Here is a 60948-nt window from a genome sequence, read left to right as displayed (position 1 = left end):
CGGTGCCGTCTGTTTCATGCCAGAAATAGATCATTCATGTTTCAAACATAGTGTAAGCACATCCAATGACTTGCAGGTGCTAGGTTCAAAAAAATTAACTCATGAAATCATGAATAGACACCCGCACAATGGTGTCAGTGACCTGGTGCATCATGGTCCCATTGTTTAATAGCGCAACAAATCAACCCAAAACGATGAAGACCTTAAAATGTCTGTCGGTCTTTGACAGAAAGAGTCAAAGCCACTTGGTGTTTGCTTGCCAGACTCACTACTGTCACACAGTATTAGCAGTACCCAGCACTTCATGATGATTACTTTGGCCTGGTGTTCATTACTTTGGAAGAGGCTAGGAAATACCCCTAATCTAGCTTCAAACAATACCCCCTGAGTGCTGTCTCCTCACATCCTTAAAGAGTGAACATTATTCATGTTCTCCAGTATGCGTTTTAACAGTGAAGCAAGCTGTGGGAATATCAGTGTGAAACATCACTTGAAGGCTCTGGAGAGTGAGAAAGAAGTCTCATGAAAGACTGAGGGGGCAGAGCGACATAAACAGACAAGACAGGAAAGACAACACTAAGGAAAAGGATAGGAGCAACAGTGGGAATGTTTCAGGAATGTTTATTTAACGCTATTTGAGTTGATGCATTACAGATATGAGCTCTTGGGAGATTGAAACTGATATTGCAATGTTTTACATGGCAAAGAAGAAACAATAAATACAAGGCTAATAAAACACTTCATATTTGCTGAAAAACAATGCCTGGGGTAGCATTCACAATGACTACATAAAGAGCAACTTGACAAAGCAACATTTGAATACTGAAGTGCAATTTATCTGGTTCACCTACAGTACATTTTGTTACTGACAGTTTTCAAATACAGCTCAACAGCATGTTTTAACATGAAACGCATCCGTTCGTCAGAGTCAAACCAATACTTCTGCCTCAAGGGGAGGTCAACACACGGCCACAAATCAAGACCGCCTTGTTTACAAGGATCTGGGCCAGGAACTGATCTACCTGACCCCGGAATCCATGGCCACAGCACAGATCTCTCATATAAAATGCTGACTACCGTATCAGTGAGCTGTAGTTTAGCGATAAGAGTGAGCAGAGTCTGGATGGCAGTGTGGCATAGGTCAGGAGGAGTCTTACAGAACAAGAACAGGCACATAAAGACTGACAGAACTAAAACTACAATCCACAGCCGTCTGGGGGTTGAGATGCTGGGTGCATCTCCATAGTCTACCATGACTTCATGGCCTTGTCTCCTTTGTCGCAGGATTTTTCCATACTGCTCTCACCACCACCAATTCTGTTCAGTACAAATGAGGGGAAGGGCATGTTTTTATTTCAACCTTTATTTAACTAGGCAAGTCAGTTAAGAACAAATTCTTATTTACAATGACGGCCTACCCTGGCCCTATGGGACTCTGAATTATGGTCGGTTGTGATAAAACCTGGAATCGATGCAGGGTCTGTAGTGACTCCTCTAGCACTGAGATGCAGTGTCTTAGACCACTGCACCACTCGGGAGCATGAGAGGAAGCCACGATAGACTATTGAGACGTACCTATAATATCTGGTAGGTCTAACTTTCTATGTCTGGGATGAGTTTGTTGTGTCTAGTGTGGACTACGTCCGAAATGGCACCATTTTCCCCAGGACCAGGGCCCAAAGTAGTGCACTATTTAGGGTATAGGATGACATGGATAGCAGATGCAGACTAGAAGTAGACACTGTCTGATCTGGTGGTTTATTTCTCAGTGGAGAAGGCTCTCTTCATGAGCGGTGGTGGGGTCTTCCCTGCATCATATACTGATTCTGGGGGTGGGGAGCTGAGACAGCACCAGTCAGGGATACGGCCTGTCTGGTTATAGTAGTCACGGGACACGGAGCGGCTACCCAGGATGTCCTGCAGTGCTCCAAAGATTGCTCCTACACAGGGAGAGGAAAGCAGGAGACACAGGGTTATTCACAGCTGGTTTAGACCTAATCAGTCTGGAGGGGGGCAGGTTGATCTCTAACCCATGGCCACTAGCTGTAGTATCAATCACCTCGCAGCTTAGCTACTATTGTATTCCTACACCCATCGGATCCATACAGCTCTACAGTGTCTATGGACAAGGCTGGTTATCAGACTAATCCGGGTCTCACCTCCGAGCCATGCGGTGCAGTTGGGTTTGGCTGGAGGACTGTGCAGCCTGAAGCTCTTGGTGGCCAGGGCGTCGCGGTACTTGGGTTTCTCCACCAGGAGGCGTATCTCAGCCAGGAGCCGGTGCAGGAAGCCAGGCAGCATGGCCGTGCCCCCGATGATCACCAGGTTCTCAGACAGAGCCTTACGAGTGTCGATGGGACACTAAGGGGGTTATTCAGATGGAAACACGTGGTTAATAATGTATCAAATCAGTCATATTTTCTCAAATGTCCTGTTCACAAAATTAACAGCAAGCTGGACTTAAACTCCCAAGCTTGTTATCTGTCTATGTGTATGGGACAGAAATGGAGGTTTAATAAGATTTTTTTTTTAAAAACATGATCAGAAATGTATCAATGAATCAAATCATTCAAATTTTGTTCATTTCCGCACAACTAAATCAGTTGTACTTGCTAAGTGCTTTACAGCAAACTGTGCCAAGCAGAGGCAGCAGTGGCAAGAAAAACTATTTAGGGCCTGGGTGGGAAGAAACCTAGAGAGGAAGAAGACTCTGACTAGCCAGGTAGAAGTAGTTCAGCATCCATGCAGTATGACCGTAATGTACGCATGTACTGAAATTAGAGAGGAAAATGGTCACGCAAGTTTATAAATGCTGACATAGGCTCACCTGGACATGAGCATGATAAACGAGGTTCGGGTTGCTGACTTCCCTGTCACCCTGTTACTCCTGAGCAGGACAGAAGTGCTGGTCTCTCAGGAGAGAAACCTCATTGACATTGTAGACTGCAGAGAAGTGGAGTGGACTGTTAACTAGCTTCCTGTGACTGCCTGTCAAACTAGTCCACTGAGACCAACGAGTGCTTATGGTACTGTGCTTACAGAGTGCTGGGCCAGCAGCAAGAGTAATGGAGGCCGCACTGCCTATTGAGATTAATGGTCTGTCGTTGGTCTGATCAGGCTCCTCTCAAAGGAACCAAGCCGATTTCACCTCGGTGAACCAGTCTGGAAGTGTTGCTATGGTAACAGGGTTAAAGTAAGTCTCTCGTACGTTTCAGGGGGAATCGTTCCTCATCACAAAATGGAAAATAAGGAAGGAAGGAATTATGGAATGGCTGATTTTAATTAGAAGACGCTGATGTCTGATGAAAGGGCGTTGTGACCGACGCAACATTGTGCAGTAATTACTGATGAAGACAGTGTTGCAACTTACGAATTCAGTACCCACATATTTTGGCAGCATCTCATCGCTTTGCTGTTCGAGCAGAAAGAAACCAATACAAATGTTACCTTGACCAGAGCGTCAAGCACCAGAGAGGCCACACTCTTCTCCTCGTTGTCCTGCTCAAACAGCATCTCCATCACAGAGTCCCTGCAATAAATCTGAATTGTATTACGATTCCTTACAAAACAGAACCATCACATCACTCAGAGTCCCTGCAATAAAGTCTTTGCAAAAAAGACAACCCTTATTTCAATTCAATAAACATTTTTGGGACCCCAAGGGGAAATTGCAGCGTCTCATTAGCCGCTGCTGAGAAGAGCAGACAGACACTCATGATGAATGACCTTGCAGAGACAACCCAGATTCAATAATAGAAGGTGACCCAGATATTAAAGAGGAGACACAGAACCAAATATATAGGTTTGGAAGTGTACTGGACATGAATGAAATGGACAACACATTTGCCGTGTCTTGTAATTGTATCATTACTTGTATTCAGTTGAGGATATGTTCCATATTTGAGGATATTTTCCATAGTTTTCCACATTGCTAGTGTTAGTAAAGCATAACAGCTATTCAGGGGGGTGGGGGGACCAGAGGACAAACAGCTACCTGATTGGTCCCTTAATATGCAGAATCTTCTCCCCATCCAATGGGTAATCAACATCAGGGGGTGGTGTTGGACGCTACAAGGGGAAGAACATGGATGTGAGGGTCTCGAATGCACTGGATTATATACTCACTATAATACTCACCACACCAACTTTAATGAAAGGCATTTATTGGAAGAACACAGCAATAACTACTCTTTGAAATACCGGACACAATCCAAACATAGTCATGACTGACTGCCCAGTTTTGGGGGTCAAAGATCACTGACCTCAGCCGTGCCGCCCAGGTTAAACTTGGCCTCCTGGATCTTCAGGCCTCTCTGTAGGTCACTGATGAAACAGGTTCTGACTGGACAACAAGACAAACAGCATTAGAGGGTCTACGTGAATATACTTGCACCAACACCAACATACATGAATGGGGTGTTTGAAAATATTTTCACTTTAGCTGCCCTTTGTAGCAAAATCAATTTCATTTAACTGCCAAACAGGAATCCCGTCCCAGCATTGTCTGTTTTGTCTGTATGAAGGCAATACAAAAGTGGTTTCAGTCTCTTCTGAACATACCCTTGATATCCTCTACAACCTCCTCTGGGATGGAGCCTGGGAAAGAAAGACAGGATGAAAAGAAAGTGACTTATTTTTCTATGACCCACTTAGCCTTCCTTAAACACAAACCTCACAGAGCCCTTCATTTCACGTCAATGCTTCTGCTACTGTACTAAACCACTGAGTCTCGTTGCAGTCGAACGGGGCACGCCATGGGGGGTGCATCTGAGACAAGGAGACGAAACCACAATCGACTACGGAGGTGCACTCATGTGTTTAGGAATTATGGAGAAAGTGAAGAGAGTGGATTATATCTACTCTTGATAAGTGCAGAGCAGTTCACTAGTCCCAATTTGATATATACCTTTTACCTGCTCCAGATATGTTTGCTACAGTTTAATGTATGCATTCATAACAGTCGAACCAATGCATAGTCTACGTTATTAATTTGACTGTAACACTCCATTCAGTCGTGCCGTGGTTCTGCAGTGGTGTGGTTCAGTAGTGCAGAGAGAGAGGTGGTTTATGCTATGCCTGTTTTAATTATTGATGCCTATCCGAACTGCCTAGCCCTGCGTCAGCTAGCTAGAGAGCTACTGCTGCTCTTCATGATGATTCACTCTCAGAACAGAACAGAACCCCCAGGATGCAGTGCAGAAGGAGAGAAAGAAGGCCATGTGTATATACATAATTCAAAAGAGAGAAGGAGCGGGTCTCGCCTTCCTTTCACATCACGCCATGACAAGAACTTCTGAATACAAAATGTTGCATGATTGATTCACCCAGAGAGAGATTATAACTTTCATTCCTTTCTTATAACAACGGAACACCAGCATCACTATGAAACTCATTTTGAAAAATGAATTAACAAGACTGTCAACAACAGCTATTCACAACGCATGGTAAAGCCACAGAAAACAACAGGATCCATGGTGGTAGCAAACTAACACAGTTTATACAATGACAAAGCACTGCTTCAGTTGTGAGGTAAGTTGCTGGTGTTATTGACAAGTAGGTTTCTGATGTGGGGGTCTTACCAATGACTGTAGGCAGACTCTGTCCAGTACTGGAGTCTGAGTCTACTGTACACTGTTCCACCAGGAGCCCATCCAACTCCCTGAAGTGTAGAAAACACACAGCCACTTAGAACAAAGGGGGACAAGTACCTCTGAAAGCACACACCTTGACACACTTCATTCTGTCAAGGCCGGCAAAACAAGAAACTACGGCTTGAAACACACAGTTCTCAAGAGGTGAACAACAGGTTGTTTCCCCTGAAGTTCAGTATGTGAGGCAAGCAAAGTAACACATAAGCGAACATACTTCACATGATTACGCCATCAAAAAAACACACACGCATACTACTTACTTATGAATGGCCTTTCCACCCAAAGGCAAAGCTTCCCAGGCTGGCAGGATGGGGATGCACTCATACACAGGCAGCACCAGTGTCTCAGTGTAACCACAGTCCATCACCAGGCCTGAGTTGATGCCCAGAGACATTATGGCCATGAGGTGGCTGGGGGCAAACAGCACAGAGGGCACCTTGGAAACACAGATGCATCATGGGTAAGAGACAAATCCAAAACATCCTCGCCTGATCTGAAAATATAAAATCCTTGCCCCTTTTGTCTTGCACCTACTGTTAGGTGTGAGCAATATGGAGATGCCTCCATCTAGCTTCCCAATTGGCTTAGGGGAGGATTGCATTCGCCATTTTGCTTACACCCATCTAGTCAGGGTGGATAGGGTTTTTGTACCAGGTTCATTACATCAGCAATCACCTGCCTCCGGCAAAGTGGTTCTAGACTAAAGGTCGACCAATTAATCGGAATGGCCGATTAATTAGGGCCAATTTCAAGTTTTCATAACAATCGGTAATCAGCATTTTTGGACACCGTTTATGGCCGAATACATTGCACTCCACGAGGAGACTGCTGGCAGGCTGACCACCTGTTACGCGAGTGCAGCAAGGAGCCAATGTAAGTTGCTAGCTAGCATTAAACTTATCTTACAAAAAAACTATCAATCTTAACATAATCACTAGTTAACTACACATGGTTGACAATATTACTAGTTTATCTAGCTTGTCCTGCGTTGCATATAATCGGTGCGGTGCCTGTTAATTTCTCATCGAATCACAGCCTATTTCGCCAAATGGGTGATGATTTAACAAGCGCATTCGCCAAAAAAGCACCGTCGTTGCACCAATGTACCTAACCATAAACATCAATGCCTTTCTTAAAATCAATACACAAGTATATTTTTTTAATCCTGCATAGTTAGTTAATATTGCCTGCTAACATGAATTTCTTTTAACTAGGGAAATTGTGTCACTTCTCTTGCGTTCAGTGCAAGCAGAGTCAGTTTATATGCAGCAGTTTGGGCCGCCTGGCTCATTGCGAACTGTGTGAAGACCATTTCTTCCTAACAAAGGCTAATTAATTTGGCAGATTTTTACATAATTATTACATAACATTGAAGGTTGTGAAATGTAACAGTAATATTTAGACTTAGGGATGCCACCCGTTAGATAAAATATGGAACGGTTCCGTATTTCACTGAAAGAATAAATGTTTTGTTTTTCGAAATGATAGCTTCCGGGTTTGACCATATTAATGACCTACGGCTCGTATTTCTGTGTGTTATTATATTATAATTAAGTCTATGATTTTATATTTGATAGAGCAGTCTGACTGAGCGGTGGTAGGCAGCAGCAGGCTTGTAAGCATTCATTCAAACAGCATTTTCCTGCAGTTGCCAGCAGCTCTTCACTGTGCTTCAAGCATTGCGCTGTTTATGACTTCAAGCCTATCAACTCCCGAGATTAGGCTGGCAATACTAAAGTGCCTATAAGAACATCCAATAGTGAAAGGTATATGAAATACAAATGGTATAGAAAGAAATAGTCCTAATAATAACTACAACCTAAAACTTCTTAACTTGGAATATTGAAGACTCATGTTAAAAGGAACCACCAGCTTTCATATGTTCTCATGTTCTGAGCAAGGAACTTAAACGTTAGCTTTTTTACATGGCACATATTGCACTTTTACTTTCTTCTCCAACACTGTGTTTTTGCATTATTTAAACATGTTTCATTATTTATTTGAGACTAAATTGATTTTATTGATGTATTATATTAAGTTACAATAATACTGAATGAACACTTATTTTAATTGACATTATTACAAATATATAAAAATCGTCCGATTAATCGGTATCGGCTTTTTTTGGTCTTCCAATAATCGGTATAGGCGTTGAAAAATCATAAATCGGTTGGCCTCTATTGTAGACATATACAGCTAAAGTCGGAAGTTTACATAAACCTTAACCAAATACATCTAAACTCAGTTGTTTTCACAATTCCTGACATTTAATCCATGTAAAAATTCCCTGTCTTAGGTCAGTTAGGCTCACCACTTTATTTTAAGAATGTGAAATGTCAGAATAATAGCAGAGAATGATTTATTTCAGCTTTTATTTCCTTCATCACATTCCCAGTGGGTCAGATGTTTGCATACACTCAATTAGTATTTGGTAGCATTGCCTTTAAATTGTTTAACTTGGGTCAAACGTTTTGGGTAGCCTTCCACAAGCTTCCCACAATAAGTTGGGTGAATTTTGGCCCATTCCTCCTGACAGAGCTGGTGTAACTGAGTCAGGTTTGTAGGTCTCCTTGCTACACACGCTTTTTCAGTTCTGCCCACAAATGTTCTATAGGATTGAGGTTAGGGCTTTGTGATGCCCACTCCAATACCTTGACTTTGTTGTCCTTAGGCCATTTTGCCACAACTTTGGAAGTATGCTTGGGGTCATTGTCCATTTGGAAGACCCATTTGCGCCCAAGCTTTAACTTCCTGACTGATGTCTTGAGATGTTGCTTCAATATATCCATATAATTTTCCATCCTCATGATGCCATCTATTTTGTTAAGTGCACCAGTCCCTCCTGCAGCAAAGCACCCCCACAACATCATGCTGCCACCCCCATGCTTCACAGTTGGGATGGTGTCCTTCAGCTTGCAAGCCTCCCCCTTTTTCCTCCAAACAAAACAATGGTCATTATGGCCAAACAGTTCTATTTTTGTTTCATCAGACCAGAGGACATTTCTCCAAAAAGTACGATCTTTGTCCCCATGTGCAGTTGCAAACCATAGTCTGGCTTTTTTTATGGCGGTTTGGGAGCAGTGGCTTCTTCCTTGCTCAGCGGCCTTTCAGGTTATGTTGATATAGGACTCGTTTTACTGTGGATAGATACTTTTGTACCCGTTTCCTCCAGCATCTTCACAAGTTCCTTTGCTGTTGTTCTGGGATTGATTTGCACTTTTCGCACCAAAGTATGTTCAGCTCTAGGAGACAGAACGCGTCTCCTTCCTGAGCGGTATGACGGCTGCGTGGTCCCATGGTGTTTATACTTGCATACTATTGTTTGTACAGATGAACGAGGTACCTTCAGACGTTTGGAAATTGCTCCGAAGGATGAACCAGACTTGTGGAGGTCTACAATTTTTCCCATTGAGGTCTTGGCTGATTTCTTTTGATTTTCCCATGATGTCAAGCAAAGAGGCACTGAGTTTGAAGGTAGGCCTTGAAATACATCCACAGGTACACCTCCAATTGACTCAAATGATGTCAATTAGCCTATCAGAAGCTTCTAAAGCCATGACATCATTTTCTGGAATTTTCCAAGCTGTTTAAAGGCACAATCAACTTAGTGTATGTAAACTTCTGACCCACTGGAATTGTGATACAGTGAATTATAAGTGAAATAATCTGTCTGTAAACAATTGTTGGAAAAGTTACTTGTGTCATGCACAAAGTAGATGTCCTAACTGACTTGCCAAAAACTATAGTTTGTTAACAAGAAATGTGTGGAGTGGTTGAAAAACTAGTTTTAATGACTCCAACCTAAGTGTATGTAAACTTTCGACTTCAACTGTAGATCAGTGGTCTCAGACAGTACCTCAAACTGTTTGAAGAAGACCTTGGTGAGAGTTTCTCTGAAGTGGGAGGGACAGAGGATGGACTCAATGATCACCACTCTCCGGTCACGAGGGTTCACCAGCAGATGCCTGGGCGGGGCAGGAGGGGAGTAAACACAGACATTTATTCTAGACTACAAGTCTAGTCACTCAATCATCCATGTTATTATGACCTGGGATGCATCTCCAAAATCTAAAATGGCTTCTTCCTCATGGTTACTTTCAGGTTCTCTCTATTAATGTGTCAGTCATTGCACACACTACTTCGTCAAAAGAGCCTCACCTGAAGTAGAGCATGTGGATGAACTCCTTGAGGTTGGAGTAGAGCTCCTCTGTGTTGATGTTGTACTGAACTACTTTGATAGACTGTGACAGAAGACACACACACACCGTCACTAATGGTAATATGCGAGGCTGTCCATTTGAATATGGTCTGTCAATAAGTTAAATAGCACTAGTCATTCGCTCAGTAACTAACTCACCTGTTGTTGTCCAGGCTTCTGGATCTCGCTGGGAATTATGAACCTGGGCCCCGTCTCTCCAGCAAAGCCACATCTGCATCATCATACAAAACCATTTAGTTTGGTGGGTGAAATCATTGGCACTTGTCAGACAGTGTCAATACTCATTGAGTCCACATTCATTGACAAAAGGCCTTAGTGTGTGTCAATATACAGTACAGAAACAGAAGCAGAGTTGTCATTGAGGGTCTCATCTGTTTCTCATATGACCTGCCCCAGGCGCCAGACATCTTGCTAACGTTAAACATCATTGCTAGCCCTTTTTCAGCAATAGCATATTACTAACACATTTTGGCTAACTAAATAACGTGCTTTAAACAGTGGACACTCGGTCTATATTTACTTAAATTCATGAAATCTCTGATTGATGTTCATTACTTAGCAGTTATAACTGGCAGTGGCAACGTTGCTAACAGTAGTTAACGTAGTCAGCTAGCCAAATTTAGCTATGCCAGCTAACAACATAGCTAGCTAGCTAAATACTCACTTCGTGTAGGCTGCTCCTAAATCAATGACTACTGCAGTTTTCTCCCCTCCACTCCCCAACCCTTCAAACAAGGGCATTTTAACGTTTATATTTATTTAATCGTTTCCAATATGGAGAATTTACTAAATATGCGACATGCAAGTGCAATGACATTAATTCCGGTTCGGTTGGGTTGGGCTGTATCCTTTCAGCTTGAGGAATGACGTCCGTGGAACTCGCCTGCTTAAAAATAGTTGGCCCTCTGTAAATTAATTTATGGGATGATACTTTTATGTTTTAAATGAAATCACACAAACATTTGAAATACATTTTAAAAAATCTACCGGTCTATAGTCACATCCAAACGTTTATAAAAGGCAATTGTACAGCCCATATATGCACTGAGAATATGAACTGTCTATAAAGGACTTGAAATGAATGGCATAGCCTATCCCTATATTGCCCAAAGTATCTAGAAATGAAAGGATGAAAAGAGAAACATTCTGTGTTTTTTATTTGCCATGAAGTTATGCCTTGAGTAGAGAGATAGTTGGTCTGACACCATTTTTTTTTATTTTTTTTACAGATACACTTTAATTAGGCAATTTCCTTACATTTGGCTACTGTTTAGATGTCACATGTATCTTCAAGGAGCGTATTAATTGTAACGATCTAAGAGACGCACAACACAGGATCCAAGGAGCTGTCCATTTAGCACCACCTCGAACAAAAACTACACTTGAGGTTCTACAAATAGAATTTGAAAAAAAAAAAATATATATCCACCAGTCAAACAATTGCCTGTTCTTCAACGCACTAAACGTGACATATTACTGAACGTTCTTCATACATCATATCTCTCCACACGCTCAATCACAGATCATGATTGAGACACTGCCAGTTCAGCACCACAGTCGCGCGCATGCACACGCACTCCGAAGCATACATTGGTTGATGCTGATCAGTACAATAATAAAGACTAGGCTATTCCTTCAGCTTGCTTCCGGATCGATATTGGCAGTTTATTGATATGATATTGAAGCTGTTGTAATATACAACCCATTGTTTAAAGGAAAGCTTGGGGTGGTGGAAAAAACATACCGCCCTTTGCAATGAGGTAAACATCATTCCCGTCTACGACTCTGGCAGGTAAGGACCATGCATTATACTACGTGCATCTTAATCTGCCCTTAGACTTTTCATTTTACCTAACATATTTTAATGTATATATCTATTTTTAATATAAAAATGATCTGCAGTATTGAACCGTTGATATGATGAGAAGCACTCTAGCCTATGTTGCATAGTCACAAACGTACATATGAATACGCGGATTTGAATGCACTAGAAGACTACTAAGATCTCGGCATGGGATGTGTACGCTAAAGCGGATTGTGCCTGCGCCGCAGTGGCGTGCATCTGTATGATGATGTTTGTTTACCGGAGGTCTATTCAAATCCTCAGAATTGGCTCATAACATGTATTCTGGGTGTCAAGCAGCAGGCTGCTCTCTTGACTCTTGTTGAGTGCATTAATTAACATTGATTAGCGATGGACATCTTTGTGAGCAACACAGCAGGGCTCGGTGGTGTTTGGTAAGAGTTAGGTGTGTGTGTGTGTGTGTGTGTGTGTGTCAGGATTTGATGTTGATGTCTGTGAGATACCTGTCTGACACACGCAGCAATACAGGGAGGCTGAGGCAAGCAGGGTGTCTCCCAGGCAACCCAATGGGAACTCAAATCTAGAAAAATGTCCCTTGTAGATCGTCGAAGTGTGGTACCATTTAAACGTTTTACTGTGGTGTCCTATTCTCTTCATTACTTCACATTTGAACGTGTTCTTTCTGTTATTATAATCGTATTACAGTTTTTTCCCCAATGGCTTTGGTGCAATTTTCACAAGTATGCTACCAGTCAAAAGTATGGACACCCCTACTCATTCAAGGGTTTTTCTTTATTTGTACTATTTTCTACATTGTAGAATAATAGTGAAGACATCAAAACTAGGAAATAACACATATGGAATCATGTAGTAACCAAAATGTAGTATTTTATATTTTTCAAAGTAGCCACCTTTTGCCTTGATGACAGCTTTGCACACTCAAAACAGGTCATCAAAAAGATAGTTGTTTAAAACTCTAAGCACATTTTGTTCGGTTTTTCATCTATAAATACATGTTAAACATTGTAATACATGGTGATATAAAGTAGTTGCCTTTCACAATGCAATACTCACATTACTTTTCATATGATTGTCTTCTCATTTGTTAAAATACATTTTACTATTACTTAACCTGACTGCACTTAATTGATGATCCCGTAACCATTTGGTAAACCTATAGATTTTGAACTGGTTTGTCTGCAACAGATTTTGAGAACTACACAATGAAAATGTACATTAGGAACACCTGCTATTTCCATGACATAGACTGACCAGGTGAATCCAGGTGAGAGCTATGTACCCTTATTAATGTCACTTGTTAAATCCACTTCAATCAGTGTAGATGAAGGGGAGGAGACAGGTTAAAGAAGGATTTTTAAGCCTTGAGACAATTTGAGACATGGATTGTGTACGTGTGCCATTCAGAGGGTGAATGGGCAAGACAAAAGATTTAAGTGCCTTTGAACGGGGTATGGTAGTAGTTGCCAGGCGCACCTGTTTGTGTCAAGAACTGCAACGCTGCTGGGATTTTCTTTCTGAAGACACTGTAAGTGCAATACAATACGGTAAAATACAATGCATGATTACAATACAGGTGGAAGATGAATGATTGCCATCCCCATGAGTTTACCACCCTATTTCAGGTCATGGATGAGGCATGAAATGACATCAATCCAGATCTATGTCAGTGTAACCGATGTGAAATGGCTAGCTAGTTAGCGTGGTGCGTGGTGCGTGCTAATAGCGTTTCAATCGGTGACGTCACTTGCTCTGAGACCTTGAAGTAGTTGTTCCCCTTGCTCTACAAGGCAGTTGTCGATGTGTGCAGAGGGTCCCTGGTTCGAGCCCAGGTAGGGGCGAGGAGAGGGACGGAAGCTATACTGTTACATTGGTGCCGTGACCCGGATCACTGGTTGCTGCTTTTGTGGAGCAATGGGTAACGATGCTTCGTGGGAGGCAGTTGTAGATGTGTGTGCAGAGGGTCCCTGGTTCGAGCCCAGGTAGGGGTGAGGAGAGGGACGGAAGCTATACTGTTACATTGGTGCCGTGACCCGGATCACTGGTTGCTGCGGAAAAGGAGGAGGTCAAAAGGGGGGTGAGTGTAACCGATGTGAAATGACAAAAATACATTTTACTATTACTTAATCTGACTCTACAGTATTGTAGCATATTACATTTGAAAAATATATCTTGCATTGTTTGCTATTGGATTATCTGGTTGTTAAAGCAACTGAAGATATCATTATGTTGTGTTTTGGTGATCATGGTATTTCAAAGTAAACATATATTTTGGATCAATGGTTATGTGGTGAATGATGTCTCCTAACAAAATGAATGCACAATAAACAGTTTTGAGTGTTACTACTTTGGAGTTTTGTACTAAGAGTATTGAAAATTCACCACATACTTGTGAAAATAGCACCAAAGCGATAAACAAACAGTATCTATTTGTATGGTGCATTTGATATGAAAATGCACTCACTGAAACTGTTATGTGAGGGTTAGGCCTATCTATCTAAACATATTAACCTGCCGAATTCGACAGAGTCCAACTGAAAAAGACTGAGTAGTTCTGGAGAGAAAACCTGCTAATAATAGTTATTTTAAAAGTGCAGGGGTTTGCTGTGTCAGGCTGTACTGAATGTGTGTGTGTGTGTGTGTGTGTGTGTGTGTGTGTGTGTGTGTGTGTGTGTGTGTGTGTGTGTGTGTGTGTGTGTGTGTGTGTGTGTGTGTGTGTGTGTGTGTGTGTGTGTGTGTGTGTGTGTGTGTGTGTGGTGTGGGGTGGTGTGTGTGTGTGTGTGTGTGTGTGTGCACGCATGTGCGTGTGCGTGTGTGTGGAAAGGAATGGACTAGAAGCACAATAGCCAGAGAGAGGGATAGAAAACAGCAAGGGGTAGAGAGATAGTCCAAATGTTCCACAAAGCTGTTTAAGAAACTGCCAGTCTGCAGCATCAAAGGAAAGGCTGACAGAAAAGCTCATATAATTCTCAGCCTCAATTACCTTAGGTTAGGCTTCAGCAATAAATGAGTGGTGAAATTCTCAAACAAATTCTCTATTCCTATAAGGGCAGTGTGCCTCTCAGTCATAATTCGAACACCTTCTTTTATTCACCTGGCTTCAATATCTACATGCTCCAGTTTAATATAACCTTTACTTAACTAGGCAAGTAAGTTAAGAACAAATTCTTATTTACAATGATGGCCTACCCCGGGCGATGTTGAGCCACTTGTGTGCCACCCTATGGGACTCCCAATCACGGTCAGTTGTGATACAGCCTGGAATCGAACCAGGGTCTGTAGCGACGTCTCTAGCAGTGAGATGCAGTGCCTTATAGCGCTGCGCCACTGTGCCACATATTCACAGCAGTCCTAAGTCATTGCATTTATCAGGAGCTGAATATATCTCTTTGTTTTTAACCCCTTCTCTTTCCTAAGCTGAATCTCCAGACCATTTGGGTGTGACCTGCCCCTGTCGCCTGACCCCTCCCTTCTAGCCACTGCGACCCCTCTCTCCTTCTCCATGTTTACTTTGTGGTGAGAGATTGGAGAGATGCTCTTCTCTGTGACCCTCCATCACCTCCTTCTGGCAGGGGTTTTTCTCTGCGTCTACAGCACCCCAGTCCCACCCCTCCACGACTACGCACCCTCCACACAGGACAGTGGCTGTGATGGACAAGCTGGAGAGCCAATGGAGGGAGAGCCCTGTTTAACACCAGCAACACCTGCCAGTGTCATATCAACAAGTGTCCAATCTGGGCCCTCTGATCCTGGCAGACTGTCCTATGGGATGGCAGAACACATGACTGGCAGCTGGACTGAACTATCAGAGAATGTAGGAGTAGGGAGAGGCACTGGCCCAGATGTGGACGGAAGCGAACCAGGGGGGATAGAGCCAGTGACGCAGGTAGGAAACAGGGACAGTCATGGACGAGGAGTGGCTGGGGCTGAGAGCCAGGGGAGGGAGGCAAAGACGGGGGCTGCCTCTGAGAGCTTGTATGAGGGGGAGACTCACAGACAGCCTGCAGAAGCTCCAGAACTCTACACAGACAAAGAGATGAGAGTAGGGCCCGAAGAGAAAACCATGGAGAATGTACCTATTACCACCACTGGGGCAATGTTAGCTTCCATAGGAGAGAAGCACCAGATGACAGTGGCCATGAATACATCTAGAGCTGCTTTACATGATGCCTCCACAGCAGCCAGAGACCCAGAGCCAGACAGCCAGTCAGGGACGCACCCAGCTGGGGAGAGGAGAGACCTCATCCTAGAAGAGAGGCCAGACCTCCATGGAGGAGAGGAGGGGGAACTCAGACAGAGCTTGACCGACATCGGAGCTCCTCTTCTGGGCCAGGAGACAGAGACGACCAGATCAAGCTCCTTATCTCCCCAAAGCATCCTTAAACACTCACCTTTGACCTCCATCCCTCTGTCAGTATGGGGATCCAGAGGAGAAGCTTCATTGCTGCCCCCTAGTGGTCTAGAGACCACCGGCCCTGCCACTCCGCGGCACCAAGGTGGAGAGACAGAGCCTGCTCTCTCAAACCCCTCCCTGGCCGACCTTGGACCGGCCCTGACAGGATCCTCCAGACAGGATGACCCTGACAGCCTCTGGACTGAACCACTGCAGCGAAATGAGGGTGAGTACGCAGTATGCTATGTTCCACTTAGTACATACTGGATATTTTAAAGAGCCACTGGGGGCCACCTGGAGTTAATCTACTCTACAGTTTCCCTTGACATTCTCTGTTGAGTTTTTGCACATTCCCACACAAACAGACTTGCTCTGCCTCACAACAAGGTAAGGTGCTGCTCTGGCTGTTATTGTGTCACACCATAGAATTCCATGACATGGGTTCAGTGGCAGGAAACCGTAGTTTTCTGCCTCTTTGCGTTTCGCCGGGTTTCATGAGGTTTCATTCAAAATAGAAGGGGAAATGAAAGTGACACGTCTAGCAGCAGAGATCTCCTTTGATGATCGGGGTGACACGGGAGAGGCGTCCCCTTGGTTTTCCACGCTTCACTTTGAACCATAGCAGGCAGGGACCCAGGGAAGCAGTCTAATTATTTTCTATTTCTGACTGTGGAAATAAACCCACATGACTGCCAGCAGACAGCAGTGACAGGGACTGTAATACAAGCCTCTGGGGGATTCACTCAGCCTCCATCTCTCTCTCTCTCTCTCTCTCTCTCTCGCTCTCTCTCTCTCTCTCTCTTCCTCACACAACATCCAGATTTCTTCCTTCCCTCTCTGTGCTCCTCCCTCACCCTCTGCTCTCTCTCTCTCTCTCTCTCTCTCTCTCTCTCTCCCTCCCCCCCCCCCCCCCCCCCCTCTCTCTCTCTCTCTCCCCCCCCTCTGAGCGGAACAGTAAATACCTAGGCAGGGTCAGCCAGGCAGGTTATTACTGTGTGATGCAGTAGACTAGTGGATTAGAGGAGTCAGTCTGAGCCAATATGTACAGTGCATTCAGAAAGATTTCAGACCCCTCCCCTTTTCCACATTTTGTTACGTTACAGCCTTATTCTAGAATGGATTAAATAAAAAAAATCGGTACACAATAATGACAAAGCGAAAACAGGTTTTTAGAAATGTATCTTATTTTCATAAGTATTCAGACCCTTCGCTATAAGACTCGAAATTGAGCTCAGGTGCATCCTGTTTCCATTGATCATCCTTGAGATGTTTCTACAACTTGATGGGAGTCCACCTGTGGTCAATTCAATTGATTAGACATGATTTGGAAAGGCACACACCTGTCTATATAAGGTCCCACAGTTGACAGTGCATGTCAATGCAAAAACCAAGACATGAGGTCGAAGGAATTGTCCATAGAGCTCCGAGACAGGATTGTGTCAAGGCACAGATCTGGGTAAGAGTACCAAAACATTTCTGCAGTATTGAAGGTCCCCAAGAACACAGTGGCCTCCATCATTCTAAAATGGAAGAAGTTTAGAACCACCAAGACTCTTCCTAGAGCTGGCTGCCCGGCCAAGGAGAAGAGCCTATGTCAGGGAGGTGACCAAGAACCCGATGGTCACTCTGACAGAGCTCCAGAATTCCTCTATGGAGATGGGAGAAGTTCCAGAAGGACAACCATCTCTGCAGCACGCCACCAATCAGGCCTTTATGGTAGATGTGGCCAGACGGAAGACACTCCTTAGTAAAGGCACATGACAGCACGTGTGGAGTTTGCCAAAAGGCACCTAAAGGACTCTCAGACCATGAGAAACAAGATTCTCTGGTCTGATGAAACCAAGATTGAACACTTTGGCCTGAATGCTAAGCGTCACATCTGGAGGAAACCTGGCACCATCCTTATGGTGAAGCATTGTGGTGGCAGAATCATGATATGGGGATGTTTTTCAGCGGCAGGGACTGGGAGACTAGTCAGGATCGAGGGAAAGATAAACAGAGCAAGGTACAAAGAGATCCTTGATGAAAACCTGCTCCAGAGCGCACAGGACCTCAGACTTGGACGAAGGTTCATCTTCCAACAGGACAACGACCCTAAGCAAACAGCCAAGACAACGCAGGAGTGGCTTCGGGAGAAGTCCTGAGTGGCCCAGCCAGAGCTCGGACTTGAACCCGATCTAACATCTCTGGAGAGACCTGAAAATAGCTGTGCAGCGACGCTCCCCATCCAACCTGACAGAGCTTGAGAGGATCTACAGAGAAGAATGGGAGAAACTCCCCAAATACAGGTGTGTCAAGCTTGTAGCGTCATACCCAAGAAGACTCAAGGCTGTAATCTCTGCCAAAGGTGCCTCAACAAAGTACTGAGTATAGGATCTGAATACTTATGTAAATGTGATATCAGTTTTTAGTTTAAGCAGCTTTCGTTTGTCATTATGGGGTATTGTGTGTAGATTTTCTTTTTAAATCCATTTTAGAACAAGGCTGTAACGTAACAAAATGTAGATAAAGTCAAGGGGTCTGAATACATTCCGAATGCACTGTACATGCCGGAAAGAGATGCAGAAAGAAACATTTCGATTGAACCTTCATCAGCTCTATAGAAAAGTAGGTGAGTAAATCAAAAGTTACTGTATAAGAATAACCTGTCCCAGAAAGCTGCACTGATCATGAATACTTGAACACCATATGGTAACCCATGGTTATGATATGTGATTTATGTATTTTTATTTTATTTGTCAGAGCAGTTAGAATGTAGTTGAGAACTGGAATCAGAGTTGTGGGCCTAAAACTGATCTACTGTCACCAGTACACATTCCACAATGTTTCTAGCCACAAGCTGATCTCTTGTAGTCACTAAACCAGTAGGAATTGCCTATGGACAATCAGTGAGTCCTGACCCAACATATTTTGGTGTATGTGTGTGTGTATTTTACAAACAGCCATGGATGCCAGTGCCCCTCCCTTGCAGGACGCGGCCACAGAGGGCACGATGTCCTCGGAGGACCTCCCTCTCATCTTTGAGCCCTTTGATGTCACACCCGAAGGGGCGGGGATAGCAGCGGCCACTCTCTCGCCTGACAACTCACAGCCGTCTGTCACCATGGTTACCACGGGGATGCTGCTGTCAGAGGCGGATCTTGACCAGGTGGTCACTGTGGATACAGATGACACAGGGCCATCCCGTGTCCCGTCCCCAGTGCTACCAGATTGGACGTCGCCATGGCAGACATCCGGGGCTGAAATCTCTGAGCCCATCAGCCCCTCTGGTTCACCCATAGACCAGCCCCCTTCAGAGGCAGAACAGCTAGTACACCAGTCTGACACAGGTGAGAGTTCATTCTTCCACACTCTTCCATTCGTCCGCTTTATCTTTCCACCATATTGCTTACAGTCATCCGATCTGTTCAGATCTAGAAGTTTCTAGAATAGTGTCTAAAGCAGGGGTAGGCAACTAGATTCAGCCGCGGGACGATTTTTGTTACAGTGAATGGCCAGAAAATAATAATAATTTTACACAGCAAATTGACCACAATTAAGCCCAAAAATAGATTGTATTAGAATATACAAATAATTTCACAACTTCATTACATTGAGACATTATCACGTCTCTTCTTTTTTTTTTTTACAAAAGGGATAGTTGTTGATGTTAGACTTCACTATATCTACTATAATGATCCCACTGTGATGGTTATATTTAGATGGCGGTGAGACCATACAGAACCCAAAGGAAACCGCGCCAACATCCGAACCCAATCCTATAAGCACCACCTCCCAGCAGATCACCATGACAATGGTCACCAAGACAACCAAACTGCCTGCAGCCAAATCAGGTCTGGAGGAACTGGAGTCTGAAGGTAGGTGTCACAGTAATACACACACATAATACACAAATGTACACATTGTTTTCACAGTGTAAGGATGAAAGTTCAAATTTACAGGAAGTTGCATTAGTTGTTTTCCTTCCTTCCTGTAGAGGAGCCAGAGGAGGATGAGGAGGATGAGAACACGGAGGAGTCAGAGGAAGAGGACAGCGAAGAGGACCTGAATGAGACCCCCATCCCAGCCCCCACCCGACCTCCCTACAGCCTCATCCCCCCACCCCCTGTCTGGGTGCAGCGCAATCAGGGCCTGAGTGAGAGGATACTCAAAAAACACACACACACATGCGTTCATGCACATGTAAAACTGACTTTGGCTCTTTGTGGTCGATCAAATATGAGGTAAATATTTTCAATTAGGAGAGAAGTGTAATTGAAATAGTGGGTAAAAATCCATTGTGTAAGTATAATTGAAATGGTGGGTAAAAATCCCTTGTGTGGATTCAATATGCTTCAAAGCCACTCTTCCTCTTTTTCAGTGCGTAGATGGGTGGAACTGATCAGAGAAAAGGTAAGACTGCCCCCTAATGGTATTTTTTAAATTAGGATCACTATTAGCTAATTCTAATGGATCAGCTACTCTTCCTGGGGTCCACACAAAACATGACATAATACATAACATTTATAGACAAGTACAGCACAGAACTATAGTACATACTGTACACTGAAAATAAGAATAGTCTGCTTCATACATTTATGCCTTAGCATTCCATGCATCATTCACTCATAACAGCAATAATGAAGCCATTCATTTTCCCATATATTGCAATCCTTTGCTCAACTGTTACAAGTGCTTTGTCTAAACAGGTTCTGATATCCTAATCTCACAGCATCCTTGAATCCTGATATCCTAATCTCAGAGCACTAGTTGTTCTGTAAACACCAGAGAGAATTTCACAACATCAGGAACCATCCGTGTCCTTGGTTCTTCCATTTGACCTCAATACTATGCCTCATCACGTGATTCATAGATGCCTCTGGGTGCAAGTGCAACACACGAAAACCAAAACGCAATAACCGTGTGCTCATTAATTCCTGCTCAATTCCTCTGGCGTGAACAGAGCCAGACATCATATCGAATGGAGTTGCACCCTACAGTAAATTTCACCCCTGCTATGTTCCTCTGACGTGGACGTAGCGACCTTGACTCCTATGGAGTTGCACCGCATTCAGCTAAATTCCCCTGATGGAACCATACTATCCTCCATTATAAAATAAAGGATAGAAAGTGTGGTCCTTCAGGCCGTTTGGCTATTTAGTTTAGTTAGTCAAAAAAACAACATGTAAAACATCTACTGAAAGAGTTTTCTCTAAGACACTACTCGTTGTCTCGTCTGTCTCTCCTGTGTGTGGCCCCTCTTTTACCCATGCCCCAACCATGTCCCCTCTCCCTCCAGGCAGGGTATGTGTCTGGGATGTTGGCCCCGGTGGGCATTGGCATCGCAGGGGCCCTGCTTATCGTTGGGGCCCTCTACAGCATCAGGATGATCCACCGTAAGAGGAACAGCTTCAAACACCAACGCAGGAGGAAGGTCAGACACACTGAGGTTAATAGGAATACGCTTACTAGCGCTACACTATTAAATAAGGATCCACAAATCAGCTTACGGTAGAAATTGGCATTAACAGTCTAAAGTGGCTTCCTTAACTCATCTCCTCACCTTCATCTGCACTGATTGGAGTTTCTATCACATCAGTGCAGATGAGGAAAGGAGACGGAGAGGAAGATACTTTGGACTTATTGAGCTGTATACAACCTTTACCTCCATGTAATGAATGTCCTGACTTTTGGGTTTTGCCATCTGTCCGTTTCATCTCCAGCAACCCAGGGAGCCAAGCAGCAACGGGCAGGACCAAGCCATGCTATTGGCTGACAGCTCTGAGGACGAGTTCTGATCCCTCCCACAGCCCTGTGCATCACATCTCCATGACTACCACATCGCCAATCACTATGGGCCGCCTGGCTATGAGACAATGGGGGAAGTGGAAGTACAACCGACAGACGGATGGGTTTTTGACATGTAAAACACGGTTGAATGTTTGCACACCTACGTAGCTACAGGTGCACAGAGGGAAAATTATAGAAAATTTGAAGAGACCCCAGGATATTGACATTCTTGTATGATCCACAGTGTGTTGAGCGCAAACCAGTTTGAGATCCTTTTAAACACACTGCATAAAGGGATGTCAGTGTGCTGATGCCTCTTCTTTTTTTTTCAATGACTGGCTCTGTAATTAAAACGCTAGAGGGGACACCTACATGGCATACAATAGGCTCTCAGTTTATAAAGCTTAGACGGGTTACTTTTCAATAGTCTAAAGTGGCTTCCTCTCATCTCCTTTCCTACATTTAGGAAGTCATTTTAGGAAGGAAGCCACTTCAGACTATAGAGATCCACTTACTGGAGTAAGATTGCCACATACTATATTGTTCATAGCACATCATAGACACTGGAAGAAAAAAAAACATAAGCTCTTGGCACCAGTTGCATTAAGTAAATATGTATTGAAAATACTGACAGCAGTTCTTTGATTCAACCTTGTCGAGTGTTGAAGGCCAAAGGCATGTCATCATCCTATTTGAAAGCATGCAGCAGGAACCAGCTCTGTGTGTGTGTACAGTATACTGATATTTTTCCTCGTTGCTCTTCCTGACAACGTTAGGTTTTTCCTCCAGTGCATGGCAAGCAACCTTTTTCATAACCGTATATACAAGGCTAATACTTAATTAATAATCTCTATATCATTTCCCATTTAATAGTCCATTACTCTACAGAAAGCCCAAGTCATTTGGAGTCATTACATCCACATCCATGCTGACGGATTTGTAAAGGGAGACCACTTGCATTTTTCACTCAGCTTCTGTCCTGTACTGTTGTTTCTCCAAACAGTGTAGGAATAGAATGTTGTTCATTTGCACTGGTACCTGAAAGGACAGCAGGTTGACGTTTGTCATGAATCTTGCCCTTGAGGCAGAACGGAGCGATTTCCGCTAGATGGACCAGCTTCAAAGTCAAAATTGGCTATTGTAAAAATGTATGAAAACAAAACGTAGCTTTAGATTTAAGGTTAGGCATTAGGGTTAGCAGTGTGGTTAAGGTTAGGTTAAAAATCTGATTTCAGGACTTTGTGGCTGTGCCAGCTAGTGACCACTCTGTAAAGCTGCCTCAAGAACAAGAATCATGACGAAAAAAAGTCAGGTGAAAGCCAAAACTCGGGGATGCTGAGCCTAGCAGCCCCTCTGACGCTTTCCGCTACAGCGTTGATGCCATTGGGATCCAAAAATCATATCTTTATTTAGTTCTATGGTTGATGCATCTAAACTGTCTGCCTTTAAGCACTAAATATCACAAAGGTGTTTTCAAAAATCAAATTCAATGTATCTAAGTAATCTTGCATTGTTATAGTAGTCACTCATTTCAAGTCTGTGAAATGTGTCATTTCGTGTGACCGTCTCCTGGTAGGTTGCTTGAGATAAGCCTGTGAATATGCAATAATACTGTATCATATGGGTTCTGTAAAATTATGTCAACATTTGTCTTTCTTTCTATAGATATCAAATGTGAAGTATTTACCAATAAATCTCTGTTTGGGAAGGGTTCCTTATTTTGTTTCTATTGCTAAACACTTAATGCTGAAAATTCAGTTGGAAGACAAAAATGCCTCATGAAAGAATTACATGATACATAATAAAACATTGCATTATTTTATAATGTTTCAATTGTTCTGTTTGCATTCTATGGAAGAAAGAGAACCACCAGAGATCCAAAAGTCAACCATGACAATCCACCTTACAGCATTAAAAAAATCTAATAATTTATTTCTGTTTTCTTTTTCCACATTAAATAAAAAGATATCGTCGGACACTTTCAGAAAAAAAACAAAAAAGAGGCGACAGGGGAAGAGAACTCTGAAATGCAGCAACAACAACAAAAAACTTCTCTCTTCCCTTAGCACATCTTACAGATCGGAGGGGGCCAGGGCTGGTCACCCCAAAAAACAAATGTAGCCTCCCTTTAGCTGGTCCTGCAGGGGCACAGTGTGTGGGGTGCCTAGAATATATGCCCACTGAGCTATGGTCAGTTTTCATCCCCCGTCCCTAATGGTGAAGGTTAGGATTTGGAAAGGGTAAGCTGATCCTAGATAGGTGTGCCTAAAGGGAAATTCTAGCAAGAGGAGCAGCTCAACTCCAGTCCTATGTGGACTATCTTATCAACAGGCCAGTTGCTGCAGATATAAACAGAGTGGAACATCCAATAAAAAGCTTGACAACTCTCGCTCTCATCCAATGAGATGGGAGAGGAGTGGGTGGGCTCTGGGATGAAGGGTAGCTAGGCAACCGGTGGGACGGTGGTCCTCCAGGACCAGTTAAGGGGCCTTTGTGAAATCCTTAGACCCTAAACTGGTTTGGCAACTTGATTTCTCTGGAGTGAAAACCATTTATTGATTTCATATGAAGACATACGGGATGGGAAGGTATCAGCTAGTCTGGAAGCGTCTGTTTCTTCTTTAGACCACTCCTTTGTCGAAACAGACCAGAGCATTAGATGTACATTAAATAGATATATCAAGGACTATAGAAATGACCAATGACAGACTGCTGAGGAAGCCCTTCAACTGGAGTTTATTCAATGAGGTGCAACATTCAGAACGTTGCAGCTAGAAATGTAATGAATAGAGCCGACACAATTCCCAATTCTACAAGACCGAGAATCAGATTGGATCTAGACAAAACATTTTTATATGAGCCTTCTGTAAAAGGGCACCCTCCTGAACAGACCTCTGGTGTTGGTCAAAGCGGAGCGGTCTGGTCTATCATGGAATGCTACAATGCCCACGGTTCCTACTGGCACTGCCAGGGGTTAACAATGTTAAAAAGTAGGGGGGAAATAAAAGACCCGTTCCATGAGAATGAGGAGCGAGGGTCGGACCAAATTAAAAAGACCCATTTCATTTGAAAATAGGACAGGAGCGAGCCTCACACCTCTAGTATATAACAGGATCAGAGTGATGTCAGAAAGAGTCAAGATTCTACACAGGGAGCCAAATGGAAGTCTTCCCAGTGAATGGAACAGAGCGCCATGGGAACAGTTCGAAGCAGTTTAGCTCTGGAACAGTTAACCTAGCTCCCATCTGTGCTTCTGGATCTCTAATGACATCATCGCTGTCCAATATACACCTCTGGATCGGTCAAAATAAATGAGCCGAGAAAAAGAAACAGAAAACCCAGTCAATCAATCCCTCAAAAAACACAATTCACAATAAGTTGCTCTCAAATATCAAATCAATAGAGAACCAACACTCGTATACAAATCTGCAATTAAAAATGGAGAAAAAAAAGGTCATCTGATCTGTATTTTGTAACACACACAAGATGATGTTTGGGTGGTTAGTCCGTCGGTTTACATCCTTTCTTACTTCCCATTCCGCAATCGTAGCCAGTTGAATAGCAGACCGGCCTATTTCGACAAAGACCTCGGGTAACAGTTCCTGTTTGCATGTTTTTATACCAGATGTAAAATAGCAGATGCAAACACTGAGTAAACCTGGCCCAAAATGACTTGTGTATGCCAATGTATACCATAGAACACATCATGGGTAGATACTAGATAGCTGCTCCCTCTTGGCCTTTGTGACAGCATCACAGCTCAGCGGTACAGAACAGTAGTGTCTCTGCTAGGACATGATTCAGCTCTTCAGTTCCTACTGCTGCTCAGTACTAGGTCCCGGGGTCCGTGTCTTCACTATACTGTAGGGCTATCTGGAGGACTTAAATGGGAATGGGCGAAGTGGGAGTCTGAACAGAACCGATTCCATACCAATCTGTCAAAACACACGTACCTCTTTCACACGCACATGCTCACTGCAGCAATAGCCAAACAAAGTGCATCTGACCTTTGTTCATGTACTCTGGGAAGAAAAAACAATGTATATATATTTATTTTTTTCAATTTTTTAAAGCAGCCACAAATGCATATTTTCTTGGCCATAATTCGAGTGGATAGGAAACGCCTGGTGCGTTAGTCTTTCCCAGGAGGACAGTGGAGATCTAAGATGTTACTGGGGAGTGATCTGCATCAGAGTAGGGTCCCTGGGAAGTGCACACAAAGGCTCGGACACAAAGGGAAAGTAAGCGAGTGTAAGAGTGTATAGTAAGGAATCTAAACAAACTCAGAAAGCAAAATGCTGATTTATAAAACTGCTAACAATACTTCTGCCCTCTTTTACCAGAGGTGAACCAAAGGTGAGCATACTCAAAACACACAGCGAAGCCAACAGGGGTCCAGCATGTTTAATATTACTACTCCAGCCTGACTCTTTGCCATGCTGAAACAGGACTCTGGTGCTCTGGATGGGGTTCATTCAGACAGACAACTGTGACGAAGATTGATTGAAAGACAGAGTGGTACATGGAACCAGAGTCTACAAGTTAGGAGGAATCTGAATGAACAAACTGCAATAATGGAATAGTTTTCTCTCCCACACCTAAAACGACTCCTTTGTCAATAACTATTTTGAATTAAACTGAATTCTCTCCTTCTAAAGGTTCTTCAGCAGTGTTCCAGTGGCTGGAAGTGCATTTGGTGAAAATTTGCTTTGATCTGCAAAAAGGCCCAATCTCAAAACAGCCCCTCCTCCACTAAGCACTTCATATATGTCTAAAATGATTGGATAGGAATGACTAAAATGGTTATAGCTCCACCTTGCCCTCTGATAGGCCAGGAAGAATTTGCACCATACTGCTTACACCTATCCAGTCCTTTCAGATCTACATGTGCCTAGGAGTTAGGACTATGGTTCTGTTTGGAACTGGGCAATGCTCAGTGTTATTCAACACACACTCATCCGCCACTTGTGTTAAAATGAATGCATGCATATCTTTACAGGCTCCAGCTCTTTGTCTGGGGGTGAAAATGAACAGCAAGCAAAGCAATCGGCGTGATCATCTCACACCGTAGGGGGCAACAAAAAGACAGACAGGGGGAGAAACACACACACAACTCAGGATTCCCACCAAGCACTACACAACTTCACAAACACTCACACCCAGTCACACCAGCCACATCCCTTACACGTGCATACAAGAAATAGCCTGAACACTCACTTTTCCAAATCCACTAGGCAAAACAAACACACACACTATAGCTTTTCCAACCCCCTGTTGACTCATGAGATTAAAAAAGAAATGCAAAAAAAACCTTGACAAATATTTCTTGAGTCTGCCCCCCCCCCCACTTCCTTATTTTCACCCTCCGTTTATTCTTTTTTCCCCCACTTCTTCTTATTCTTTCCTGCATTCTGGTGGATGACTCAATGTGATGAGTTGCCCTCCGGGGGTTTGTGGGTACTGACTTGACCTCATGCCTCACACACTGCTCCGTTGGGGGGGGGGGGGGGTCAAAGTTTAGAGGCTAAAGGTCATCAGACCACATCACACATCCCTCCCCCCTCTCACAGGGTCCTATAGCTAAGGCGACAGGGGTCTCTTCATAAAAACATTTGGTGGGATTTCTGTCTGTCCTTTCAGTGCAGCCTTGACCAAAAGAGCCATTATCCAAGATGTCGAGGATCAAAAAAGGAGGCGTGTATGTCTGATGGGGTAGTGTGCGTGTGCCTATGTGTATGCATATGTATGTGAATATGCGTGCATGTGCATAAGGGTGTATGTGTGTGACTGAGACTGTGGAGTTGGTCCTCCTCTCTCTAGCGGAGCCAGAGTTTGAGCCTCAGCGCGTCCACACCGTTCAGGTAATATCTGAAGAGCCGCTTGTCTCGGACAAAACCCAGGTTCTCATACAGCTTCAGAGCTGACTTGTTAGTGATCTCAGTCTCCAGAACCACCTGAGAGAGGGAGAGAGAAGGAGAGAGAAGGAAATAGAGCTTGTCAGATATGAAGCAATACAAGCAGTGTTTGGATGATTTTGCTTTGTTTGTTTTTGTCATAAGAGAAACAACATTAAAACATTAAAATATGGGATGAGTGATTTTGTGTGAATTTTATAAGAAAGATGTGCACAAGTTATTTTTCTATTCTATCCATTGTATTCACTAGAGCTGTTTTTTGTTTTCTGTTCTGGTCTGGATATACAATATCAGGTTAAATGGGTAATTTAGTATTTCTACATACATTTTTGGACTTTAAAATGAATGCATAGCTATCGTCAACGATTATTGAAGAATAACTTATAAATGCCTAATAAGCTTAGATAAAGTCCCCCATCACTCAGCTGTTCACAACAAAAGTGTCAGGTGACCACTTTGTGGTGGTTTGAATCCACATTTGTGCCTTTAATCCATCAGTACCAGTGCAGTCAGGGTCACTAACTGAGTGAAGGACCCAGATGGACAACAGGGCCTTGGGACATCATCAGACAGCCAGTACCAATCTTCTTACCTCATCACAGTCCCCCTCTACCATGGAATAGATGGCCTTCTTCACTAGGTTAGTACCTGAAAAAACACAGACAATTACTTCAGTGGGATTGCACATGTACAAGTTTGCAGAGAGAAAATGGAATTGATAAAGCACTTTGAGATAAAAAAATGTTTTTAAAAAGTATTATTGCGAAAATGACTGTTAATAAGATGTGATAGGTCGCCGTGAGATAACGACAAAGAGCGCGCCCGTTCTCACCAATGCTTTTCCTCCGGTGTTTGGAGTCCACAGCCAGCATGGCGATGTAGCCACGACGAAACATCTTCTTGTGCATGTCCAGCTTGCACACAATGCCCCCCACACACTCCTGCTCCACCATGGCCTGGAAATGAACAAACATGTTTGTGCTGTGTCTAATTCTAAAGTTTTTAAATCTTTCTTTTGACCCAACAAAACCTATGCTTCTAGCCAATGAGCATCCAGAACACATCTACCCTGACCTCTAGGTTTGATTACACTGCACATGGCATTTCCTCCTTCCTAGAGTTCACTGACGGCAGTAGACTGGGAAATCATGCTGAATATAAACGAGCATGGTTACAATGATGACAATGGCTAATTCCTCTACGGAGAGGGAGACAGATCAACAACACATTTCTGAATTCATGGACCTAAAATGGTTTTGAATTATCCAAGAGTTCACCTCAAAACACCAAATTAAAACAAATTAAACAAGACTAGAAAAGTGAATGACTTGAAAGAGACAGGCAAGTGTTCCACATGTCAGAAAGCATCTGAGGCTCCAACACTATTTATAAGAAGTCCCAAGGCTGTCAAATGGGATTGTGTGTGTGTGTGTGTGTGTGTGTGTGTGTGTGTGTGTGTGTGTGTGTGTGTGTGTGTGTGTGTACATAAGTGCCACATCATGTTCAACTGTAGCTGTGGGACACACCTCGAGATTATTAGATATAGTGGACGTTTACACTAGAAGTCACACCCGAACCAACCCTAGGCCTAACCCACCAGCCCTTTTAGTTCAACCTAAAAACAAACTCAAGTTTCACTGTCAGATAACACAACAAGGAGGGAGGAGGGTGGAAGGGCTACTCTTCTCAGTTAGCCTATATGACACTGGTCTGGATCCACCTACAGAGAAGCCTACAACTTACCTGGAACTTTAGGAATGTCGAATGAGCAGGATTAGATTACTGACCGACAGGATAATAACACAACAGAAGCAGACGCAGTAACAATAGGCCTACATCAGAACTGTGCTATGGGACACGACTGGCCTGTTTATTTAGCTAATGTTACCCAACCACACCTAAGTCAAGTCATGAAGGTGTTTTACTATAGGTCAGGGGAATTCAACTCTTACCCTACGAGGCCCGGAGCCTGCTGGTTCTGTTCAACCTGATAATGATTTGCACACACCTGGTGTCGCAGGTCTAAATCAGTCCCTGATTAGAAGGGAACAATGAAAAAAAATGCAGTGGTCCAGAGTTGAGTTTGAGGGCTATAGATAGTGTCTTGTCAGCAGCATACCACCCTGCATACCACTGCTGGCTTGCCTCTGAAACTAAGCAGGGTTGGTCCCTGGATGGGAGACAAGATGCTGCTGGAAGTGGTGTTGGAGGGCCAGCAGGGGGCACTCTTCCCTCTGTTCTAAGGAGATCCCAATGCCCACCGAGCAGTGAAGGGGACATTGCCCTGCGTAGGGTGCGGCCTTTCTGATGGGACGTTAAACAGGTGACCTAACTCTCTGTGGTAATAAGAATTCCCATGGCACTTATCTTAAGAGGCTCTTAAACCCTGTGTCATGGCTAAATTCCCAACCTGGCCCTATTCCTAATTGCCATATCATTCCTCACCTCTCCACCTGATAGCTGATGTATGGTGAGTGTTTGCACACAAAAATGGTCACAGTGCATCACCCAGGTGGTTGCTGCACATTGGTGGTGGATGAGGTGAGTTTCCCCCTTACTACTAAAGCGCTTGAGTACCTCAGTTGCTAGAAAAGTGCTGTATAAATCCAATCAATTATTATGTCATACTCACCAGAAAGCAGAGCTGCGGCCAGTTGTGGATGAAGTACCTATAGGTATAAATGGAATAGGGCTCAGATAAGTCCTTGGTGATCAACCTCATGATTCCTGGCATCTGTAACTCGGATTCGTAGCGGACATAATGAATCCCTTGGCTCTCTTCCTCTCCTCGGCAAGGCGAGCAGTTCAGATCCAGCCTCGCTAGTTCTGACACCGGCGGCTGGTATGAGGCGTTCGGTTCACTCTCTACTCCAGCCCGGGGCTCACCGGGGCCTTCGCAGTCTGGGGACTGCTGGCTCGGTGGACGAGGGGCTTCCGTGGGGTCGCATTCCCCTTTCCTAACGTTACCACCGGGGCTGTCTCCCGTTACAGGGTGGCTTTGGATAGCCTCAGTTCTTGTGATAGTCAGCATACCGTTCATGCTATTGTTGTTCAAGTGAGGGTGGCTGCCTTTCGAACACGGACTGTGGTCCTCATGTTGGCAGCAATGGTCGCTATTGTTTTTGTCGCTCGGGTCGTCTCCAAAACTGCTGTTGTCACAGTACTCCGTGGACGTTCTCAGATTTTTGGGTCGATTTTCCAACGGACTGACCAAGCCGTTCATTTTCTGTTCTTGCAGGGCTTGCGTTTTGAGGTGTAGCGCAGCCGGGTTAGCATGGGATAGCATGTTTTTCTGTTTTTTCTTACTTGACCGTTTGTCCTCGCTGACCTGCTGGTCCTGTCTAGCCCCAGAGGCTACAGAGCCCTCCCGACCGCAACTGGACTGCTCCCCTTGCCCAGGTTCGAAACTCCCATCCCCGGGGAAGGGAATAATTTCAGCCGGGGATGCTGGCAATGCGCTGCTAGGCCCAGTCGGCACTGCAGCCATCCCACTTCATCAAGGGGGCGATACACGTTTAAAAAAAACGCTAAATAAAGTTTCATCTACAAGGTGAAAGGGTTTATAAACGAAGCTCACTTCCCTTATGCGGTAATTGTGCAAATACGAGGGTTTCAGAAACTATTTCTGTTTTACTTCCGACGCCTATCGTTGCTTTCTCCTCGGTTTCACCGCTGCCGGAAAGTACTGTCGCAGCAAATGCCATTGCAGCTGAAAGAGGGTGGTGCTTTACGACAGTCATGGGAATCATAACGGTTAGTGCTATATGGAATCCCTGGGACGTTCATGCCCTAAACACTGACCTTAACCGTAACCCTAACCGTAACCATTTTAAATGTCAACTTTAATGGGGTAACGTCAGAAGACAGTGCTGCCTCAGTTAGAAGATGGTGGAAACTGAGGTTTTGTTTGAAACTGCTAGAGAGTCTGAAAAGATTTGGCATGGGTCCTCAGATCCTCAAAAAGTTCTACAGCTGCACCATCGAGAGCATCCTTGACCGGTTGCATCACTGCCTGGTATGGCAACTGCTCGGGCCTCCGACTGCAAGGCACTACAGAGTGTAGTGCGTATGGCCCAGTACATCACTGGGGCGAAGCTTCCTGCTATCCAGGACCTCTATACCAAGTGGTGTCAGAAGGCCCTAAAAATTGTGAAAGACTCCAGCCACCCTTGTCATAGACTGTTCTCTCTGCTACCACACGGCAAGCGGTAACTGGGTGCCAAGTCTAGGACCAAAAGGCTTCTTAACAGCTTCTACCCCCAAGCCATAAGACTCCTAAATAGCTAATCAAATGGCTACCCAGACTATTTGCATTGTCCCCCCACCCCCTCTTTTACACTGCTGCTACTATCTGGTTATTATCTATGCATAGTCACTTTAACTCTACCTACATGTACATATTACCGGATTTACCTCGACTAACCTGTGCCCCAGCACATTGACTCTGTACAGGTCTCAACTGTATATAGCCTCGCTACTGTTATTTTACTGTTGCTCTTTAATTATTTTTAGCTTATCTATTTTTTACTAAACACTTAACACTTAACTGCATTGTTGGTTAAGGGCTTGTAAGTAAGCATTTCACTGTAAAGTCTACACTTGTTGTATTCGGCACATGTGACCAATACAATTTGATTTGATTTGAAGCTAATAGTACAGAAAGTGAGAATAAGTGGGTTACAGTGGCAGATAAAAAGAGAAACAAGAGAAGTAAAGCTGTGGTGGAAACAGGAAACCACTAGACTCGTTTTTAGTCAGAGTGAGGATTTCGGATCAATGCTACTTGGGAAATCCGTTTAAGATCTCGAGGAAAATCTGGAATGTGTTGGAAGAAAGTGTGGAGTCAGTGAGAGTCACAAAAAGTTATCTAATTATGTTTTTTTGTGTGTCTACGGCGCAGAAGAAGCGTGTTTTAAGACTCAAAAAGATATCGGAGAATAAATGTTTCCTGTGTGGATTTTCGTAGCAGGTCGCCTATCAAGGGGGTTATTTATTGGGTGACGTAAGAGAAAAAAAAAGGCAGAGGATATAACTGAAGACATTGATGGAGTGGTTGGTGCACGTCGACTGACCTGTTTGGTGGATGGAAAAAATAAATGAACTTCATCCATGCTTACTGTTCTTTGATAAAGTCTCCCATTTTCATATAAAGTTAGAATTCATCAGATACGCTTTAAGAGCTTTTGTGCGCAAGCCCCTTCAGTGTCATCAATGTAAAATATTTGGTCATGTGTCACGTGTGTGCAGAAGGGAAGGGAATCATATGCCAGATTAAGTGATATGCTGCAACTGTGGAGGTGAACATGGGCCTGAATTCCTGGAGTGCCCTGTTAGGGTGAAGGAGAATAAGATGGCAAGAGTAAGGAGTGTCCAGCGTGGAGGCTGTGAGAAGATTGGAAGGAATGAGTGGCGGGGAAGGAGCAATGGTAGTAGAGCCACCACGACCAGTGAAGGTTTTACATCAACTGAGGGATAGTGAAATGCTACATGTTAAAAAGGTGGACTTTGTATTATTCATTGCAATGGTCATAAACTGTACAGCACAAGCGGAGAAGAAGTATATATGAAAATTGGAATCATTGTCGGTTTTTTGGGTGTTCATGATTTCACATCGGAGGCCATGCAAGAAATCCTGTCGGTGGATGTTCCACCATCACAGGTCCCTGAGCCTGTGTATGTATGTATTGTGTAGTGGACAGGTCCCTGAGCCTGTGTATGTATGTATTGTGTAGTGGACAGGTCCCTGAGCCTGTGTATGGATGTATTGTGTAGTGGACAGGTCCCTGAGCCTGTGTATGGATGTATTGTGTAGTGGACAGGTCCCTGAGCCTGTGTATGGATGTATTGTGTAGTGGACAGGTCCCTGAGCCTGTGTATGGATGTATTGTGTAGTGGACTGTGATTGAACAAGTGGGATGGGTTTTGTTAGTTGAAGTGTTTCATTTTGCATGATGTCGTTTTCCCCCTTTCCCACAATGTTTTTGTTGTTTCTTATTCAATACCCCGTCCAGATGGTGGCGGTAATGCACCGTTAACATTGGATGCCAAACGCCGTTAAACCCCATCGAAGAAGAAGGTAACGTCATAGTTGGGACGTCCCGACGATTGCCTGGGACCAATTCATAACGGAGAGGATTCCGCCCGAAGTCTGGGCGGGTGAGAGAAGTAGACAAAGTGTTTTTTGTATGGAGGCCTATTATAGTGTCGAGTTACGTGATGCTTATTTGATTAAATAGAATTTTCGTAATGTTTAGGCTGTTACAAACGTACTAACATAGGTGGCATTCCGGCAACTTTGAGAAAAACGACTTGTGCTTGTTGTTCACACGAGTATCCGCCCTCTCATTGGCTAGAATGGTAGACCTGATCTCGCCTACTCCCGTTTGCCTTCCATCTTTGAGGACATGTATTTCCGTTGTTAGAGCGGACACCTGACTATCTTGTCAATTTAATAGATAATCTTTGATCATAATCAATATTGAGGTTTTCACAGCTCTGTCAAGCATCAGCGAAGATCGCACATTACCACTGTTTTCGTCATAAATATACAATTCAAACTTCTGCAAAGCTTTGGAAGTTATTAGGTGGACTGGCTATTCCAAATAAATGACAAAATAACAAATGAAATAGTGACCAGATAAATAACCAATCATTTCGAGGTATTATATTCAAGTCAAGTTCATGAACGGAAACATGCCTCCTTCCAGAGCCCATATACTTTCTTGCCAGCAGAGGGTGCTACTGTTATGTGCGTTGAAATATGGTGCGATTGTCTAGTTTCTCGCAAAGTATTATGCAGTGCTATTGATGAAGTAATGTTAAGTGTGTGTAATGGAGAGAGAGCAATACTGGTCTCATTGGCCAGCTCTCCCTTGAAAAATACGTATTTTTACCTCAATGGGACGTCATGGATTTGATAAAGGTACACAAATTAAAATAAAACTGATATCTCTGCAAATACGTTAACCAGTATAACAACTGCTTGCAATATTATTTTCATGGAGACATGGACAGATAGTGATTGTATATACACACACTGCCTGACCCCTAACACTGGGGAAGCCCTTGGCAATGCTAGGCAGCAGACGGGGCACAGAGGGTAGGTAGTAAAGAGAAGGGGGTGGGGGGCAGCGATGCTGGAGGTTACAGGGCAGGGGGTACACTCTCCAGCTGGAGCACGGTGAGGGGGTGGCAGTGCCCAACTGGGCATCAGAGGGAGGTGGAGCTCTCCCCGTTGAGGGTGATAAGGGGGAAGCTGGGAGGCGAGACTCCACCCAGAGGGGGGTGTGTGTGTTTGGGGTGAAGGGGGTGGCCCGGACTGTTTGAGTGTTTGAGCAGGTGGAGGAGATTAGATGCACTGGAGAGGCTGGATAAGGGTTCACCAGATTATGATGTAAATACACACACACACACACACACTCTGTCTCCCCAGAGTTCCACCCCATTCAGTTGAATTCCTGTCAGATGAATTGGACATGGAATTCTCCACATGAAAGCTATTCAACTCCAGAATTGACTGGAAATTAGATAGAGTTGACCCTGACTCTGACGCGCGCGCACACACACACACTCATGCATGCACCAACTGGGATGTGTAATGCTCTCTTAAAGACAGGTGGCAGTGTTGCCCTATAACTTTGTCAAGTCCTATCTGAAGCGCTCTCCAGTTTCTACATCCAGTGGTCGTGTAGCAGGCTCAGAGTTTCTCTCAGTGTGTGGGGATAGATGATGGACGGCACTATGATGACCAACGCATATCTCCATATCCCCAGGCACAACGGACAGCCGTGATACCACAAACCCTCCTTGCTGCTCATTGTGAGGCTCAGCACATTTCTCATCATAGTTGAGATCTCACATCAACCATTGATGAAGGTAAACACTGATTGGATTTGAAATTGTGGAGCTGATGGACTTGTTTCAAAGTGTTGACATGATGAAGCTGTAATGTGTCATTAGGAGATGCGGTTTGAAGAATGCCCCCCCCCCTTCTCTTTCTCTCAACCACACTTGATTTTTATTTGCCCCTGTAAATTGATTTCATTACAAGAGGCCATTGCTTTAAAGAGGACTATAAGTGTCTCTGTGGCCCGCGGTCATATTTCCTATCTCACCAACCCTCACGTTTCAGGGTGTGTGTGTGTGCACGTGCATGCGGCCGTGTGTGTGTCATGCTTGTACTGTAATGAGTATGAATAAAGTGTGTTTGATTTGGACCAGAAAACAGAAAGCAAGGGAGAGAGAGGGAGACAGAGAGAACCCACCCTTTGAAAGCTATAAGCCTTGGGGCTGAGAACTCTCTGAAGAGCTGGAATCAGACATGCACAATCAGTTCCCCTCTTTAAATCTCCTTTCCAGGCCTATCTACTTCAACAGCCTGCCCTTAATTACCTTCTCTATCACTTAGCAGACTGGGACTGGGCTAAAAGAGCAGGGCCACAGATACTACAACTAACCACAATCTCTATCTATTTGCCTGTGTCACTCCTTCTCCATCTTTCCCACTATGTCGTCCCGTCTCTCTCACTCATTCCGTCTCTTCCACTCTAGTAAAAGCTGCATGATGTTCTGACCGTATAGTGTAGAGGTTAGATTTGGTGGATTGAATGCAGAATGCCTCCCCCTTTCAAATAAAACAATCATCCGCTCTAAAGAGGCCAATTGTGCACGGCTGCATGCTGAATGGGCTGGCCAAAATGAGCCTTTCCGCACACCACTCCTTGAGCAACTGTGTGTTCAGAACACAGTAACTAAAAAAACAATGAGTTTCACACAAAGCCTCCAGAGAGAGCCTGCCTCCTCCGCCTAGAGACACCAGCCACTGCCAAGTGCATTAACTCCTCTCCTCCCCTCTTCTTTACTCTCTTCCCCTCTCCTCTCCTCCCCTCTTCTTTACTCTCTTCCCCTCTCCTCTCCTCCCCTCTTCTTTACTCTCTTCCCCTCCTCTTGCTTCACCTCGCCTCCCCCAAAGGAAACAAAATGTCTCCTCCCAAACCCTGAACCAATCTCTCTGTTACTCCCTCTCTTCCACTCCCCTTCTCTCACTTTTCCTCCCCTCACTCTCCCTCTATTCCTCATTTCAGTAGAGGGCCAATCATGTAACAGCCTGCACCTTTCCCCAGAAAACAATACATTATAGCTATCTCTCTCTTTCCCTCTCTCTCTCTCCTCTCCTTTTCTCGCACTCCTCTCTCTCTCTCTGTGTGTGTCTCTCTCTCTCTCTTTTACTCTCTCTTTTCCCCCTCTCACTCTCTCTCTCTCTCCCTCCATTCTGTCTCAGGGCCCGGGGTACGAGGGCCTTAATGGGGACCACTGTTACTGTTTCTCCACTCCTGACTGTCTGTTTGGCTCGCACCCCTCTCTTTCTCTCCCTCCGCTCCACTCCCATCCCTCCTTCCTTCTCTCCCTTTGTTTGGCGCCTGGTCCAGGAGAGCCGGGTTTAATTAGTTTCTGTTGGGTTAATTAAGGGGGAAAAGTTAGGGGGTCGGACTGGAACAAAAGCGGGTCAGACTGACTGGACGGACGCAGGTGCTTGGGAGCGGCTGCCAGATTCCAGCGTTCAGATTAAAATGGCCTCTCAGCGCCTGGAGTGGAGAGAGCTGTCAGACTACCAGAAACTCACTGTCTGAGGAAGGATTTCACCGTACATGTAACAGCAACCCAATGTAGGAATGTTAGAATAGGTTTTTGGATTTACTTTAAGACTGCAGTGGATGGAATAAATTATTATGAAAAATAGTTATTTTTAGAAACTTGAATGTTAAGAAACTCGAATGTTTCTACAACTAGCTTTAGAAACAACATATAACACAGAGGCATTGGAGCTGGCTAATTCGGAGGCACATTGGCTGGAATGAACTGTATCTTTCCCGTGGTGCTGTTTTATATTTTCTTCTGATGCTGCATTAGTTAGTGATGAGCCAGTTGTGCTGTCTTTGCCTGGTTGCCAGTCCCCTTCAGCTTTAGCCAACTTTCCTGTCTGTTGCTTTCTTGCCCGACAAGGTGCTCTGTTCTCCTATATCGCCCCCAGTCCTCCAACCGCCCCTTTCATGCCCAAGTGCCTGTAGACGAAAGAAGGACAGTCATTCTTCTTCCCATTCTGCAAGAAGTGTGATACACACATCAAATGATTAAAGCGGTAATCTGCGATTGCCACATCATTTTTTAAAAACTTTTAAATGAATGTTAATGTGCCCATTGATTCTTGAAGAATATAACTTATAAATGCCTCATGAGCTCAGCTCAACTGTCCTACCCCATCAGAACCCATAATATATGTTTTTTTTTACTCCTTTGTTTCTAAACAATAGTTGGTTAAAATGGTCATTTTGATATCATGGATGGTCAGTCCGTCCATCCGTAGCATTGTCTATGAATTCAAGAGTGGTTACATTTCTCCAGCCCCATCCCTCAGCTTTTTACCAAAACAGAGGTGGGGAGCCTCTTTTGTTATTGTTTCGACGACTGATTGGCTCCGTCAGCTTAGGACTACATACTGTGTGTATCAGTGTATTTATTCTAAACGGACTGCAGGATATCCTCAACGCATCCCGTTCTCTGAAATACAAAGCATCCGTTGCCGTCTTCATCTCCTACCTGGTGTTCCCAGGTCATGGGTGGGGAACACTAGGAAGGAGAAGAAGAAGACGCTGCAACGTCTGGAAACAGAGAGAGATACAGTGGGACCTTTTGACACATCTTGTGGAGTCAAGCTTTGACTGAGAGGAGGAAGGAGAGGGATTGGATGAAGCGATATCACCGAGTATTGAAGTGGAGCGAAAGGGATTGGCATGATATGGGGATGACAAAGAGAGGAATGAGAGGAGAGGAGAGGAAGGGTGATTGGTGTAATATACAGAGATAGAAAAAATGTAGAGGAGAGAGAAGTAAAGGAGAGGAGAGAAAGGGTGATATGGAGATGAAAAAGAGAAGGTTGGAGGAGAGGAGTGCAGTGGGCAGCTCTGGCAGCGTAGGGGCCCCTCACGGTGAGACAGTCCCGGGGCTCTTTAGACGGGCGCCAACACAGCAGGGAGGAGAGACAATCACTCAGCACCAGACTCCACGCACGCACAGAGGTGGAGGGATGGATGGAGAGATAATGGGGAGAAAGTATGGAGGGAGAGAAGGAACATAGAAAGATGGGGTGGGAGAGAAAGAGAGTAAGGGAGGTGAGTGGGAAGGGGAAAGAAGGGTGAGATTGAAAAAGGAAGGGAAGGTATGGGTGAGAGAGATGGAATGCTGAAAGACAGAGAAAGAGGGGTAGAGAGAGAGGGAGAGAGAGAGAGAGAGGGTGAACTCCCTCTATACCAGCTAGTCTTTATCAGCACTCCAGATCGTGGCGTATGAACAGTGATCCAAGTCAACCATCTGCTGAGGACAGATAAGCCTGGGAGAAACGGCCATTGAGCTGTCACTCAGGAGGGAGGAGAGAGGAAGAAAGAAAGAGAGAAAGAGTAGAGAGAGAGAAAGAGGGATGGAAAGAGAAAGAGAGGGGAGGGAATAGAAATAGAGAAATTTGGAAAAAATGAGTGAGAAAATCAGCAAAAGGTAGACAACAAGAGAGAGAGGGTGAGAAAACAGGCAATCATGGAGTACTATTTATAATGAGGAAGTTGGAAGAACCATGGCACGGTGATTGTTTTCATTGTCAGGGCTCTGAATGTCAGTAAGTCAGATGAAGTCTTCTTCCTCCCTTTGTCTCACCTCTTCATTATCCTCTGATCCATATGTTATCTATACGTTATCCATATGTTATCTATACATTATCCCAAACTGGAACTCTACTGGTCCCAGTCTGCAGAGGCATCAGAAGAGATGTGTTGATACACTCAGTAAACATGCCATAATCTGTGCTCCAACCCGCTGACCTTAACCCGGATTTATCGCAGCATAATACCCTCTCTCTACACACAAACACTCACATCCAAGCCCCATAACACGCTTCTTTGTGACAGGATGGTGGCAGGTTGCTCTCAGCCTTGGGGAGTAGAACTAGTCGTAAGATAAACAGGGCTCCCTCGGGGGGGGGAAAAAGATGAATATCTCAAAAAGAGGATACATAAAATCAGTCATATCAGTCAGGTAAACAAGACACACTTCGCCTGGGAGATATGGGATGTGTCCCATATGGCACCCTATTCCCTATATATACAGGGCTCTGTTCAAAAGTGGTGCAGTATCTAAGGATAAACACCCCTGGTGTGTTGGCCTTAGAATTAGCTCAGGTGATTACCTTAAACCACTTAAATATACACCGATAAACCGTTCATATCCTCATCACACCCACATGATAGGGTGTGCCGTGTGTCTGTGTGTGTGTGAGAGGCCTATTTATGTTAGACGCCTCCTCTCAATGTGTAGGTCTCCCTCTCTCTCTCTATGTGAGTGTGCATCTGAGTGATTTGGTGGTATCATGGGCCTAGGGCTAGGACTGGGGCTGGTGCTTGGGTTGATGCTTGGGCTTGAGTATAGGGCTAGGGATTGGGGCTGGGGTATAGGGCTGGGAATGGGGCTGGGGGGTTCAGACCTTGGGGGTAGGGGGTTAGGGAGAGGATTAGCCAGGGCCAGTTGGATCATTTTACAGCCGGCGAACCCCCCCAGTCTCCTGGACAATGAGGCTTAAACTTCTCTTGTTCTTCAACTCTGGAAACGGCAGGACGACAAAGAGACTATTCCTCCTGGGTCTCTGGCTGGGAGCTGGGAGAGAGAGGCGGATGAAGATGGAGGGAGGACGGGAGGATGGGGGAGGGATGGAGCAGGGGGTCCATCACAAAATTAATCCCTTCACAATTTCCTCTGGGTTGCTAAAGTGAGATATGAGTCAGACATGGCTAATGAAACGCTGTAGTCATCTGAAGAGGAGGACGATAAAAGCAGACATTAAACTAATGGAGCTCGTCATTAGCTTCTCCATTAAAGGGGATTGGTAGTCCGTGTGCTCCTGTGGCGATCGGAGAGGGAGATTAATCGATTAATTACGCTCCAATAATACTCCTCCCACACCCACGCATGAGTCCTCTTGTTCTTATCCAACGAACAACCTTTAGGCTCAAGTACTTCCTGATGTGGGCTGTCAGTGTACACTACCACTCAGTTTTCGCAGGCCTTCTCAGGTCACTCTCCTCTTTCGTGTCACTTTGGGTGTGACAATAACGCCAAGGAGAGACTAATGCATAGGTGACAAATCAAAAATGGTTATAGTCACTGATGCGTACAGTATGAAGGAATCAGAAAACATCATAGTCTGAGGACAAAAACAGTCCTCACTTTCCCACTTTGACAGTTTCCCTTTCTCACTAGGATGAATAATTGACATGACAGTCTGTTGCATCGCCCTACAACTCCCTGTAAACAATAGGTATTATAAGATTAATAGACTCAGGATTATGAATGGATCAGGGATTGGTACTCAGATTAAATATTGAGTGTGGTCATAGCCTGAGGTGTGGTGAATAGGGCTCACTATGTGGCAGGGTGTCGGCCTCAGGAGCAGCTAGTGGGCTCAATATGTTACAGGGTCTTATTGCCTTCTTATTCTTCTCATCGCCTTGTGCTTCAGTTGCGTAAATGCTTCTTTGTCTAACGACTTGAATTTGATTTGAAATGAGGAAGAGAAAGAAAGAGATTGAGAGGGAGAGAAAGGAGAGGGAATGTCTTTAGGGATTCCGTGTCCATCTTGGTTCCAGTTCTGTTTCTCTGAGAGGAGGGTGAGAATAGAGGAGAGAAAGGGAGGAGAGGAGGGAGAGACCGAGGACCAGTCCAGGGCTGCAATCGGAGAAGGGGAAAAGGGAGGGGCCTGTCTACTAAAAGGGCTTCTTTTTACTTTTTAGGGGGTGAGAAAAAAGAGCAAAAGAAAAGAGTCTCCTGGCCTCCTGGATGCAGTGTCAACCCGCATCAGTGTCTGGTCTGGCAGCTCTGCTCGTACTGCAGGCACCAGCTCACAATGGAGGGCAGCAATGGCCACCACACCTCTCATATCCTATCAATGTCCTCCTGGACAGGACCAATGGAGGGGTAGGGAGCAGCAGGCTAGGGGTGCTCCAGGTTCAGGGGGCATTTTTGAGTGGGCTTCAATTATTGATCAGTGAGCTATAGGAATTCTTTGGCTTTAATGAAATATCGATATTTCAGCACAGTGCAAGATAGTTTATGGTAGGCTACTTATGGTATTTTATGAGGTGATGGGTTGACGCAAGGTGCTTTTAAAAAGGTGGAAATAAAGGGGACTAACAGTTGGGGGATACAGAGGAATAATATTGTAGAAAAACACACATAAACCGCTCAACGAACGTGAGCAACAAGCCGTGATCCTTCGATTCCCTCGCTAACAAACGTGAGCAACAAGGCTTGATCCTTAAAGACCCCGCCAGTCCCCCAAAAAATCCATACTCTGAATAGACACCCCCTGAATCGCATTGTTGAACAAATCCTGTATTAAAAGAGAAGAGTTTATTCTTTCTCTTGAAGACTTTAGTTAAGCTAGTGCCTCTGCCACTTTGGAGGCTCCGGCTTCATCTATGTCTGAGTAAATCCTTTCCTCGATGCCGATTGGCTGAAGCCAAGGGGGACATCTTTTTCACACGCTTCCTTACGGAATCCCCCCCCCCCTCCCCCCCAAGCCAGTGTTTACCCGTCACCAGACAATGGTCCACTACTGGCAATTAAACAGCATTTTCGGAGGAATCCGTGGCACTGGCCTAATGGCATTACTGTTGGACGATTCAATTCCTGAATAGTCAACAGGATTTTGCCTCTCACCGGGAAAATACTACTTCATCGAATTACCCGTATTACATAGCTTTACCCAGGCTTATGATTCAAGGTTCACAGATTACTGCTCCTCAAAAGATGGCGGGAGAAGAGAGTGATAGGCCGGAGGAGTGGTGTGTGTGTGTGTGTGTGTGTGTATATATATATAAGTCTGTATTTGTGTGTGTGTGTGTTTGGGGATGTCTACTAGGCCTTTACAAGTAAGCAAGCCTGGATTCTCAGAACCGACATTCCATTTTCTTGCCCACTGGTCCATCTAATTCTTATTAGTTCTGGGTTTGGTTTGTTCATTGTTTTGGAGGAAATTCTTAATCAGTTATGAACACGAATGATGTGAAGAGGTTTAAACAGCTACCCACTTCACTCCCACTCATTCTACATACAAACCTTTGCAAAACCATGCCAACTCAACTATACCAAGTTTGCTTTGCAGAGAATGGGACAGTCTCGATAGGACACGCAAGTGCACACGGTCACACCGTACATACACACGAGGCAAACCGCACATGGTGACCTCTGACCTTTGGTGGGTCAGTTCGGCCGGGCAGCTCGTAGAACCAGGAGAACCGGCCAAGTGCATCATCTCACAATGAAGGACTAATTAGTGTGTTAGCAAGCCTCAAATCACACAGCAACAGACTAGCTGCCTGTCTCTGTCCTCCTCTCTCTCCTCTCACCCAACATCTTAATTACTCTTTTATTCTCCCTCTGTTTCTCTTCGTCCGTTTCACTCTTCCTCTCTCGTTGTCGTTCATAACTATCTCGTTCTCTGCCACGGCCCATTTCGCACATAAAAGCAGGATGGTAATTGCTTGCTATGGAAATATTGGGCATGTGATTAACAGTGTGCCTAGACTGTGTTCGGATGGACTGGTTTGGGTCTTGCTGACTGTACAGGGTGGTGTGGAGTCAGCAGAGTCAGTGTACCGACGAGGAGCAAACACTTGTTGTGGTTGACACTGTTGCTGTTGTTTCTGAATCATTCATATCCGAGCAATATTCAGGGTCGTCATACTGGCAAGTCTATACTGGCAAGTCTGGCAATTAATCAAACAATTTTACTCAAACTACTTGCCATTAGAAGAAGTGTGTGTGTGAAATGTTATTTAGCATGATAGAATACAAATGCCCCATATTCTGAACATTATTATCCAAATTAAAACAAACATTGGTTGCCTATTAGTAAAACCTTATTGAACATAGACCATCAAATACTAGAGAAAGACTTGGTTATGTCATGGATTTTGGTATATGTATTGTAGCATGGGTGTTAAATGCTTACTGAATATCTTCTTGAGGCTTCTAATTACTGGGAAGAACAAAAAAGAAGTACGAAAATGTATGCACTCACTATTGTAAGTCGCTCTGGATAAGAAAGTCTGCTAAAATGACTAAATTGTCAAATGTAAGAATAATAATCTATATGAAATTTTGGGCAAGCAATTGTCAGTTCCGCATTAAGATAAAATAGCAGGAAGCCAGGCTATTTATTGAAAGCATTGTGAATAAATGAGGTCATGATTGCCTAATAACAGAAGTTTATGATATGGATTAATAGGCGTGTTATCAGTAGTGTAGTAGGGAGACTTTTAACCTACCCCTTTTCTCAATCTGGCATTCATTAAAAAGTAATGACAGGACATTATTATCTACTAACTAGGCATTTAACAACAAGGGTCAACATTAATAGACTTCTGGGATACCAATAAAATATGTTAAGAGCGTCTGCTAAATGACATAAATGTAAATGTAAATGAGGCCTGAGTTGGACTGGGAGAACATCCATATTTTTTTAGCCCCATTGCATTTCTCTACATCGCTTGCCATCTAACCCTTTTCTATTTTCCTATAAAAACAACAAAAGGGCTGCTGAGTCCGTTTTTCTTTTTCATCGATTCACAGTTTCTCCTTCTTTCTGTCCCTTCTTTCTGTCCCTCTGCATGAATATGCAGTTGGTTAACCCCTTGTTTACTTCCTTTCTTTTTCTAGCCCCATGTCATTGCTGTAAACACAGGTTATGTTTGATTGTTTTCAGATTACTGTTCCCTGTATAGCAGGTATTCCCAAACTGGGGTCCGCATTTTTGTTTTTCAAATTTGTATTTTTATTCCAATTTTCAAACAGTCCATTTATATTTTCCAACGGGGCTATACATTTGGGTGAGGTTTTTTTCTTGCCTGAGTAGCCTTGTTTCAATTCCAAAAATTAAATTAAACCACCTAGTGTTCAGCGAAATAACAACACAATGTCAAATAATTAACATCCAATCACATTAACTGTTACTCTCTCACGGGAATTCCGCTAACGGTCCGTATGTAGCCAAACGTAGCTGCTGCTCATTCTGTTTGCTCGAAAATTGAGAAATGGTTAAAAAAAGTAAGGCCGCATCCATAGAGACACATACCAGCTCTACTGGTAGTACTGCTACTACCGGTAGTACTGCTACTACCAGCAGTACTACACCTGCACCTGATGACGACACAAGTTGTTCTGCTTCCACGAGCACATCCAATGCTAGCATCAGTAATTCTACATTTGTTGTCAGCCCAGCTAGCATGGACACTGACAGTTGTGAATCTGATGCAGCTGAAGAACTACTGCCCCCTTACCCGGGGAAGCACTGAACAACAGACAGGGACATTGGACCCTCGAAGAGGCGCAAATATGATGATAACTACATTGATTTGGGGTTCACTTATATTGGGAGTAGTGCCTTTCCTCAGCCACAGTGTGTTATATGTGCAAAAGTACTATCTCACAACTCGATGAAACCTTCACTCTTGTGCAGACATTTAGAAACAAAACATGTCAATTTGAAAAATAAGCCACGGGAGTTTTTTCAGCGAGAATTAAGACGACTTTCGAGTAGTAAGACATGTATAAAAGCAACAGATACCATTAATAAGGAGGGGCTAGAAGAGTCTTATATGGTGAGCTACCAAGTGGCTAGGACAGGCAAGCCCCATACTATTGTGGACTTAATTCTTCCTGCTGCCGTGGATATGGCTGGGATAATGCTGGGGGAAAAGGCCCAAAAAACTATACAGACAATGTCTCCATCAAACAACACTGTTTCACGATGCATCAGTGACATGGCAGGAGATGTTTTGAAACAATTACTGCTTTGCATACAAGCCAGTGAATTCTATGTGTTACAGCTGGATGAGTCAACAGACGTGGCGGGCCAGGCACAGCTCCTGGTATATGTCCGTTACATTTATGGGTGGTCAATTAAGGAAGACATCCTCTTCTGCAAACCACTGGAAACCAGGACAACATGAGAGGATATTTTTAAAGTAATGGACAGCTTTGTGACGTCAAATGGACTTTGGTGGTCAAGATGTGTTGGTATCTGTACTGATGGTTCAAAAGCCATGACAGGGAGACCTAGTGGAGTGGTAACGCACAATAAAGCAGTTGTTCCCGACGCTACTTGGGTACACTGCAGCATCCACCGAGAGCCTCTTGCTGCCAAGGGAATGCTTGACAGCTTGAAAGATGTTTTGGACACTACAGTGAAAATGAGTAACTTTGTTAAAGCAAAGCCCCTGAACTCTCGTGTATTTTCTACACTATGCAATGATATGGGCAGCGGCCATGTAACGCTTTTACAACATACAGAAGTGCGATGGTTATCAAGGGGCAAAGTATTTAACTTTAAGGTTGTCTCTAAATTACAAAAAAAAAATCTATACTGACCATAATTTTCACTTGTCTGACTGCTTGCATGATGACAGGTTTATCACACGACTGGCCAACACACAGGTCTTTCCATCATTGTATGATTTTTTTGTGTGCAAATGAACTCAAGCTTACGGACAATGTCAAATGTGATATAGCGAAGCACCTGAGTGAGTTGGGTGCGCAATTATGCAGGTACTTTCCCAAAACAGATGACACAAAGAACTGGTTTCGTTATCCCTTTCATGCCCTGCCTCCAGTCCACTTACCGATATCTGAACAAGACAGCCTCATTGAAATTGCAACAACCGGTTCTGTGAAAATTGAATTTAATCAGAAGCCACTGCCAGATTTCTGGATAGGGCTGCGCTCAGAATATCCTGCCTTGGCAAATCACGCTGTTAAGACACTGATGCCCTTTGCAACCATGTACCTATGTGAGAGTGGATTCTCGGCCCTCACTAGCATGACAACTAAATACAGGCACGGACTGTGTGTGGAAAATGATTTAAGACTGAGACCCTCTCCAATATAACCCAACATTGCAGAGTTATGTACATCCTTTCAAGCACACCCTTCTCATTAACCTGTGGTGAGTTATTAACCATTTTCTATGAACAAATAAGGTTTTATATGTAAGATGGTTAAATAAAGAGCTAAATTATTGATTGTTATTATATTATTATTTGTGCCCTGGTCCTATAAGAGCTCTTTGTCACTTCCCACGAGCCGGGTTGTGACAAAAAACTCACACTCATTCTTATGTTTAACAAATGTATCGTATAGTGTGTGTGGCAGGCTTACAATGATGGCAAAAAACTATATTTGAGAGAGCGCTGACCCTGGTGCTAGAGGGGGTAAGCAGCTGGAGGTTGAAAGTTTGAATGGGTACGGGACTATGAAAAGTTTGGGAACCACTGCTATAGAGTAATGCTGACTTTCGAGTACTCTCTTGGTAGTTACAGAAAGCTTAACATGTTCCCGGTGAAGGAACTCAATAAAATAGTGTCAAAATTCTTGGAAACAGTGTTCATCCATAAGTTATCCAAGTTCTGACCTTTGCCTCTTGGCAGATCTCGCAATAAACTCAGACATCTTTCAGAGACTTTCAGTTTGCACTCGGTACCCTCTGCGCTTTGTCCAAAAAGTTGGAAAAAGTTGGAAAAAGAGGCAATGTCTGGTTTCCCAAATGGTGGGAGCCTTGGAGTGCTTGGGTAGTGTTTGGAGTGGTGGGGGGTGCAGGGGATGCAGGTCGGCTGTTCAAAGGCTGCCTTCTTGTATTGTTGGTCAGTAGGGGATTAGGGCCTTCAATGCTGCAGAATAGCCCCTCTAATTAAAAAGGATAAGGAGGCTGAAAAATAGCGAGAGGCACAGGAGGAAGAGAAAAGAGAGGGAGAGGGGAGAGCAAATTTGGATGGAAAAGAAAGAAAAGAAAGAAAAACTGTTTTCAGTGTCACTCCTGAAGCCGGACCCAACGATTCAGCTTGGATTAACTTTACACTCCTCCTCTTCCAACCCTCTCCATCTTTGTTTTGCTCCCCTGCTCTTTTTCCAACTTTGTTCATCTGTTTTTGTTTCTCTTTTTTTCTCTTTACCTCTGTTTTCTATCTTAAGTAAATATACAAGGGATACTGTATTAGCCAAATTCTAAATCTGTTTATATGGATTCAATGCTTTAGCTGATAGCTCACAAGCCGTTTGAGATTGATTTCACTGATCCATTTCTGAATAGAATTAAACTAAAATTCAAGACCTTTCCATGACCTGTGAACACATCATAGACTATTTTAAATTCATATAACTTCATATCATTTTCACAGACAGTTGAGCTATATGCAACTCTAAGTTAGTGTTTTAATCAATAAAACCTGGTGTGTGTGTGTGTGTGTGTGTGTGGGTGGGTGGGTGGGTGGGGTGGGTGGGTGGGTGGGTGGGTGGGTGTGTGTGTGGAGTTGGTAGTTGCACTGCATGTGAGTACTGTGTTTGTGTGAATGGGCGTGTGTGTACATAGGTGTGTATATCAGTTTGTGAACCTGTGCGTGTGTTTGTTTGTGTGGGCGGTCAGTGACATCAGAATGTGAATAGGTGTGTGTGTGTGTGTGTGTGTGTGTGTGTCATTGCCTCCAGATGCTGAGCGTTAGTAGGTGGGCTGTTTGCTGTTTGGATCACAGGGAGTGTTTTTGTTTGGCCCTCCTCCATCCCTCCCCCTCCCTACCTCTCACTGTGGGGGTCTGGGCCCTCCAGGGACCAGAGCCTGAAAAGTACTGCCCAGGTTGGAGGCCTCTCATTGGCATAACACTACCCACAGGCCCTGGGAGGTTCAGCCATGTCACCCTGTGATACAAGTCAGGTTTCAACGTCCATCCATGTCTGAGGATGTCAGGAGACCATGTGGAAACTGGCCACTGTTACCTTCAAGTAGATTAGATTTTGGTTCTGCTTGGGCATTGTGGAACAGGATGGTGCATGGGTGTAATCATCAGCCCCTGATTTCAAAGGTTGCAAGTTCAAATCCAGTAATAGAAAGTTGATTTATTTTTTAGAAAGTTTGTTTAAGCCTTAACCCTTAACCATTCGGAGTAAATGCCTAACTTTAAGATTTCGGAGTTAGTGCCTACATTTAACCTTAAACACTTTGAAATTTGACATTTGCCACAATTTTGAAATTTGACGTTTGAAAAACATGGGATGAACTTCTAAATCTGAAGTGAAACTGTGAGAGCTAGTTGGGGAGGTTAACAAGGTACCATCAGGGACGAGGCACTCCAACCTTCCACTCAGTGATGTGCACTTTAAAAAGGAACTCATTAAAGAAATTCAGTAGCGGCTACTCGAACATCTCCAACGGTCAGTAGAACTCAAATCCTAATAGTGATACTAACTCATATATAAATGAGATTTCTTATCTTAGTGCCATGTGGCTCTGTTTTAAGAGGATTAGGTACTTCAAAATGTTTAGACTTTATGATACTTTTACACTGTTGTATGGATGTTTGAAGAAAGAGAAGTATATTTCTAAAATGGTATAAAGCAATATGTTATGCTATGAGTTGTAACTGATCATGAGGAACACGATATCAAAGCCGTCGGGCAAATTGATGTTCAATAATAAGACAAGCCATTCCCACCATCAACAAGGTCATGTGCACCATTCTTAATGACAGAGGCTAATGCAGCATCCTGTAATGTGTACAGCTCTACCTCCAGTTACTGCTAGAGGAATGAGCACAGTGCTCAACAATGACTGGTTACATCTCTACCTCTAGTTACTGCTAGAGGAATGAGCACAGTGCTCAACAATGACTGGTTACAGCTCTACCTCCAGTTACTGCTAGATGAATGAGCACAGTGCTCAACAATGACTGGTTACATCTCTAGCCTCTAGGTTACTGCTAGAGGAATGAGCACAGTGCTCAACAATGACTGGTTACAGCTCTACCTCCAGTTACTGCTAGATGAATGAGCACAGTGCTCAACAATGACTGGTTACATCTCTACCTCTAATTACTGCTAGATGAATGAGCACAGTGCTCAACAATGACTGGTTACATCTCTACCTCTAGTTACTGCTAGATGAATGAGCACAGTGCTCAACAATGACTGGTTACAGCTCTACCTCCAGTTACTGCACGATGAATGAGCACAGTGCTCAACAATGACTGGTTACATCTCTACCTCTAGTTACTGCTAGATGAATGAGCACAGTGCTCAACAATGACTGGTTACATCTCTACCTCTAGTTACTGCTAGATGAATGAGCACAGTGCTCAACAATGACTGGTTACAGCTCTACCTCCAGTTACTGCACGATGAATGAGCACAGTGCTCAACAATGACTGGTTACAGCTCTACCTCTAGTTACTGCTAGAGGAATGAGCACAGTGCTCAACAATGACTGGTTACAGCTCTACCTCCAGTTACTGCTAGCAGTGGTTCCCAAACTTTTTATAGTCCCGTGCCCCTTCAAACATTCAACCTCCAGCTGTGTACCCCCTCTAGCACCAGGGTCAGCGCACTCTCAAATGTTGTTTTTTGCCATCATTGTAAGTCTGCCACACACACACACACACTATACATTTTACATTTACATTTACGTCATTTAGCAGACGCTCTTATCCAGAGCGACTTACAAATTGGTGCATTCACCTTATGATATCCAGTGGAACAACCACTTTACAATAGTACATCTATATCTTTTTTTTGGGGGGGGGGGGGTTAGAAGGATTACTATATCCTATCCCAGGTATTCCTTAAAGAGGTGGGGTTTCAGGTGTCTCCGGAAGGTGGTGATTGACTCCGCTGTCCTGGCGTCGTGAGGGAGCTTGTTCCACCATTGGGGTGCCAGGGCAGCGAACAGTTTTGACTGGGCTGAGCGGGAACTGTGCTTCCGCAGAGGTAGGGGGGCCAGCAGGCCAGAGGTGGATGAACGCAGTGCCCTTGTTTGGGTGTAGGGCCTGATCAGAGCCTGAAGGTACGGAGGTGCCGTTCCCCTCACAGCTCCGTAGGCAAGCACCATGGTCTTGTAGCAGATGCGAGCTTCAACTGGAAGCCAGTGGAGTGTGCGGAGGACACTATACGATACATTGGTTAAACATAAGAATGAGTGTGAGTTTTTTGTTACAACCCGGCTCGTGGGAAGTGACAAAGAGCTCTTATAGGACCAGGGCACAAATAATAATATAATAATAATCAATAATGTTGCTCTTTATTTAACCATCTTACATATAAAACCTTATTCATAGAAAATGGTGAATAACTCACCACAGGTCAATGAGAAGGGTGTGCTTGAAAGGATGCACATAACTCTGCAATTTTGGGTTGTATTGGAGAGAGTCTCAGTCTTAAATCATTTCCCACACGCAGTCTGAGCCTGTATTTAGTTTTCATGCTAGTGAGGGCCGAGAATCCACTCTCACATAGGGATGTGGTTGCAAAGGGCATCAGTGTCTTAACAGCATGATTTCCCAAGGCAGGATACTCTGAGCGCAGCCCAATCCAGAAATCTGGCAGTAGCTTCTGATTAAATTCAATTTTAACAGAGCCACTTGTTACAATTTTGATGAGGCTCTCTTGTTCAGATATCGGTAAGTGGACTGGAGGCGGGGCATGAAAGGGATAACAAATCCAGTTGTTTGTGTCATCTGTTTTGGGAAAGTACCTGGGTAATTGCACACTGAACTCACTCAGGTGCTTCGCTATATCACATTTGACATTGTCTGTAAGCTTGAGTTCATTTGCACACAAAAAATCATACAATGATGGAAAGACCTGTGTGTTGGCCTTGTTAATGCAGACAGAGAAGAGCTCCAACTTCTTAATCATAGCCTCAATTTTGTCCCGCACATTGAATATTGTTGCGGAGAGTCTCTGTAATCCTAGATTCAGATCATTCAGGTGAGAAAAAATATCACCCAGATGGGCCAGTCGTGTGAGGAACTCATCATCATGAAAGGAGTCAGACAAGTGAAAATGATGGTCAGTAAAGAAAACTTTAAGCTCGTCTCTCAGTTCAAAAAAAGGTGTCAATACTTTGCCCCTTGATAACTAGTGCACTTCTGTATATTGTAAAAGAGGTACATGGTTGCTGCCCATATCATTGCATAGTGCCGAAAATACACGAGAGTTCAGGGTCCTTGCTTTAACAAAGTTAACCATTTTCACTGTAGTGTCCAAAACGTCTTTCAAGCTGTCAGACATTCCCTTGGCAGCAAGAGCCTCTCGGTGGATGCTGCAGTGTACCCAAGTGGCGTCGGAAACAAGTTCTTGAACACAAGTTACCACTCCACTATGTCTCCCTGTCATGGCTTTTGCACCATCAATACAGATATCAACACATCTTGACCACCAAAGTCCATTTGATGTCACAAAGCTGTCCAGTACTTTAAAAATGTATCCTCTCCTGTTATCCTGGTTTCCAGTGGTTTGTAGAAGAGGATGTCTTCCTTAATTGACCCCCATAAACGTAACAGACATATTCCAGGAGCTGTGCCAGGCCCGCCACATCTGTTTAAAAACATCTCCTGCCATGTCACTGATGCATCGTGAAACAGTGTTGTTTGATGGAGACGTTGTCTGTATAGTTTTTTTGGGCCTTTTCCCCCAGCATTGTCCCAGCCATATCCACGGCAGCAGGAATAATTAAGTCCTCCACAATAGTATGGGGCTTGCCTGTCCTAGCCACTTGGTAGCTCACCATATAAGACTCTTCTAGCCCCTCCTTATTAATGGTATCTGTTGCTTTTATACATGTCTTACTACTCGAAAGTCGTCTTAATTCTCGCTGAAAAAACTCCCGTGGCTTATTTTTCAAATTGGCATGTTTTGTTTCTAAATGTCTGCACAAGAGTGAAGGTTTCATCGAGTTGTGGGATAGTACTTTTGCACATATAACACACTGTGGCTGAGGAAAGGCAATACTCCCAATATAAGTGAACCCTAAATCAATGTAGTTATCATCATATTTGCGTCTCTTCGAGGGTCCAATGTCCCTGTCTGTTGTTTGGTGCTTTCCAGGGTAAGGGAGCAGTAGCTCTTCAGCTGCATCAGATTCACAACTGTCAGTGTCCATGCTAGCTGGGCTAACAACAAATGTAGAATTATTGTTGGATGTGCTCGTGGAAGCAGAACAACTTGTGTCGGCGACAGGTGAAGGTGTAGTACTGCTGGTAGTAGCAGCACTACCGGTAGCAGCAGTACTACCAGTAGAGCTGGTATGTGTCTCTATGGATGCGGCCTTACTTTCTTTATCCATTTATCAATTTTAGAGCAAATGGAATGAGGAGCAGCTACGGACCGTTAGGGGAATTCCCGCGAGAGAGTAACGGTTAATGTGATTGGATATTAATTATTTGACTAGGCTACCTGTATTTGACATTGTGTTATTATTTTGCTGAACACTAGATGGTTTAATTTTATTTTTTGCAGTGAAACAAGGCTACTCGGGCGAGAAAAAAACTCACCCAAATGTATAGCCCCGTTGGAAAATATAAATGTACTGTTTGAAATTGTCTTTTTAAATACTAATAATATATGTTTTTTTAAATGTGAATCACATTTTTATTTGGCATAACCCCGACGGCATTTCGCGTACGTACCCTAGTTTAGGAATACCTGTGCTTAGAGGAATGAGCACTGTGCTCAACAATACCTGCTAAGGTGGGTTAAAATGACAAATCATCAAACACATAAAACAATGTTAAACATTAAGACATGACCACTGAAAATTACTAATCAGAACAACTTACTACTTACACTTGAAAAAAATGTTGTAACGCAGGAAAGTTGAAGGGACCCTACATTGATATGTTTTCTTCAACAAATATTAATGTTCAAGAAACTTCACCCATTATAGTTCAATAAACATAATGCAATTTAGTGTAAAAAAGTTCCCAAAACACAAAACATTTAAGTATTTACAACTTAAAAAATAATGGTGATGTCACTTTATTACTTTAGGTATTGAACACTATGAGTTGGGGTACTCAAATGGTTCTAGGCAGCAGGTTTCTAAACAAAACATTTTTTTAGCTGAACTAATTACTTTAAATGACTTTTTACAGTGTATGTGTGTTTATCTATATGCCCTTTGTTCAGATGCCTGTATATGTACATACTGTAGTTATTGTATGAGTATATGTTTCTGTATATTGAGGGTTGTGGCTATAGGATCTCATATATTGCCATCCCCCAACTGATCACCTAATAATAGTAGAAGTAATTGCTAGTAGTTTAAATTAGTCCTTTGGGCCCATCTGTCAATCATATGACTCAGCCCCTGTAGTTAGCTACTGAAGACTACAAGGAGGGGAAAGATGGACAACTTTTCTACTTTTACCAGGTCATTTGACAATGTAAGAACAGTCTCAATGGTAGAAACCAGGTACGAACACATTCTCACCTGAGGTTACCTGAGTTGCTGTGAAGAGGATAATGGTAGAATGAGGCAATCAGAAACGGCATGAGTGACAGATCGCTTCATAACTGCTGCTTTTGAATGTTACCACCTGCTGTATTGTCTAGTTGTAATGATGGCTGAATATTGATGCCATCTTCAATACTTATATGTCACCAACATGCTCATCAAAAAATTCATAACACTGTAGATGTATGGTGCAGATGGTGTGTGCGTGTGCGTGTGTGTGTGTGACAGATGGGGGTGAGTGAGTGGGCCAAGACATTGATCTGACCTTGGGTTGGACAGCTGAATGCCATTGAACTGAACTATGACATCATTGATTTGGATTTAGTATACAATATACTGAGTGTGTTCAAAAAAACACTATAAGACAACAATAATTTGATCAATGTATTTTTAGTAATGACACTTTAATGATTATTATTATTATTATTATTATAAGTTGAATTATCTTTATTATTATTTATATAATTATTGTTGTTATTATTATTATTACAAGTAGTAGTAGTAGTAGTAGTATTATAGTTCTAATACATTACAAACAGTTGACTACACATTTAAAAAGGGACCCTATCGTGCATGTATGGAGCTTCACTGTGAGCCTATCCCAGTCCCACGATTCTTAAAGACTCCAATTCGTCTCCCTAGCAGCAGGAGAAACCATGACTCCTTCAATTGGCCGGGAGTCAGAGGGAGGGCATATTGTCACTGACGTTAACAAGCGCGTTCACCTTTTACAATCAGAGCCCCGTTTAGCGCGAGCGCTCCCCGGGGCTATGCGATATTTACCGATGAATTATGTATCAGACTCGAGATGAAAGGCGACAGCACGAGCCATGAGCATTAGGGCTTCACGCTTCTGCGAGACATGGGAAACGAAATGTTAGAGATATTAGTTGTTTATTTAATCATTTAGGGTTCTCTTGAAAATATGATGAAGTCGAAAGACTTATCACTGTGGGCTATTTGATATTAAATTAAATAGCATTCCAAATTTCACTTAAAATTGAAAGCGTTTGAAAGCATCAATTTTGAGGCCTGTTTAGTTTCTATAGACCAAACTCTTGCAAAGTAGGCTTGGTTCAGGGGCCTGACCTTTGGGCCATGTATTCTTATAGCAGATGGTCATGAGCTAAACGTTATAAGAACACTGCTTTTTAACATTAACCTTTTGAGGATTCCTTTTTTAAACCACAGTCAAATTGCCACATTTAAAGAGAATCCTTATAGGCGCATAAAAAGAAAGGAGAGAGAAATTACGAGTACACGGCTATTATTTTGCAGAACATTTAGCACCTAAACTAGTGAGTAGGCTGCTACCAATGCAATGACAACTAGACAGTGAAAAGAGCACTGGTAACAATTAGCTTGCTGGGTAATCAAATTCAGACGCTAATCCCAAAAACTCAACCTGTCCCCAAGGACAAAAATGGGAGAGGGAAGAGGGAGGGGGAGGCGTGGGTGAAGGAAACAAAAAGTAGCGGTTGTATTCACAGAAAGCTGGGTGAATTCGTTCTTGAAAAAGCATTTGAAATATCCTAAAATATTTATTTTCTCTCGAAATTCAAAAAGCTCAAAATGACAGTAAGACATTAAAAATATATTTTGACAGCCCCCTCCCCCAATGCTATAGTCATATCTGCTGAAAATTGAAACACCTAGACATTTTTTTCAGTAAAATAAAGTAGGATGAAGGATATTATTTCTGAGGGAATAGCAGCATGATGTGAGTAGCCTGTAGATGTGTGAGAAGGGGGTTGTTTGAGAGAGAGAGAGAGAGAGAGAGAGAGAGAGAGAGAGAGAGAGAGAGAGAGAGAGAGATGAGGGGTGCTGCATGTGCCAGAGTTTTTAAATCTCTCTGAGAGGGTTACATTTACCAAACCGTGACAGTCAGGTCCCCAATAATTTATATTCCCAATCCCCTTCCTCACGGTGAGGCCTAGCTAGAACTTCACCACTTATAAATCAGTGCAGTCGACCAACAAACATTTATTCTCGTTCAGGCATAATCATTTTGCAAACATTATTTACAAAATAATTAAAACATGTTTGATATTTCATGGTGGTGAAATATCGGCTAGCCTGTGATTTTGATTTTTGGTTCAAATTGAGTTGAAATAAAATGGAACAAAAACAACTAAACTAATTAAAGCGCAAACGACCGAAGCCGTTACCTCGTGTAGTGCTCTTCACCCTAATATACCGCGGAGACTTGGTTCATGTGTGGGAAACAATTATTGGCATAATTAATCGTTTGATTGCTCTTCGCGCGTCATGGTCACCTTTGCCACGAATCACAGCGCAGCGGTGCGCTCCCGGGGGGACACGTCAATGGATCGCTCATCCCGGGAGACCTAGGTGTTCTTTTTAATGACACTGATAGCAGTGATATAAGATACAATCCTGTATATGATATGGGCTGCGTTGACGACAGTCACAACAAATCCGAAACCCATTTAATCAGCCCATTCGCATTTCAGTAGGCCCACGTCGCGTGGAAATGTTCAACATCACTCCCCATCATTTTCCTTGCTTTATTCCATTGGCTGTCAAGGTTATTTAGCAAGTCTCCCTCTGGATAAAATGAGCAACACTCGCTCACGTTTTTCTTAAAACATGAATACATCACGACGTTGTCATATAATTGGTTTAAACTTAAATTTCTATCTCTCATACGATTTCCTTCAAAGTTTAGTTAAGGAGCGCCGAAGACGGACGAATCATTACTACCAGGCAAGTGTAAAGTCTGCGTAATAGGTTAGAAATACTTTGATCAGTATTGCTCAGTATAAGATTAATATTCTGCTTGCCAGAGTAACATTCTATACAGTTAGGCTATTTCCATTTCATCCATCCACAGAACTGCATTGGTTTATATATTGTTTGTAATCCTTTCCTCTTTTGCATTCTTAAGGCAAACTTTGTGCTAACAATGCCAGTAATTTCCAAGCATCTCATCTCTATCGTGTATTTACATCCTTTTCAATAGCATCAAGTGCTCTTTGTGATGGAAATACCTTTGCATGGAGCGATAATTGGGAAGGCGTGTTTAAAAAAAAAAGTTTTCCACCCCTCACCTCTCTGGCCATGCCGGCTGCACTGGAGGCTATAAAGCCACTAGCATAATTGGCTGTGGACGGAGCCAAACACATTCTGTAACCCTATATTCAACAAGAGGAGGAAATATGGATGTTGATTGTGAATAATGTGCACTCTGTCTTGGCTTTATAGTTTGCTGCCTACGGACGTGAACTGTAGAAAGGTCTTGAATTTGCGGTTAAAACATCACAAAAAGTTGTCTGAACAGAATTTTCGAAATAAATGATAAAGATAACAATTTTTTTCCCCACGCTGTTTCAATAGACTATAGCCCTAATGATATAGCCTTTATTCATTAGGCTATATAGCCTACCTTATTATTATTATTAGCCTACTATTATTATTATTATTATTGTTATTATGCGACCTGTATCAGTTTGGGAAAGTGAGTGAGGGTTGGAGCAGGTTGTCTAGCAGTCAGCTGGCTTCATAAACACAATGCCAGCCTTTGTTTTATTTTCGTGACGCAGAAAATTAATCAGCCCGAATGCGGAGCGCGCGGAGTCGCGGCTAGCGTCCTAATCAGGGCAGCGCGTGCCGTCCGGATTATCTCGTTAATTTCTTATATAAAAAAACAACAACTTGTGTGCAATAATAATTAATTATTGGACAGGGTAATTATTATTTAACGGGTGTGGAGCAACCTGTAGACGGGGTCTGGGTGAAAGAAGTGACAGATTGAGCCCGGTGGCCGTTATATAGGTTACATACACATGAGGTATCCTAGGTTGACTACGTGCACGAGAGGAGGGGACTCAAAGTTGTAACTTCGATTCTACAGATAGGTGCAGAATGATTCTAATGTAGGAAGGAGCCCATGGCCTACAACGAACATTTCCACGATCAACTTAAATGTAACAACTTTAATAAATGTAGGCTATTTGATTTGCCACACATTGTATAGGCCTATTCGTTTCATAAACAAACATTAAATGTCTCCTTAGTTATTACGTTGTAATACACTTCACCCTGGGATCTTGTGTTTGCATTTTTGTATTTGTCGTTTTTTATAGGCCAAAGTCAAAATAGAATTCCAATGGGGCAGCTGGTATCTTAGGGGTTAACCGCGTCCGTCGAGCCGACTTGGTGAAAAATCTGTCGATGTGCCCTTGAGCAAGGCACTTAACCCTAATTGCTCCTGTAGACGCTCAAGATGAAATGTAGGCCTTGTTCTATGAGTGCTATAAATATGGATACATATTTTTCACCGTTGGGGACTATGATATATATATATATATATATATAAAATAGTATAATAGTTAGCCTACTACCCACATAATTAAATTGCGTTTCCACATCACTTCAGGAGGATGCAGCGGGCAAAGACAACGTTTCCTATCTGGAATGGCTAGATTGTTGTTTGGTTCCTATTCATTACATACAAACTCACCTAATTATTCCAGTATTAACCCTTACATTAGGTGTGGAATTCTATTTAGTAGCGTTTATGTAGAGAAACAATTAATTTAGTGTAGAACAGTTTTAAAGCCAAAGAAAATAGCTCTCTCTAAAAAAGGAGACTCCACCTACTGAGAGAAATATGATCGGCTCGTAATTGCGGTGTTTGTTTAGATTAAGATGAAGTAGTCATTGCTAATCAACACTCTTCCATAGTCTCACCACCTAAATCTAATTACCGGGAGCTATTAATTAGATGGAAATCGCCCAGGGAGTGTCAATAATTTCAGATGCAATTACAATAATGGAAGAGTTCCCCCAAGTTTCTAGTTATTTTGCTAAATTGCCGTTCATATTTGAATTTTCACCACAAGAGATTTAACCGTTTTAGCAGACAAAGGCCGTGTGGATAGAATTAAAGATGCCGTGTTAGTGTCATTGCCTGAAAATGGAGAGCTCTGCGTTTACAGTATTATCTCTTTTGTTTGTCGCCAAGGGCTATTTTGTTATCAGCATTATTTATCTGGTCAACAGCGTGCTTTGTCTTTGCAAATGGCCCCTAATCATGCCGTCTATTCTGGAGACAATTGGCTGATGCTAACATGTGGGTACTATGCTATGCTTGCCTTGTTTGGCCCAATGTGTGTGCGCATTTTAACGAGAATGTTTTGTTCTCCGAGAAGGCATGATGAAATTATTGGATGTTTTGGGTGCTGGTGGGTTGTGGTAGTGTTGGTGGTGATGTGTGTGTGTGTGTGTGTGTGTGTGCGTGTGCGTGTGCGCGTGTGCGAGAGAGAGAGAGAGAGAGTACGGTGGCGCAAACGTTTGTCAGACAGACAGAGCATCCTCAGTCCACAAGGACAGCTGGGGGTCTCTGGTCTGCTTTAAGAGCGCTGGGCGTACAGGGCGGCGCTCATTTTTTAAATTCACCTCGCTGTGTAAAGAGCGTGTAACGACTCCAACGAAAACCCAAGGACTTATCGTCTAACCAAAAACAACCTTCTCTCTTTCCTGTCGTGCTCTGTTCAGGTATTGGACAGAATAATTGAGAAGAATCCAACACTTGAGGACTCAACTAAAAGGGTATTTTTCTACGACTTTCTGTTTTCAAAATTCTCTCCAACTTTGCCCTTCGATCGGAGGCTAGAATGATGTCTTATCTGAAGCAGCCACCTTATACAGTCAACGGCCTGAGTTTGTCTGCTTCCGGGATGGACCTACTTCATCCGTCTGTCGGCTATCCAGGTGAGGGCATGGAATACTTCACATCTCTTACAAATAACCATTAAATAGTAAAACAACGTGAAATGGCTTATTGCATAGCTTGTCTTTGTGAAATGTCTTGTCTATTTCGAAATTATGATCGATAAGCTAAAACAGGCTAAATAAAATAAACCAATGTATAATTAGATTTTTTTTAATCATTGGTCTTAAATCAATAATTTCGACTGGCTTTATAAACATTATAATTTTGCTTAGACCTATAGTGAATGATCTAAACTATCAGGGGATCATAACTAATTTTCTGATGTTCTTTGTGGGTGTAAATGTAAATGATTACTAGCGATGGTCCTAAACAAACAAGAGTAATGTCTTGTAAAACGTATGCAAATTAGGTCTGATCAAAGGAAAAATATTCCCTGTCTGAAATTTCTTCTAAAGTCATAACATGTTTTGTATTTGTAGTCTTATAATGAATGTTTACTTTTCCTCATACAGCCACCCCTCGTAAACAGAGGCGCGAGAGGACGACCTTTACGCGTGCTCAGCTGGACATTCTGGAGAACTTGTTCGCCAAGACGCGCTACCCAGACATCTTCATGCGCGAGGAGGTGGCCCTGAAGATCAACCTACCCGAATCTCGTGTTCAGGTACGTTCCTGGGCCTTTGCGTAAACACATGCGTCCATCCAGAATCCGAGAGAAGGCCACTCACACAGCTCATTAATTTGGGCTTGAGAAGTCAAGCACCCAGACGCCAGTGTCTTCTCCACTCTATTAATTTGATTGAGTGTTCATCTCCCAGTGAATAGGCCTACCAGTCTTTTCTTTTGCATCCACTGTATAGATAGATGACTGTATTACAATAAAACATGAAGGAAACGCTATAACACATTGTTTTATGTTCATATTTATCCTTTTTTCAGGTATGGTTTAAAAACCGAAGGGCGAAGTGTCGCCAGCAGGCACAGCAGTCACAGAGCGGCGCACAGAGCAAGACCAGACCCGTCAAGAAGAAAAGTTCCCCCATCAGAGAAGCCAGCTCCGAGAGCGGTGCCAGCGGCCAGTTCACACCGCCCCCCAGCACCACAATTCCG

The 60948-nt window shown here is 43.5% G+C and overlaps 4 protein-coding genes across 5 annotated transcripts in view; 2 read left to right on the top strand and 2 right to left on the bottom strand.

Annotated features, from left to right (window-relative positions):
* Positions 1-605: 605 nt before the first annotated feature.
* LOC106571574 (actin-related protein 10) lies at positions 606-10736 on the bottom strand. The gene is made up of 12 exons (XM_014144799.3): positions 10535-10736; positions 10009-10081; positions 9810-9892; positions 9508-9616; positions 5912-6087; positions 5580-5659; positions 4561-4596; positions 4263-4342; positions 3995-4068; positions 3448-3529; positions 2160-2361; positions 606-1940 (listed from the first exon to the last, which is right to left on the bottom strand). Exons 1-12 carry the CDS (start codon positions 10609-10611, stop codon positions 1759-1761), a joined length of 1254 nt encoding a protein of 417 aa, XP_014000274.1. The 5' UTR covers positions 10612-10736; the 3' UTR covers positions 606-1758.
* A 679-nt stretch (positions 10737-11415) lies between these two features.
* LOC106571575 (uncharacterized) lies at positions 11416-22793 on the top strand. 2 transcript variants are annotated; one of them, XM_014144801.3, is made up of 8 exons: positions 11416-11662; positions 15110-16311; positions 19028-19414; positions 19787-19942; positions 20062-20220; positions 20446-20477; positions 21364-21498; positions 21788-22793. In XM_014144801.3, exons 2-8 carry the CDS (start codon positions 15225-15227, stop codon positions 21860-21862), a joined length of 2031 nt encoding a protein of 676 aa, XP_014000276.1. In that variant the 5' UTR covers positions 11416-11662; positions 15110-15224; the 3' UTR covers positions 21863-22793. The 2 variants fall into 2 exon arrangements, with proteins under 2 accessions (XP_014000276.1, XP_014000275.1); XM_014144800.3 differs by having other exon boundaries at positions 21364-21513.
* An 863-nt stretch (positions 22794-23656) lies between these two features.
* LOC106571576 (uncharacterized) lies at positions 23657-31471 on the bottom strand. Its single transcript, XM_014144802.3, has 4 exons — positions 30402-31471; positions 28602-28725; positions 28362-28417; positions 23657-27808 (listed from the first exon to the last, which is right to left on the bottom strand). Exons 1-4 carry the CDS (start codon positions 31254-31256, stop codon positions 27671-27673), a joined length of 1173 nt encoding a protein of 390 aa, XP_014000277.1. The 5' UTR covers positions 31257-31471; the 3' UTR covers positions 23657-27670.
* Positions 31472-59463: 27992 nt separating this feature from the next.
* Positions 59464-60948, top strand: part of LOC106571577 (homeobox protein OTX2) — a 2084-nt gene continuing 599 nt past the window's right edge. Inside the window, exons 1-3 of the mRNA XM_014144803.3 lie at positions 59464-59876; positions 60351-60502; positions 60778-60948. The exon at positions 60778-60948 is cut by the window's right edge and continues 599 nt beyond it. Of these exons, the coding sequence (XP_014000278.1) occupies positions 59780-59876; positions 60351-60502; positions 60778-60948 (420 nt within the window). The 5' untranslated portion in view covers positions 59464-59779. The remainder of the gene's footprint in view (positions 59877-60350; positions 60503-60777) is intronic.

The sequence above is a fragment of the Salmo salar genome, chromosome 15 (assembly GCF_965601325.2).
Source record: "Salmo salar chromosome 15, fSalSal1, whole genome shotgun sequence".
Taxonomy (NCBI): domain Eukaryota; kingdom Metazoa; phylum Chordata; class Actinopteri; order Salmoniformes; family Salmonidae; genus Salmo; species Salmo salar.
This window is presented reverse-complemented; position numbering and strand designations above follow the sequence as displayed.

What these genes read in the sequence shown, in the direction of transcription:
- LOC106571574 (XM_014144799.3), bottom strand. Translation starts at nt 10,611, where the DNA reads ATGCCCTTGTTTGAAGGGTTGGGGAGTGGAGGGGAGAAAACTGCAGTA. An exon ending in TCTTCTTCAAACAGTTTGAG is followed by an intron (nt 6,088 to 9,507) that starts GTACTGTCTGAG and finishes TGTGTTTCCAAG; the next exon opens with GTGCCCTCTGTGCTGTTTGC. An exon ending in GGTGGAAAGGCCATTCATAA is followed by an intron (nt 5,660 to 5,911) that starts GTAAGTAGTATG and finishes TCTACACTTCAG; the next exon opens with GGAGTTGGATGGGCTCCTGG.
- LOC106571575 (XM_014144800.3), top strand. Translation starts at nt 15,225, where the DNA reads ATGCTCTTCTCTGTGACCCTCCATCACCTCCTTCTGGCAGGGGTTTTT. An exon ending in ACCACTGCAGCGAAATGAGG is followed by an intron (nt 16,312 to 19,027) that starts GTGAGTACGCAG and finishes TTTTACAAACAG; the next exon opens with CCATGGATGCCAGTGCCCCT. An exon ending in TGGAACTGATCAGAGAAAAG is followed by an intron (nt 20,478 to 21,363) that starts GTAAGACTGCCC and finishes CTCTCCCTCCAG; the next exon opens with GCAGGGTATGTGTCTGGGAT.
- LOC106571576 (XM_014144802.3), bottom strand. Translation starts at nt 31,256, where the DNA reads ATGGCTGCAGTGCCGACTGGGCCTAGCAGCGCATTGCCAGCATCCCCG. An exon ending in GGCCGCAGCTCTGCTTTCTG is followed by an intron (nt 28,726 to 30,401) that starts GTGAGTATGACA and finishes GTTCATTTCCAG; the next exon opens with GCCATGGTGGAGCAGGAGTG. An exon ending in TAGAGGGGGACTGTGATGAG is followed by an intron (nt 27,809 to 28,361) that starts GTAAGAAGATTG and finishes TCCCTCTCTCAG; the next exon opens with GTGGTTCTGGAGACTGAGAT.